The following is a 70,119-nucleotide window of genomic DNA, read 5'->3' on the forward strand; positions in this document are numbered from 1 at the left end:
TCCAGGCCCTGGGGTGGGACGGCAGGGGCGGTGAAGGCAGTGCTGGGGCTGAGCTTTCTTCCGTGACTGGAAGGCCTCTGCCGTCCTCGCTGCCGCCTTCTCCTCCACCAGTCCCCCAAGAGCAGGAAACACTGTCCTTGGGACTCTCTTCCATCAGACTTGGGTCCCTTAGGACTCCAGCTCCACCCACTCTGTCCCTGGGTCCCTCCAAAGAGGGCAGAGGCCCAAGTGGGTCTGCAGGTTAGAGGGGCTGTGGGGAGAGCCAACGTCCAAGCTCCTGGTCTCTGGCTTGGGCCCCACGCTTGCTCTTGGTCTAAAACATTGTGTTGGCCCTTTGTCGGGGCTGTTTGGAGTGTGGAAGGGGCATGAGCTCATCCTATGGGCTGAGTCTTCCCTCACTGCTGCAGAATGGGACACACGCTGAGGGTGGGGCTGAGGGAGGTTAACTCTTTTCCTGGGGAAGAGGCCAGGCTGGCGCTGGGTCAGGTGGAGCCTGCAGCCCTCACCAGGCTGCCTGGGAAGAAGCCCTGTGCATCGTGGAGCAGAGGGAGGTCTCCGAGGTCCAGGCAGACAGGCGTAAGGGACAGCCCTGGGAACTCAAGCTGGCCATGGGGAGGACTAGGAGGGTGAAATGGTTAATGGTTTGTTGAAAAACAAGGAGAGTCCCTCCTCCAGGGGCCCAGCTGGCTGCAAAGCCAGGAACAGAGGCTCCAAGGGTGATGCAATGGGACCCGCCCTGCACACCAGAGAGGGTGAGGAAGGCAGGCTCCCGAAGGCGGACCACTCGCCCCCAGCTCCGACAAACCAGCCACAGGGCAGGGCCTTTGGGGCAAAGTGGGCAAGACCTTGGCTACCCAAGATTTGGGAAGTTGCCGCTTCTGCCTGTCCCACTCCATCCACCTCTTCATGCCTTTCCAGTCAAGGCAAACCCTTCTGCTAGCCCTCAACAGGGTGTCTAATCGGTGCAGCTGACCCGCATCTCTGCCCATTCCAGGACCGGTTCCAGTCCTAGGGCAGGTAGCAGGCAGGGGTGGAGAGGCTGTGCCTGTGAGGAGCACAGACAGGCAAAGCAACACCTGATCCATGCAAGCTGGCACCTCCACCTGACCAGCCCACCCTCTGCTGTCTTGGGCAGGGTATCTGCCAGAATCACTGTATTCCAGAAACTTCTAAATGCTGCAGGGCAATTCCAAAGGTGGGAAAATTGATCTGAACTCAAGATAGACTGGTGTCCCCATCTTGGGGTCTGGCACAGTCTCAGAGACAGGGAGAGTATGCCATTTATTTCTAAGAAGGACTTTGCAGTGTGGGGCACAGGACAGAGTGAGGAGAGAGCCCCTTTCTGAGAAGGTATTAGGGGGGCCCAGATTTTGTGACCAAGTCCTGCTATTGACTCCAAGCCCTGTGAGGACAGGAACTGTGTCTCTCTTATTGACTGCATGTAGGCTCCCCAGCACCTAGCACACTCCCTGACACAAAGCCTGGGCTCATAAATAACAAACCAGCAGAGACCTGGCAGGCTAAAGTCCAAGGTCCGTTTCACAATTTCTGCAGTTTGCTTTTGTGGTAGACTCTCAACACACACACACACACACACACACACACACACACACACACACACAGACACAGAAAACTACTCAAAGTAGCACAAAGACTCATCATCAGAAGATTTCCTTGAATAGTGTTTACAATGTCTAGATGCTTCTCAGCCTTAACTTTTATAGGCTGCAGCTTAGGGAACTGAAGAAAGATACATCAGGATTTCTGGTGCAAGCCAGAATAAAGAATGTGAGGGAGCTCTGGGGGGCTGCTGGGCACGCAGCAGCCAGGCCTGGGGCCAGGGTAGTGGTAGTTGCTCATGGCTGGGGCAATTCTGTCTCTTCTTTTCAAGGAAGTCCAATGCCAGCATGAACAAGCTCAGCACCAGCAATGACCATCCTCTGTGGCAGCGAGCAGGTTCTGCTGCTTCTTGTCCTTCGGGGAAGTAGGGTGCAGAGGGAATTCCAAATTCATGACAATAACCCCTTTCCCCTCCAGATTTTTAACCTGGCTTCACATCTTAGGAACTTACATTTGCACAGTACTTGTAACTTGTTCAAAGTTCTTTCATATTCATTATTTTGTTGGATGGGATCATCCCAAGCCCTAGAGGGAGAACTGTTACCCCGTTTTGCTAGAGGAAACAGAGGCCCAGAAAGGTCCAGGCTTCCAGTGGCCAAGTTGGTAGCAGAGTCAAGACTCGAGGCCACATCTCCACGCCTCCCTCCACGCCAGGCAGCCTCCCCATGAGTCAGCTGTCACGAGTTCTGGGCACTGCACCTCATGTCCCTTTATAGCCACAAAGTGCCCTCTCCCAGGCCCTATGTACAATTGGCCCCACTATTTACGTTTTTGCTTCTTCTCTCTGGCAGGACCTGGTGCTGTGACCCAACCTTGTCCCTTTTCCTGAAAGCCATCCCCCTCTGATTCCTACTCCGACACACTGTTTATATTGCACTAAGTTGGAAACCACTCAAGTGCCCAACAAAAGAAAACAGTTAGGCAGACTCCTGGCGATGAGGGAACGCTCAGGACATGCTGACAAGTATGCAAGTGACCTCCGTACGGAGAATGCATTTCGAAATGCTGTGATTTGATCAAAGCAAAATGACATGCTGATCACAGGTATGTCAAAGTGAGTGTCTGCAAATGGATAAGAACCAGAAGTGGACTTAGAGAGATGTAAAGATATTTTTATCTTCATGGAGTTTATATTTCCTATAAAGATTATCCTCAAATCAGTAATAAAGAGCAAAATAAATAAATATCACAATAAGCAGAGAAGGAGGAGTCTTTCTGTGCCCCCGGGGGACTGCCCGCTTTCTGGAAAGGGCCGAACTGCAGGGGTTGCAGGGGAATCAGGGCTGTGGGAAGGAGGAGGCAGGCACCCCCGGGGCAGCCCGTGCCCAGGGCTGCAGAGATGCCCCTGGGAGGCCCTGGGAACCAGTGGGACAAATTAGCAATGTCAGTGGTGCCTCCGAGTTGTGCACCATGGTGGTTCTGGGACAGAAAGAAGACAGGATGTCACCCAAGATCTTATGCAAGCTTTCTGCACCTTTTATTTCAGAGGACTAAAGTGGGACCTGGCCTACAGGAGGCGAAGGGCCTACAGAGAGAGCACAACCTTGCTCTGGAGGCTGCCAGCCTGCAGGGAGCAGGCAGGTGTGAAAGGTACCAACCTAGGCTCCCCTGGGACCCAGGGACGGTGCTCTTCACAGACCGATCAAACTCAACACGTCTTAGGCTGACTCCTCATCTCAGCAGCCCCTCCACCCTGACCTGCTCCTCCTCCTGTGTTCCCCATCCTGGTGGCTGGCACCACCATTCGCCATGGCTTACCGGGCTCTGCAGAACCTGTCCCTGGCATCAGCTCTCACTACACCCTGCCTCCCACCCCATGCTCCACCCACACTGAAACATTTACAGTTCCCGTAATATGCCAAGCTGTTTTGCTGCCCTGCCTTTTCTCATGCTATTCTTTCAGCATCGAATCCCTTCTCTACCTTGTCTGGCTGCTTATCTGTCAAGAGTCAGCTTAGGCAGCATCGCTGTCTGTGAACTCTTTCTGCTCTTCCCTTCCTCCCCACCCCACCTCACCGACCCTCTGTCCCCAGGCAGACAGCACTATGCGAGCACCTCTGCATTCCCGTGCCTAGTGCCGCTCCTGGCATGTCTTCAGTATTTGATGCATATTTTATGAAGTAAAAAAAATGAATGTGCCCTGGCCGGTTTGGCTCAGCGGTTAGAGCGTCGGCCTGCGATCCAGAGAGACTCGGGTTCAGTTCCCGCTATGGGGCATGTACCTTGGTTGCAGTTTGTCCCTGGTCCTGGTTGGGGTCCTGTGAGTGGCAGCCAGTTGATGTGTCTCTCTCACACTGATGTTTCTCTCTCTCTCTCTTCCTCCTTCTTATTAATAAAAAAAAGAAAAGAAAATGAATGTGAAGGGCAATCTTAGTGGTAGACAAAGTGAATTTGATTAACCAGACCAAGCCCACGTGTGGTACCCCAGTGCCACCACATTTTTGGTGACATTTCCAAAGGCATGTCTACCTTCAGGCCACCCCTTTCTAGAGCAGGATCCCCTCTGGTCTCAAGGCCCTTGGGAAACCCCCCCTACCCAGCACCACACACAACAGTTGCAACAATCCTTGGGTCCCTGCTTTTCTCAAACACTGGCCCCTGGTCTTTGATCCGTGTGAGGATTGTGCTACTCAGGGGAGTGAGCCCTGACTCACCCACTTGATTCAGTGCAGAGGTGCTGAGTCAGGTAGGTGGTGGGGTGGGCTGAAGACAGATCAATCTTGTCATCCATGAGCAGCAACCCCTTCGCTGGGCCATGTGGGGTTGTCTAGGAGTGGTGGGGATGGCATGAAATGCTTCTCGCAGATGTTATGTCATCACGCTCTCTGGCTGGGCAAGCTCTTTGATCTCCAGCTCACACACGGTAGGGGATGGCAGCCACCCATGTCCTCCGCAGCAGGCTGGTTCCAGGAATGCCCTTGGCCCTGGCCTGCTGCCCATCCCACCTCCCAGTCAAAGCACTCCCAACGCCCTTAGGTCAGCCTCCCCAGCCTCCCGTGGGCCAGGCACTCAGGTAAGTGGAGTTGAACCTGTTGGTCTCCTTCTTAACTCAAACTGTAAAGGTACTGCTTCCTCTGGGCCTGGCCCTGGCCCTGTCTTCCCCATCCTCAGCGACAGCCCCTTCTGTGAGCCTGGTGTTAGGGACAACCTGGTACCTCTCCCCCCACCCCGCCAGGAGTAAAAGAGAGGTTGAATCTCATTGTCCGAATGCTAACCTCTCTGACAATAAGACTTTTAAAACAGCAAATCCAAAGGGCAGGGATACACGTATGCTTTTATTTATTCATTTAAATAAGCTAACTTAAGCCACCTGATTTCCTATTCAAAGGATGTGGAGTTTCACTTCTATTCCCAGTGGCTCTGCCTCTGCTCTCTGAGCAGACAGCTCTGCTCCCTGGCCTCTGACGACAGTTCGGGGAAACCCACAGAATGAAAGCCACTTCAGGCTGTAAAGTGTCCTGGGTGGGCAGTCGTGGCTCCTGGCCTCAGCTGAGAGGTGAGGAGAAAGGTGCCAGTCTGGCACCTCTGCATGAATCTGGTATTCTGGTCCCCATCTCTCTGTCCTTTCTGCTACGGGAATACCCGAGAGGGAAGCCGAGGGCTTGGAAGAATGGGCAGATGAGAGCCCAGCAGGTAAAGCCTAGGATCTGCAGACGCGCATGTCCTCCCAGGTGCTCCCGCAGGCCCTTCAAACCGACGGCCTCCTGGGCTGTGTGGCTGGAACAGGGGTTCTCTGACTAAGACTTCTGGGGCCCCAGAGGCAAGTATTTCACTTTTCCCAACTTTGAACGTAAACTAGTGGGGAAAGTGTTGCTTCAAACCACAACTCTTTCTTGAAAGAGTTGAGAAACCTAATGGGATTCTGGATATAAAAATGTGAGCTTGAGGGGGGTGGGAATTTGGAAAACTCTGGAAAGACCTGAATTCTCAGCACAGTAGGGAGGAATCTGGCTTCCCAGAGTCAATCAAGGAAGGGAGGTGAGGTGGAGGACGGGACGGGTGTAACGGGGGAGGCTAGATTGGACGAAATGGGCCAGGGAGCTTTGTGGGGTGGTGTGGCCAGTGAGAAATCCCAGGTGACCGGAAAGCCAAAATAACTTTTCAGAACATTTCAGAAATGTGACTTTAAATTGTTTGCTGTGTGATGTAATCTCTCCCCTGCGGCCAACAAATTTTCATTAAAAGTTCTGCTACATGTTACAGCATTCTTTCTGTGGTTGGAATTGGGGTGGGGGTTGGAAGGAACAGGGTCTGTGTTCCTATGTGAATTGATGGCAGGAACTAAAGAAACAGCCACAAGACCAGAATACTGAATAAAACTTTGATGAGGCAGAAAACTAGAGCCAGAGGTAACCACAAACTCGAAGTCCCCCCAGTAATTCACAGAAATCCTGGGGAGGGCATCGAGCTTTCCGCAGGACATGGGAGTTCAGGCCAATGTCATTTGAATCTCAAAGGACATGCTACCTCAGCTGACATTAGATTACAAATAGGTTTTGCCTCTCCAGCTGGACTAAGCCTTGCAAAACATGGAATGTACCACATGCCTCTTTACCATCCAGGGCCGCAAGGGGAAAGCGCGTAGTAGGGCCCAGTAAAAGCATGTGAACGACCCATGGACACCGTCGGTGCCGCGCCGAGAACTGACAGTTTGATGTTTGTGGGGGGAGGAGGGGCGCTGAAGCCGGAAAACCATTCAATCTGGAAATTTCTCCTCCTACCTCCATCTTCTGACCCATTCGCCCTATCCCAATGGCCAGATAACATCAACTCTGTGGCCTAAAAGTTTTTAAGGCAAAAAGTTTGTAAGGCAACTCTGTGGCCTAAAAGTTTGTAAGGCAAGGCCCAGGGGAGACAGTGGTGGAGGAGGTTGTGCAGAAACCACATTGCTCTGAGTGCGTCCATCCTTAGAGTCAAGGAAGCAAACGCTGCCCCTTGGTTAGGGGCTTCTCATCCAAAGGCCCTGGGGCGGGGGCGTTGAGTGAGTGAGCTGTCTTGGGCCGCAGATGTTTCCAGCACTGGCTGCGGGATGTGTCACGTGGGGCTCTGGTCTTTGCTCCCAAGTATTCCCGGAACCCCACAGCCCAAAGACCCTCCAGTACTGCGGTTTCCTTGCAGGAACCACGCGCCGCTCACAGGGCTGATGGCGCCACCTGGCGGCGCAAAGGGTCTGACTCACCCTTTGGGCCCGGAAACTGAGGGGGAGGTTTCGGCGGCTCGGTCCAGCGTGGTGACGTCACGACCGAGCGCCTTTTCCCCGCCCCTTTCCCCTCCCCGGAGCTGCCAGTACCCGACGTGGCGTCACCTCCCTTTACCCTTACTGTGCGTGCGTGTGTGCGTGCGGCGGAGGTGGCAGCGCGGGCCGGTCGGAGCTCCGCGCTGCTGCTTCTGGTGCTCCTGTCGCCGCTGCCGCTGTCCGGCTGTCCTGGACGGCCGAGCGGACGAGGCGCCCGCCCCAGCACCTCGGCACCCGACGCGGCTCGGCGCCGGGCCCGGCGGGAGGGTGGGCGAGCGCGTGTCGGAGGGCGCCGCGCGGGCGGGCGGCCGAGCGCTCGAGAGCGAGAGAGGCGGGGGCGGCGGGGCAGCAGCGGGCCCGGCCGGCCGGGGAATGTCGATGCCTGACGCGATGCCGCTGCCCGGGGTCGGGGAGGAGCTGAAGCAGGCCAAGGAGATCGAGGACGCCGAGAAGTACTCCTTCATGGCCACCGTCACCAAGGCGCCCAAGAAGGTGCGGGGTCTCTGGGTGGCGGCGGGGGCCCGGGCTGGGGCCTGGCGGAAGGGGCGCGAGCGAGCCTCGCGCTCCAGCTGCTTCCCGACTTCAGGAACGAGGTGTGGGGGCACGCGATGTCTGGGATGGTGTGGGGGTGGCGGGTGAGCCGCCCTCCAGGCCCACCCGGAGCTGGAAAGGCCGCCCCTGACCTCACTTTTCTTTGTCCCTAGGCCCTAATCCTCCGGGATCTTTCTGAAACCCAACAGGGCCGGGCCTTCAATTTGCCCCTGGCTTTTCCCGGAGGAAGGGCCTCGAAGAGTGGGAGGGGGTGAACCAACTCAGTTGACCCCTGTAACCGGCCCCAGGGGATGGAGGTATACAGAAAACCTCCCCTCAGGTGAATGGGGAAGTCAAGTAGAGCTGCTTTGGGAGCAGTGGCCGTTTTATCCAACAACTGCGTGCTAGCTTGAAGGCAAGAGAGGAAAATCCGTGGAAGCAATAGGGGCAGCATGAGATTGAAAACAAAACTAAGGTTTTCACCTTCTCAGGTCGTCTAGTTCTTCCGCACGTAAGACATCAGCATCTGGAGGTTGGTGACAGCAGACACTGTCATGGATACAAACTGATCGTGTAGTCATGCGAATAGATCACTTGAGAAGGGAGCTGGGGTGAGTTGGACGGGTGGGTGGTAGGCATGATTGCTCATTCTTGACTGCTCTTGGGGAGGCAGAACAAGTTTCGTCTGTTGTGCTGTGGGTCGAGCTCAAAGGATGTCCTTCTCATTCTCTTGTAGTGGAAGAGTAAATGGCAAGCTTTAGAGATTTCAGTCTAACTAGCTCTCAGAGTGGTGGAACTGGGATCCCCAGTGCTTTCTGAGCATTTGCTGCCAACCACATCTTGACTTTCCACATACCTGGCACCCAGTTAACAGTAGACCAGAGAACCTTTGAGACCAGTGAGAACGTGGATAAATATTTCCCACAGGTATAAAAACAGTGTTTCAAGGCCGTATCTCTCTCTCTCTGCTTGCAGTGTTTGATGGGTGCAGTGATTGTATAAGCTGAACAAAGCCAGGTTTGCAGGAACAGTTACAGTCTTTGAGGTTCCTACACCTGCACTGGTTATGCTGTCATAAGTGGGAGAGATGGCTTTTTTTTTTTAAGGAAATTAATCTAACACTCCAGAAATCAAATGCAGGTCACTATTGTGTGCTTTAGCTCCATTTTCCCACGAACTTGAGATCTTACCAATGGCATGCCTTTAAAAAGTTGTGGAAGATACCTTAATTAATCTTATTTTTAGTGCTCTCAATTCAGCTGACTTCATTGTTGGGGCAGTAATCCTTTGTAATCTGCACTATTTAGAGACAATCACAACCTTTATAAGTAGAATCCTTAAAAGAGTAGTAGTACCTCTGATGAGTTAGGGGAAAGGCTGGGAAAGCCCTGGTACCCTAACTTCCGAACGCTTCCTTGTCCACTTAGCATATCTTTTGTCTCCTTGCTTCAGGGATTAGGCTCTCTTATCTGTGCTTGCCTTTATTCTTGCAAGTGCCACTATTAATAAGACAAAGTTTTTATTGTAGATTGTAAACTTCATAAAGGCAGGGACTCTTGTGCACCACTGTATGCATTGTTGTGGCTTTGTCCCTAGCATATAGTAGGTACTCAAATATTTATTGCCCACCTGGCTAACTAGTAATCCAGATGTCTGTATGGCAGGAAGAAATATCCATTTTCCTCTTTTCTTCCCTAGAGTAATATTGCTAATGTGTATTATTGTCAGGCCAAGTGCTAATGACTTTAAAGACTCTTATTCCATTAGCTGACAGAAGCAGTCTGGGGTAGGAATGTGGGAAGACCACGTGTAAATTTCCATTTGCTGGTAAATGTATCCTTGTGTTTCTTGTTAATCCTGCTCTCTCTGAGCTTTATTGTTTAGCATTTACACAGCACTTTATTAAAGTGCTCTGTGATAACTAATTACCTTTCCCCTAGTCTTGATAAAAAGTATTTATTTAGTTAATGAGTTGGTGGAGGACTAGTCAAGGTCATATAGCAGCAAGTCCTAGGTGATCGTTTTTTCAGAACTTCAGCTGAATTGAACATTATGACCTAAGGCACTTTTGTACCTCTGCCATGTGTTGATACTGTGAGAAAGCATGAAAAACCTAGAGAAAAAAAAATGTAGCTTGGCGCGTACTGAATGGTGGGAGAAAAAGGCCTCTTCAGATAATGTTGTCCTTCACCTGGGAGAGTTCCAGTGTGGCTTCAGACCAAGTAATTCATGGATCATTCCAAGCCCTTAGGCCCCTCGGGAAATGAGGACATTCCTGGCACCAGTCAGAGGCTGTAGGTTACTTCAGGGTGACCTTGATGGTCCTCAGATCAGATTCCAGTGTAACTGGTGAAGTTTTATTCACTTTGGGGAAGAATGGATGTCCATCAATTAAAACCATAGATATTGAGATTCTTCAGCTATAATAACTTTCTCAATTTTATATGCCTCGGGGTCTGCCACAGTGCTATATAAATAATAGAACTTGTTGGTTTAATTCAAGACTTGACCTGGGTGTCAAGAAGCCGACTAAATGGCTGCCACCTCAAGCAACTGAGCTTCTGTGCCTCAGTTTCCTCATCTACCAAATAAGTGCTTTTTGTTTGTAGCAAGGGAAATAGTTACACATTGGGAACCAAGCAAAAGTAGTTTTTTAAAAGAAGTCTGTTAGTATGTTACACTCCCTCTTTTTAGTGCGCATTTGAGCTACTTATAATACAGGACTTGTACAATATAGATAGGAAGTCAAAACTATAGAAAGAAGCAAAAACATTGTTAACCCTGAGGGCTAAGACAGTTGGTGAGGCTGATCACCACATGTAACTCAACGCTTCCTAGGAGCCCAAGGGTAAAGGGAATCCCAGTGTTATAGTCTCATTAGCAGACATAGGAAATAATACCAATTCCTCAGGAAGACAACTTGAGCTGATACTAAGATCCAAAGGAAATTTTTGTAGGACAGCATTAATAGCTGTAGTATGATTCATGTGGTGAGGCTTGTTCAACATGGTGGTCACTGGTGATTTCAGATGGTATGGCCAGGAATTTTGGGGTGAAAAAAGGAGTCCTTTAGTTAGTTGTACATTGCACCACAACTAAAGAGGATCCTTGTTTAATGTTGGCAGTTATTAGTTGAACCAAACAAGTCATCTGGTTCCCCATAATCACTGGTTGTTTACCCCCATTTTTCTATTACTTTGTGTTGCAGAGGTAATAGCAGTCCTTGGGCCTTTAGAAATTGACATTGTATCAAATTGATTTTCCCTCCCATAGTATAAAACCAAATGTCCAGCTTGTTGATGAAACTTACTAAAATAGACATGTTTCTCTGGAAGGCCTATCAGGATGTTTGCTCTTCTCTGTACTTCTGAACATTTGGAGGGACTCTTCGGAGTGATACATTAGGCATTTGCCCTAGGATTTATGCAGTCAGACTTTTACCACCAGTACAAGAAGGGCAAGAAGAGAAAGAACACAAAAGAAGTTACTTTTGCTTGTAGGATATTCTTTATTTGAATAAAGCATATATATCAAAGGGGTCAGCTGAATTAGGAAGCATACCAGGCAGAAGAACCCCAGTGAGTGCTGCTTAGATGTTAACCTATTCGGTGCAATCCTTGTGCAGTTTTATAGCATTTACACCAGTACTTAGACCCTTAGAGTCACCGAGAAGAGATTTAATAAGTTGACATCTCCTCCTGTCTTCTCCACACATCATTAGTATCTCTTGATTCTCTTAAGAATGGCTGCTGTTTTAGTGGCAGTCTTTGAACAAGAGTCAGATGTGTAAGAAGATCCTATCTTGTTTAGATTTCTCCACAGATACACATCACCTCTTTTTTCCTATTTGATTCTGTTTAGTTAGTTTCCATATCACTTTGTTCTAAGTTCATTAAACATTTAGCTTGTGACAGAGAGCAATCTGTTCATTGCATAGGTCTCTTGCTGACAAGATTACAAATGTGGGCCATTTGTTTTACCAGGAGGGTATCATTTTGGATCCAGTGGTGTTACCCAATGTAATATTCTTGTAAAGTTATTTACAAAGTTTTTAATGTATTTTGATACATATAATGTAAATCTTTAGTTACTTGTGACTCCTAGTAAGTTTACTTTGTCACCTCATGTAGTTACCATCTGTAAACAGGCATGTGAATGCTTTCTTGGGGCTGTTACAGAAAGGAACTGGCCAGTAAAGGAGTATCATTTATACCTATCTGTTTCTCATGTTTGGGAATCTGAATATTAAATTTTTATAAAGAAGGACCCTTGTTATTCTGGGTATAATAATTCAGAACAGCCCTGGCCGGTTTTGCTCAGTGGTTAGAGCATTGGCCTGTGGTCCACAGAGACCTGGGTTCAGTTCCCGCTAAGGGCATGTACCTCGGCTGCAGTTTGGCCCTGGTCCTGGTCGGGTCATGCGGGTGGTGGCCACTCGATGTTTCCCTTTCATGTCAATGTTTATCTCTCTCTTCCTCTCTCTCCCTCCCGCTCTATCTGAATAAGAAATTGACAGATGTCCTCGGGTGAGGATTAAAAAAAAAAGAAAGCAAACATTTAAAAATTTTTTCAGAACACACCATAGTGAGATGGGTCAGAAGTATCCCCATCATGTATGAAAAACAACATATATTTACTGACCAGAATTTTTTCCAACCTGAAATCTGAGAATCCAAACTTAAAGACAAATTCTTACCACAAGTTTTCCTTCCGACGCCTGTCAACAGTGTCAGTGCCTTGCATATGGCAAGCAGTTAAAAATTCATATAGGATTGTGGTCACCTTTTCTCTTCTGATACCATATTTCCCTTTGACTTATTCAGGGAGTTATCTTGCTTTCTGACTGTTACTTGGCTGTTACATGAAACACGTTTAACTTTCCCTTTTTGTTCCTAAAACAGGGTAGTACAATGTAAGTCAAGCACTTGAATTTTTAGAGTAAGGTTTACCTTCAGTCTCTACCATCTAAAAGAATTATGACTGAACAAATGACTTCACCTGTCTGAACCTCATTTTCTTTCTTTATATCATTTTTTTTCTTTTTTTTTTTTTTTATCTGTAAGTTACTTTATTTCACTCTCATTCTTGAGAGATAATTTTGCTGGGTACACAATTTTAGGTTGACAGTTATTTTTCTCAACACTTTGAAGGTATGTTGCTATTACCTCCTGGCCTTAATATCACTAAATAAAAGTCAGTGTCTTTCTAATTATTTCTTTGCAGGTGATCTGTAAACAACTCCTTTTTTTTTTTTTTTTTTTTAGCTTCTTTTAATTTTTTTACAACTGCATATGACTGGTCAAGGACGTGGACTTTGAGCCTCTGTTTTCCTATCTGTAAAATAAGGAATAGTAATAGCACTACAGGATTGTTGAGGGGATTAGCATTTAGTAAAAGCTATTTGGTGTATTTACTCCTTTATAACTAAGATGACCATATATGCTGGTTTGTCTGGTACAGTTCTGGTTTATACCTCTTATCCCAGCATGCTGTTCCATAATTGCCTTCTTACACTGTGAAAAGTACCCTGGCTTATTTGAAATACCCTTAAAGAGCCAAAACAAAGATGTTTCTATTAGAACATCTTTTCAATAGGAAGAAAATTTTCCCTGACAGAAATGTTATTTTATGTAGAGCTTATGCCTATTGAACACTAAAGTACTTGTTGATTTTCAGGAGGTACAGAGACAATGGGAGAACTTAGAGCTTATGATGGAAGTGGGATTTGCTCTACCCCAGCACTCTGCCACCCCATGCCCCACACCACACGATGCATAGAATGTGGGTGTCTGTCAGACTCTGGGTTAGCTGAGACCAGGAGTTTATTTCTTCAATCTGCAATAGTTTGGGATTCTTCCCAAACTGCAATCCTGGAATTACATGAAACCATTCCAAAGACTCCTCTGAGCTGTGACTTTATCTTATGTAGTCACCTTCAGATCGCATCTCTGTGTTCTGCAGCGTCCTCCCCCAGGCAGTGTTTCTCTCTGCTCCAGACAGTCCGCTCCTAATTACATATAACTGATTTTCTCCTACAGAAATGTGTGGCCTTCGCTCCACAGCAATTACACAACTAGGGTGGAACACCCAGGCCTTTGTTGACACTCAGACTGGTTTCATTTTTGTTCTTATCTCTGTTCATTTTTCTAGAGGATTCAGTACAGTGCCTAGATTTCAGAATGTATATAATGATTGGTACTGCTTAGCAGTATACAGTGGGGCTTAATCATTTACTGCCCAAACAGAACACAAAGGAAAAAAGCTTAATTAACTGGTAAAAGGTAGTATTTGGAGTGCTGGGGTAGAGAGTGGAAAGGACTTTGGCAGAACCATAAATCTAGGACTGTCTAAGTGTGTTTCTTCCATTAAAAAAAAAAAATTAAAGTATAGTTTACATACAATATTATATTAGTTTCAGGGATACAACGCAGCGATTTGATAGTTATATACCTTACAAAGTGGTCACAGTAAGTCCAGTAACCACTTGTCACTGTACAAAGTTATTATATTATTGACTATTTTCTCTATGCTGTACATGACATCCCCGTGACTTATTTATTTTATAACTGTACCTGTCAATCACCTTCACCTTTTTTGCCCATCCCTCCCCCTTCTTCCCTTCTGACAACCATCAGTTCATTCTCTGTGTCTGTGAGTCTGTTTCTGTTTTGTTTTTTTAGAGTCCATATATAAGTGAAATCATACGCTATTTGGCTTTCTTGCCACAAAAGCCTCAGTGCCTCAGCTAATGTGCATCTATATTCAACCTGTATTCTGAGGGCTGACTGGACTTAAAATGTTCTCCTTTAACAGTTCACATCTTTTAAAATGGATACCTTGTACTCACCTGTGTACTACAATGAGGCTTAAACAGAAGGGGCTAGGGAGACTGCCCACTTCCATGCTGTTCATCTTGGACATGCTGCAGGCTTAGTTCTTTACAATCCGAAGAACTGTCCAGCCAGAGCAAGCCCTGTTGTTGATATATTTTTCTCTTCTCTCCTGAACCCGTTGTATGTGCAGTAGTATCAGTGGAATCCCACTGAGCCTATGTGCTCAAGGTGCCAAGGAACGGCTCAGGTGCTGATCTGCATGGTGTGCAGCACTATGAGCTGGCAGGTGAATTAATGAGTGGCAGAATGAAGGGGTTACAGGCCTGGAGGAGATGAGAGTAACCATGTTTCATTCATTTTGGCGTCGTGAGTGAAGCTGTTCATATCACTGTGCTTTGAGTAATTTCAGGATTTGTAAAGTTTTTAGTAAATGTCTCCAACTCTTCTGGTACTTCAATTAATTGTATTAAGGTGAACCTTTGGGGCACAGGTTTCCATGGTCATAATGGAAAGTACTGTATCCCTTTCCCACAAGACTAACTTGATCTCAAGTCAAAATTTTTGGGCTGTGACTTGTTTCTGTTAATGATCTTAGCATCCCGAAATAAAAAAGGGACCTGTCAGGGAAGTTAGTTACTGACAGAGATTCTGCTCCACCCTCTTTGACCACCTCCATTCCATAGCTTTCCTCAAAGGCTTTAAGGAAACCTCTTTGGGCTCTCATATAGTTAGCTTTATTTTGGAGTTGTGGAAAGGAGCTCTTGCCTTGAATTTTCAAAATATGCATCTCATCTCTATTTCTAATTTCGGAAGAGAGGTCAGTATAGATCTCTGTGGAAGGTGGAGAACTTAAATAGATTTCTCTTTTGCCAGTTTGAGGGATTGCTCCTGAGATGTTCACTAGACTAAGAGACTAGAACAATGGTTCTTAATCTTTGGGTCACAGATCCTTTTAGGAATCTTATGAAAATCATGGGTCTTTCCTCAGGACAATTCAGGAGCACAAAAACTAACATACACGTTCAGAGGATTTATGGTATTCCCTGAAATTCTTTTGTGGATCCTGGGTTAAAAACTCTTGATTTAGAAATCAGGCTTCTAAGCCATGGTTTCTCTTTCTTTTACAGATCCAGAAACTGCTGAGATTAAGTTTCCAGCCCATAGTTTGTTTTTGGAACAAAGCTGAAGTTGTTGGTATTCTTTGTCACTCTTCTTTAGGATGCTCCTTGGCTTCCTAAGAGACTCATTATTAGCAGGGCCTTGAAGGCTCACCTCGGGAACTTGTGCACACTAAAACCAGCAACCCTGAGGGGGTTTGTGCTAACTACACTGACTAATATCTAAATCTTATTCTTCATTTGCATTTTCTAGACCAAGCATATTGAGGGTGAGGACCGTACCTCACATATATGAATGGTATGTGGTGCCTGCACCTAATACTGTCAGTAGTTGTTTATTGAGTGAAATACTGTGAGATGATTATCCCTAGGAGAGAGTGAGTTGGATTCACTTGGTGGCTTTGGCTCCCTTTTTCCTTCTGTTGGCCCAGGCTCTTTTTCTAACTTAGACCATTTCCACGCGGGTGATAATGGAGAACCAACAGCTGCAGATGAGAAATTGATGAGAATTTTCAACACCTTAATAGATCCCTGTGTACTGCCAGAAATAGATAAGGTAGGAGACTTGAGAATATGTGGCCCCAAGCTTCTCAGCTCAGTAGCATGAGAACTACAGGGCAGGAGGCTGGAAGCTTAGGGATACCTATCCTTAGACATAATGGAAAAGGTAACAAATTTGCCATCAAGTTTTAAACCCTTAGCATTAGGGACCCTGACTAAAGTTGAAAGTGGTAGGCTGATTTTCACATGCACTTGATTTAAAGAATAGAGGCTTATTACTCTTACGATGTTTGAGATTGAAGACCAGTGGTGAGTTGAACAGTTTCATTTTGGAATGTGTGTTGGAGTCCTGGAAGTAATAAACAGCAGCTCTGCCCAGCAGTGATGAGCAGACTTCTGATTCTTCTCATTCTGCATCCCCAGCTGCCCTTCTGAACCAAAGGCTGAGCTGAATGTTCAAAAGCTATATTATACCCTTGTCTTTGAAATATACCTTCTTTAGAGCTCCAGTCTTCTGGGAGCTGGGCCAGTGCTTATCCTAACCAGAAACCTCAGACTCTAGCTGGCACTGAGGATTTTGTGTGTGGCATTTCCCTAAAGTATGTGACCTCGACAGGATTCAGAGAAAAGGGAGACCTTCAGAATTTTGCAGCTTTGGGAATAGAAATAGGTGCTTCAGCCCTGGCCGTTTGGCTCAGCAGTTAAAGCGTCGGCCTGCGGTCCGGAGAGACCCGGGTTCGGTTCCCGCTAAGGACACGTACTTCGGTTGCAGTTTGTCCCCGGCCCTGCTTGGTCGTGCGGGTGGCAGCCACTCGATGTGTCCCTTCACGTCGATGTTTCTCTCTCTCCCTTCCTCTCTCTCCCTCCCACTCTATCTGTACAAAAAATGGAAAAATATCCTCGGGTGAGGATAAAAAAAAAAAAAAAAAGAAATAGGTGCTTCATAGAGATGGCAAATGTGTTCATTTGTTCTAGTAACGGATTGTTTCCTGTGGATGGCCAGGTGGTCTCCAACTTCTGGTTCACTGTTTGAATTTTTTGTGCCCAGCTTCAGAGCACCAGACTTCTTGGCAAGCAAGACACGAAGATTCCCAATGTTCAGTTCTTATGGAGAGCAGCCCAGCTGGCTTGTGCTGGATTAGATGAATTGTGACTGTTAATTATACTGATCAATACAGTGGCCTTGGTAACAGACTTGTAGCTGCTGTAGAATCTGTTTACTTCACGCTTGTTACAGAAAAGAGACCAAGCTGGTTGGGAACATGGTGTTCTGAGTGTAATAAACTGTATTGTGAGTCCAAGGAAAATGTGTACTGGAGGGACTGGCCCTATTGCACCCCTTCCCCAGGATTTCCTAGAGGGAAGCATTACTCTGGAGGTGCTTCTGTTCTTATTTGCCAGTTGGGGATGAATTGAGGTTGGCAGAGGCTTGGCTTTTAGTAAGAAGATGTGGGGTAAAGGCTGCTTCCGAATCATAAAGATTAGAAGGGGAGCATCCATGTTGGGAGGCACCTCAGTTCTCTACCTAGTTTGTAATTGGGGGTGGAGAGTTGATGAGATTAGTTTCAACCCTTGCATTCAGGGAAAGGAACCCCTCCTATCTGGGGAGTAGAGGGTTCAGAATTCTGCACATTCTTTTCTTACTCCACAGGGAGGGGATTAGCTGAGTGCTGGGCATGTGTGGAATGAGAGCACCTTGCCAGTTTTTACTGAATTTGTATCAAGCTATTGTGAAAATATAGTCTCTTCCTCAGACAAGCTCTGTCATGTTCTCCTGACCCCTTTTGGATCCCTCTGATGGATTGTCTGTACCTGACAGGTGGAGGTGTTATTAAAGGCAGATTCTCTACTTCCTTTACCTTATTTATTTTATATCTGAACAAGATGTGGCTAACCCATTTGTTCCCTGCATTTCTTGAGAGCCTGGTAAACACTATATGTCTGAGTTTGCTTTTTCAGATTCTGCTGAAACTGTCCCTGATCAGTACTTCTCATGGATTGGGAAGGAATGGAAGGTATCAGTCATCTAGGGAACATTTTCAAAGTATTTGTTACCAGGGCCCTAAACCAGACCTACTTAATCAGAATGGGGAGGTGTTGAGGGTAAAAGGCAGGTAGAGAATGTGATGGAACCTGCATTGTAAAACAGCCTGAACTTGAAGGATCCCAGATTTGGAACCACACTCTTAGATTGCCTAGCAGGGCTGGCCAAAATTGTTATGAAATCTGACATTGGGATGGTGATGCAGCTACCTCCTATCTTGGATGACTTTGGCCTTGAGGAAAAATCATGTGTCCCATGTGAGAGGTCTTGAAATGACCTATACTTAATCTTTTCCAAGATACTCAGAGTGAGCTGTGACCAGAAACCATGCTGCCTTGTGTCCTAGCCTGTGATGGACACTTAGAATACATCAGTGAAGAGTACAGTGATTCATATCCTGTGCAGCTACATTCCTCTGTGGTTATTATTTGGGTCATGTAAGTCTTGTGTAGCAGTTTTTAATCATTTGGGGTTTGGAGCTCTATCAGAGCTGTTTGTCTTCCAGAAATGTGTACATGTAGGTAATAATTTGCATATAAGGGAGAGTTGGCAGCCTGAAGCCCATCCTTGGACCCCAGGCTAAAACCTAGAATGCTTGACTTGAATTGAGAATGTGGTTAAAGCCAGGCCATGAGCTGAGTGTTTAGGACTATTATCTCCTAGCCAGACCTGGTTGTAGTTACTTTACCTGTACAGCCAAGGCAATTTGCAAAGACCCTGAGGGTGTCTCTAGAAAAAGTGAGTATGAGGAATGGCTAGGCCTCCACTAAAACAGTAGCATTTCTTGAGTCTGTTCTCTTTAAAATCCTAAGGATGATTTTGACTCCCTGCCTCCATTTTCTCCTCTAGTTTCTGGTTGGCTAAGCTTTTTGGACGCAATGGATTAAAAATCGGGATAGAATATGAAAATATCCTTAACATGATCATTTGTGTTATGAATTCCTGGACTAATAGTGATAGTAAAATTATAAAAATCATGAGAGGGCATTTTAGTGAAATTCTGGCTTCAAAACACAGAAAGTCACAGAAGGAGTTGATTGAGGAGCTGAGAAAATAGTCAAAGAGTAAAGATTAGAGAGAGGACAGTAGGAAAAAAAGCAGGGTGGAGCTCAGAAAGACAGTTGACAGAGCTGGTAAGCCAGGTAGCCAGGAGAGCAGGTTCCTTCTTAAGCCAAAGTGCATGCAGAGTCCTGGGCCAGTTTCCTTCACCTCCCTGAAATCTGATCTTTAGTGTAACCAGGTGGTCTTTACAGGGATATTCTTGTTTCTCTGCCTGAGGTCTAAGGGAAGCTTTCCAGACCCACATGGAAGGATTGCAGAATAAGTGCTGTATTCAAAGCCTTCGGGCCAAAATTCTGTAAACTCAGAGCCCGTTAGAGAGCAGAGCCCACAGTCCTCCCCAGAGGAGCCAGGAGGCTCTAGAAACTGCTCTCCAGCATATGGAAAAACTGTTCTGCTGTGAAACCTTCCAACCTGATGTTACTGTAAGGGCATCTCATTGTTTGCTCAATGATGCATTAAAGCCAAAGCTACCTAAACCAGGGGAATATCATCACACCCAGTTATCTTTGTTTTCTGTTTTTAAAGAAACCCCTTAAAATGATCAAAGGAATTTCAGACCTCCCTTCCTGGGTCTGTTTAGAGATTCTGTTCAGCTTGTGGAGCTATATAGTTAAACCCTGCTACTCAGTTTTTAGAAAAATTCTATTCTTAAAAACCATATAACCAGAATTTTTTTCTTCATTCAGTAAATGAGTACTTTAAATAAATGTCTACCGTGGACATGAAACCAAGATTCAACAATCACATATCATGTTACTTAAACCCAGAATACTTCAATAAAATTGACAATCTTACAAGAACATTTTTTTAGTTGTAGTGGAGTCAGGGAAATGGGAAAGAAAATGTTTCTTTTGAAAAAAATTTTACTTGGGGTCCCCAAATTTAATATAAGTTGTTTTGTATTGGGGAAAAATCCAACTTTGCTAGATCTTTGAGACATGTTGTAAGATGCAAGGTGACTTGGAGGGGTCTTGTTTGAGTGGTAGCCTACAGATGAGAAAGGAACCTCGTGCAGTGTTCTCAATTTAAGGGCATGTTGTCTGTTTGTACTAAGTATTGGTGTGAAAGAAAAGTTCCCCGTCACCATTCTGCATGGGATAAAGTACCTTAAAAAGCACATTTAAAATATATTCTCTGTTGACTGTTTTATTTTTTATCTATTTATTTTTGTTAATCCTCACCCAAGGATATTTTTCCATTGATTTTTAGATAGAGTGGAAGGGAAGGAGCAGGAGAGAGAGGGAGAGAGAGAAACATTGATTTGAGAGAGACACATCGATTAGTTGACTCCTGCACAACCCCAGCTAGGGCCAGGGATCAAACCTGCAACCCAGGTTCATGCCCTTGACTAGGAATCGAATCATAGACCCTTCAGCCTACAGGCGATGATGCTCTAACCATTGAACCAAACTGGCCAGGGCTCTGTTGCCTGTTTTAAAGAATACTCATTTCTTATAAAAATAGCCAGCAAGTTTCCTAGATGACAGAAAAAAGAAAAAAAAAAATCATTGGTCAGTTTGAACCATAAGAAATTGAAAACCTTATGTAAATAAATCCAGGTGGTGTTGCTAAATTGTTTATGGTGCAAGTAGGAAATTTTGGATCGTTAGTAAAATGGTCAGGATTAGACCGCCCAGACATTCTCCTCTCCCTCTCTCCCCCAAAGCAGTGGAAGCATATGCCAGAATGAGTGTTTGGGCTCTGTTGTTCTCCCCTCTCACTCTTTCCAAGTCTAAGCAGCAGTACCTCTTAATGGCAACTTTTAAAAAAATGTATACAGGGTGTCTGTATATTCTATTATATTTTGAAAATGAAATGTATTTTAATAAACACTGGCTTTATAATTATTCAAAGTTGTGGGGACACCCTATATTACATTTTTTGCATCATTTTACTTCTTCCCTACATCAGTCTAAATTTTGGAACTGAGAGAATTCTTCTTTTTACCTAAGCTGACAAAAGTCCATCTGGTATAAACACAGAAGGCCTCAGTAGTACACCATTGTAAGCTGACCCCATTGAAAATAAATGGAAAGCTGCTGTTTCCCCCAGCCTTTTCAAAAGACGGATAATAGTACTAGGTTTGCAGTGTTTGGGAAGGATTTTTTTTGTTTATTTTTTTCTTTTTCTTTTTTTTTTTAATCTTGATGTTGGAAGCAAATTTGCCTTGAGCAAATCACTTAACCCCCACCTCTGTTGTGTTCTGTCATCTGTGACGGGTAGATCTGGCATCCAGAGGATTCCAAAATCTTTTGAAAAATATGAATCCTCTAGTATAAGGAAGTCATAACCATAAGCTACTAATGTTAGAGTGCTTAAACTAGAAAGTCATAGAAATTTAGTCATTTAGGCATTGGTTTTCAAATACTAGTAGGTAAGGATTTCAAACTTCTAATCCACTTTAAGTAAAAATCCTAATTTACTAGTGGTTTTACTTGTTATTTTTTGTCAAGATTTAAGCAAAAGTGATTTGAAACTATAGATCAGTAATGTTCTAGTAGTATTCTTTATTGATAAAAGTTGCTGAGACTTTTTTTCTTTTACAGCATTTGATGTTGACTTTCGGTGTGCATACAGCCTAAAGCAAGAGATTTTTATCCTTGTGTGCCTGTCTACTTTACTCATTAGAAAAATGGCTGTTCAGAAAGTCCTAAGTCAAGAAAACCCATGCTTGTATATTCTGGTCTGGAGGATGACAGTGTACTATATTCATTACCAAGCAAAGGGGTAGCTTTTCTTTTTAAATAGCCCCAAAGAAGTTATAGGCAATAATTCCTTTCATCCAGCTTGCTTCTTATAGGCTAAGATCATGATTTTATATTGAGACTTTTTTTTCCTCCAAATCCTCACCTGAGGATATTTTTTTCCATTGATTTTTAAATAGAGTAGGAGGGAGGGAGGGAAAACATCAATGTGAGAGACACATCAATTGGTTGCCTCCTACATGGCCCCAATTGGGGCTCGGGATCAAACCCGAGACTCTTCGGTTCATGGGCTGACTCTAAATGCTGAGCCAAACCAGCCAGGGCTATACTGAGACTTTTATCTAAAATTGAACATACAGCCCTGGCAGGTTTGGCTCAGTGGTTAGAAGACTGGCCTGTAGACCAAAGAGTTGCAGGTTCGGTTCCGGTCAAGGGCATGGACCTCAGTTGTGGTTCGGTCCCCGTCCCTGGTCAGGGTCATGCGGGAGGCAACCAATCAATGTTTCTCTCTCTCTCTCCCTCCCACTCTGTCTGAAAAATCAATGGAAAAATATCCTCAGATGAGGATTACAAAAAAAAGTTTTTTAATAAATAAAATTGAACATGCACATCTCAAGTTACAAGAAGGATGGCAAATATTCCTTCTCTAGAATGAAAAACACAGTTATGTTTTTGACGTGACTATCTTTGATAGATTCTTGCCCATGTATTGTGTCTGTAGTCTCTCCTTCTAAAGGCTTTCTTGTGTTTTGTTTTCAAGAACTGTGGAAACTAAAGCCAACTGCAGCTAGCTGATCTTTAAAGTAATTTCACCTTGCTTTTTGGACTTGAAAATATCCAGTCTCACTACAGAATGGATTTTGAAAGGTCCATCCCACTCACAACACCTGTTATTACATAGTTAGTATTTAGCATTTAAGTCTTTAAAGTTAGATTATTAGTGTTGAGTTTTGATGGCTCTTTCCTCCCTTGAGCCTCTACTTTATGGGAGGGACATGGTGGATGCTGACTGAAAAACTGGTATGGTTTCCATCTCATTAACTTTATTGGGTGTTAGTCTAGGGTTTGGAAAGCTGACCTGCGTGGACTCAGCTGCCAATTATTGGGAACTGCTTGTGGTTCTTCTGCTATGTACTGTTTGGCAAGAACTTGCATGTTGCTCACCTCTAGTTAGATATGGCCTTCCCAAATGCTGAGCTGACTTCCAGGTGGGAGTTACTCAAGTAAATATGTGAAGAGAGTTTGAATTCATAGGATGTAATTAACTTTCAACTTCACTTAAGCTAGACTTCCAGATCAAGGGAAAAAGAATTATTCTTACATGTCTCCACTCTGTTTCTTCTTGGTAGGCTAAGACATTATACATGTGGCATTTACTCAGTCTGCATGGCTACCTTCCAAAATGCCTGAGAGACTCCATCTTCCTTCTGGAGCTATCCACTGATTGCTTGCTTTCAGAACTAACTTTTTTTCTCATAAAAATCATTTGAAGAATACAGATTTACCTGTTTGTAAGCAGTTGACAAGTTTTCATCTTAAAGAATACACCGGCATACCTTGCCAATTTAACTTCTGTATTAGAGACCAAGATTGTCAACATAAGGAAAGAGTTACAAACAGGAAAATTTAAAGTTAAAAACAGCCTGGCTGGTGTGGCTCAATGATTGAGCGTTGACCCATGCACTAAGAGGTTGCTGGTTCGATTCCCAGTCAGGGCACATGCCCAGGTTGTGGGCCCGATCCCCAGTGGGGGGCTTGCAGGAGGCACCCAGTCAGTGTTCTTTCTCATCAGTGTTTCCATCTCTCTCTCCCTCTCCCGTCCTCTGTGTCTAATATATCAATAAAGAAAAAAAAATTTTTTTTTTAAGTTAAAAACAAATGGTCAGCCCTGGCTGGTTTGGCTCAGCAGTTAGAGCATCAACCCCATGGATCAGAGAGTCCCGAGTTTGATTCCGGCTAAGGGCATGTACCTCAGTTGCAGTTTGACCCTGGCCCCAGTTGGGGTCGTGTGGGTGGCAGCCACTTGATGTGTCTTTCTCACATCGATGTTTCTCTTTCTCTCTTCCTCCCTCTCTCCCTCCTGCTGTATCTGAAGATAAATGCAAAAATGTCCTCGGGTGAGGATAAAAAAAACACAGAAATGGTCATGTTAAATTTGAAATGGAAATATCCCTATGAATTTGTGAGTAAAACAAAAAGATTTTCTGTCTCCACTGAAAGAACCTGGAAGCACTGACTTCTCTGGTGGCAGTTAGCACACCTTCTACCCAGATGTCAGTTTCAAAATGCCATTCCCCTCTGGAAGAAGTCAGGGCTCCTTGGAGAAGTGGCCAGTTTCAGGTCTGAGCAGGGAAAGGACAAGGCGAGCCTGGTGTATCTTGTGTCCGAAAGGAAAGAAGTGCTCAAATGGGGTCATGTCAGAAGAGCAGAGCAGAAGAGTTTCTTTGAAGGAGGCTCCCTCTGGTCTAATTTGGGACAATTGCACTCATTGTGTAATAGACTGTAACATTGAGTACATAAAAATATGAATGACAAGTGACAAATAGATAGGGAGAAAAAAATCTTTTCTTTTTTTTAACCAAAGAATGCCAGCTAATAATATATTTGGAAGGGATGATAGAAGAAGAAATCATGATTCTATAAGCCACCCCCACCCCCAGTATAACTGGTTTGGGCATGGATTATGAACAGATGGTAAAGTCACTAGGGAACAGGATATTCACAGGCTGACAAGTATCACTCCACAAATTAACCATTATTTGCAAAGGAGAAAATATACCTTTCAAACACTGAGTCTCACTTTAACCAAGGGTTCAGTTTAGTGACACTAATAGTGGAACAACCTGATGCTGTGTGTCACCTGATATGGTGCAAAGTGAATTATACAACATCATCTGTGAAGTATTCCTGCCAAAACGTTAACCTCTTTCTAATCAAACCTCAAAACTGAACTTCCAGTTTATAGGAAGGAAACTATGTGAAATGGGAGATTCTATGAGGCAAGTGGCCTGGACTCTTCAAGAAAAGTCAGTATCACAAGGAGGGAGAAAAAGGCAAGGGGGGCGGGGGATTGCTCTGGATAGCAGAAACTAGAGGAACCTAACAGCCAAATGCATTTAGTGAACCTTGATTCCATCCTGGGTTAGAAGAGTTGAGGAGGCTGTTGGGTCTACAGCTATGAAAGACATTCTTGAGATAACAGACGTTTGAATGTATACTGGGTATTTGATGACGGAGGATTGTTGTTAATATTCTTAAGAATAATGTCATTGTGGTTCTGTAGGAGAATATCCTTGCTCTTAGAAGTTGCATGCTGAAGAATTTGTTGGTGAACCTTCACGTTTGCCACCTTTATTTTTTTTGTAGGACCATTTGAAAGTATGCATCTGTATGTCTATATATACAGAGAAAGAAACCTAATATGGAAAATGGAAAGATTCAGTGTAGGTGGAGGGATATAGGTTTTGTTATATTATTATTTAAAAATCTCTGTATGTTGAAAATGATCATAATGAACTTGGAAAAATAAATAGAAAGGGCCACAGCGGTGGTGGTGGGGTAAGATTGGGTGGGTCCTTTGGTGTATCACTAAAGTCATGGTTCTGTTCCAGAAACCTAGATTTCTTCAGTCAGCTGTACAAAAAAAAAACAAAGTTTATGTAGAGTTGACAATTCAATGTCAGGCGCAAGGAAGAATGACTGACATGTTTTCATATAGTACTGTACTGGTAGTGGCTTGAGGATGAGAAAGTATGGACAGGTAGATAGCCAAATAGAAACATAGTCTGGATATGTGTTGTGCTCTGTTGTAAATTGTGGTTTTCAAAAGATTAGGAAGCTCTTCCCTGCCCTACTGGTAGCCATTTTTAACCTCTTTATTTTACCTCTAGTTGGCAGTGGGAAGCCCAGATCACTCATTTTTACTGTATCACTTTAGGTACAGAGGTGGGGAACCTTTTTTCTGCTAAGGGCCATTTGGGTATTTATAACATCATTTGTGGGCCATACAAAATTATCAACTTAAAAATTAGCCTGCTATATTTGGTCAGGCTAATTTGGTGAGGCATGTGACGTTAGCTGGTATTGATTTTGTGGTCCTTATGCAGCCAAGAGCCCCACGTTCCCCACCCCTGCTTAGGAGATAATAGAAACCAGTGAAGTATGTTGTCTCCTATGAAGAGAATGGAGTAGTTGATAAGGGTAAAACTGCTCTTTGGCAGAATTTTTCAGGCTTTACGTTCCTTCCTCACCATTAAGTGACTCAGCAGTGTGGGCCCTGGTATTGCCTCTCCCTTCCTCCTCCGGACGCTGATGAAACATCAAGTTGAATCCCATTCTGAAAGGAGTGTTCTGACTGGAACTGGATTCTGGCAGTGTGTGTTATATCCTGTTACTGTTTAGACACGGAGGCGGGTGCAGTGGGGGAGAGACATGTGCTGTGATTAGCTTGCCCAGTCCCTACCCCTCAGAAGCTCAGGCCCCATCCGGGGAAACTGAGAACTTAAGAAACTTGAAACCAGGAGGGAGGACCTGGTTTCTCAAAAGACTGGTTTCTGTTCTAGGATTGGGAGGAAGTGACTGAAGAGGGCTGTCAGTTCGACTCTGTGGCCTGAGCATGATTCCCTTGAGATTAATTGTTTTTTGGGGGTGTACCCAAAGGCAACGTGTTGGGAAGGGGATGTCCTTTTTGGGGACATTTCTTTTACCTAAATGAAAGTCTGAAAGATGTTTGGACTTACAAAGTTTTCATACCAGGAAGTTGGTGTTTGTTGGTAACTGTTTCTTTGGATTCAGTTGAATTGGGAATTAGACTGATCAGTGGTATCAAGGAAAGGTCTTAAACCTGTTTAGGGTGACAGCCATACTCTCTTCCTTTCTTCTGAAAAATGAGCCCGTGAGAGAAGAACCTATAGAGAAAGAGTACATTAGCCAGAAGATGTGTGAAAGAGGGCTTACAGGAGATGTGGTGGGAATCCTGGGAGGTGTTACAGCACATTGCTCAGTAATGGACCTTGTTCATATTTCTAGCTTCTAATAATCACTTTTTTGCTCAATTGCTAAATGTTAGCTAAAGAATATGCTGACCATAATTTTTTAAAAGAAAAATCTGCACACATGTATGCTAGAGGAGACTGGGACAGATTATATACATTTGGGAATGTCTCAGAAAGCATGCCGTAGGAGGGACACTGGCTCTTTCAAATAATCCTCAGCAGTAAGGACTGATCCCTCTACTCACTTAGCTCTGCTTTCTTAATTATTTGTTTCTCTAATAATTGCTGTTTACCTTGAATCTAGTTCTTCACCCTTGGGAGGGAAACTTTCTGAGGAACTTAGAAGCTGTTAGATAGGCATGTGAAGTAACAGGTTTTATAAGATGTCTAGCCTAACTTCTGACTTTTGGAGGCCCGAGTTTAAAAAACCCAGATAAGGCTGTGAAGATACCATTATTTAGTATATTCCTAAAGAAGCAGTAATATTCTATGACAAAACCATTTGTGTTAACATTAATTACACTGTGAGTTAGAGCACATCTATAGACTGGAAAGGACTGTATTTCCTTCCATAGATCTTTCCTGGAATGGCACTGGGTGCTTAGTCGGTGCCTACCAAATGTGTTGACTGAAGAGTGTACTCTGTGAGTATTATCCTGATCACCATCCCTTGGCCAGTGTGTCATAGTGGAATTCTGGTGGTTTTTAATTCTTTCTGATTCAGGAGCTAGAAGGCAGAATTGGGTGGGACCTGGAAAGTAGTTTAGCTAAGCTATTTAACATCTTAGTAGACAGATGCTCTATTTGTGGAAGTAAACCTCTCAGCTTCTAATGCTAAAAAAAAAAAAAAAAAAAATCAATTAGGATCAACTGAATGAGTGGTATGTAACCATTTTTCTTCTCTGGAGGTTTACAAATGTTTGAGGTTACCTGTGATCCCTTTTTCTTGGTGAGTTCTATATAGCAATTCTTGCAGCTGGCTCTGTCACCAGACTTACCAGTAGGTGGGTGTACCATACCCCGCATTGTTTCTTCCATAAAGCTTTTCTTTACCATTCTCAGTAACACATGGAAGAGAGTCAACTATTGTACCCACTAAGCTATTTGAAGAGGTGCTCTAAAATAGCATGTTAAATTGGCCTGATACTTAATTGAGTTTTGAAGGCACAGCAAGTAGATGTATTTGAAGAATGGGTCAATCCGACCTTCTAGCCTGTCTCAGATGTGGTAGTAGTTCAAGAATGGAACACTAATGTGTATGTTGTGGGTAAGGCTGTTTTATGAGGGGGTGAGTATCCAAACACAAGATAGTTCTTTAGCAGGACTTTCTGATTTTCAGATACTTTTTAGATTTTAACTACCTATCTCCTTTCCCCTCCTCAACTTCCCCATCCTATGTCATATTTAGTCCTAGCATGTCCCTACGGATCTGGATTTGAAGAAATACTAAAGGATACTATTTAAGATTTAATAATGATTAGAAGAAATCAAGATAATGGGAAGTATTGTAAACGGAACAACTTTGCCGTCAGACTTGGCTTAAATGCAGTGAGGCCAACCCAATTAGAAGCTGTTATTGAGATATGGTTTCACTAGAGAGAAAACCTTATGATGTCTAAAAATTGATTTTGGCAACAGTGTTTTTATTTATACTGTGAGGTTGAACAACACTCCAGGAGGTACTTCTCCACAGGGAAGACAGAGCTCCTAGCTGTGCATTTGTGATACAAATTCTCTTCAGCATGGAGGTTTGAGGGTAGGAAAAGAGTCCAGGTCATCATGCATCTTAGTCGCTGGACTGCCTTATAAAGCAGTGAAAATATCAAATAACTGCAAGAATAGACAGCCACCCATCCATGTCATGGCTTGAGTTAACATTCTGCCCTTCAAGTATGGACTGTATTTATCATTTAAGGGGTGGGGCTCTGCACTGATTCGTAAGCTGCTTGTAACACAGTCCCAGTCTAATATTTTTAGATGAGAAAGGTTTGCTAACTATAGGCGACTGAGGAGCTACATTAATACAAGGTGGATGATGACTGTTCAGTTCTTAGGGTGCTGAAGAAACACACTCCTATCTTGCCACAGCTGCCCCTCTATTTCTTTATTTTAAAAATTGCAAACATTGCTGCAGTTTCCTCCCCACCCCTGGTAGGAGGTGTCTGGGAATATACCTGGAACCTTTTCAAAACAGATGAACAGGGGAGGGAGCCTTATGTAATGTAACAGCCAGAAAAAGTGAGCAGTGAAGAACAACAGGGCTGAGGGAAGAAGGGCTACACCTGGAGAGCGTTCAAAGACATCGATGGTCTCTTGACTGTATTTTTCCTGCCACCAAAATAACTGCATATTGGGCTGAAAGTTATTACCTTGGTCCTGGATTAGTCACCTCAGTAAAACTAGCTTTCCTGAAGTCATGTGAACATGGAGTGGGAAATCCTGTGTAGAAGGGCAGGTGCCGAGCTGTGGCCACTTCAGTCGGGAGGAGGGCAGTTGTTTTTTTCCTTTATTGATTTTAGAGCGAGAGAAAGTGAGAGGGGGAGAAAGATAGAAACATCAATGAGAGAGAACATCGATTGGCCACTTCCTGCATGCCCCCCACTGAAGATTGGGCCCACAACCTGGGCATGTGTCCTGACCAGTGACTTCTTGGTGCATGGGTTGACGCTCAACCACTGAGCCACACTGGCTGGACACATTTAAGCTATTTAAAGTTAAAAGTTTAGCACCTAGAATGAGAGGCTTCAGAAATTCTGATGCAGTATATGTTGTTTAGCTTGAGTCTTTATTGTTTACTTATTTTTGAAATTTAATGATTTGATATTACAGAAAAAACATTTGCAGGGCTCACTTATTCTGTAGATAATTATTGAACACTTTTTATGTGCCAGGCCCTGGGCTACATGCCAGGATGTGTAGCTCTTTCTCCAACTTGCCTTTAGGATCTGTACCTAGACAGTGCAGCAGGCTGTGGACTCTCCCTCCTTACTCCATCTAGTAGCCTAAAGAAGAAAACTTGCCTAGTTGGATGTTGATTCAAGTGGGATTTAAGTAGAAGTACACTCAGCTTTTTCTCTCAGTACTGTTGCCCGAAGTAGTATCTGTGACTGTTACCGAACGGCAGTTCTCTGCTTTCACTCTTGTTGTGAAACCCAAGTCTGTTCCGAGCTACGGCTTCATTACCTGTGGAGTCCTCCTAATTCCCTAGCCGGTTTGTTCGTGTTCGCTACCAGGCCGAGACTGCACACTTAACCTGCTTCTCATACTGCCACTGATGCTACCCAGGCCAGAGTATACATGTGACAGGACGGGGACTTTCTGGATGTGTAACTAAGGGGCAGTTTACTCTTCTGGCTTCAAGTGGCTCTGACCATGTTGCTAGCATTCTGGAGAGAAGATTTTGACCTGTGATCGCTTACATTTCCAGAGATGTTTGCTGAAGACAGCTTAGTGGGTTCTCCATGAGAACCTTTTCAGGTTTAGTCAGACTGTGAGGAAAGTCTCAATTCAGATTCTCAACCCATTTTTTTTTCAGGAGGCTGAAGTTTAAAGAAAGGGTTATCAGAGTGTAAATAGGAATTCAGGATGAAGATTTAAACCATTTACAGAAGAAAGTGTTTTCATACACTTGAGAAACATCCATTAATTTGCCTATAAATATTGTTAATTATAAGCTATTTGCTGTTTATTAAAGCCAGTTTTCCAAGTATCTTTTAAACAGTTACTGAGTTCTGGTTTATTTCATTGAAGGAAGTTTTTAGTGCCGAGTTTACCAAGTCATTATTTTCTCCTTCCTTCAAATTAGTCCCAATTAGTTGGAATTTACTGTGGTGTATATGTTTTTTAATTTCTCTTTCATTAGAGTATTCTGGCATTTTACTGTATATGGAAGGTTCTGGGCTACTACGTTGGCTTTGTGAAGTAGGTGTATGTTTGGCCTCTGACCCCGGTGCTCATCACCTTCAAGGCATCTCTTCACAATTCTTTCCAAAAAGACCATTGCTAACTTCAGGATAAGAACGTGCTAAAAGAGAGTATTCTTTAAAAAAAAAAAACCCAGCCCTGGCCAGTTTGGCTCAGCGGTTAGAATGTTGGCCCGCGGACCAGAGCGTCCCGGGTTCGGTTCCTGCTAAGGGCATGTACCTCGGTTGCAGTTTGTCCCTGGCCCCGGTTGGGGTCATGTGGGTGGCAACCACTCAATGTGTCTCTCTCACATCAATGTCTCTCTCTCTGTCTCTTCCTCCCTCTCTCCCTCCTGCTCTATCTGAAGATAAATGCAAAAATGTCCTTGGGTGAGGATTAAAAAAAACAAAAAACAGAAGCACTTTGAGATTATGCCCGTTTTTTTATTGAGTTGGGAGATAGGGTGTATGTAAAGGGTTTAAAGTATGAAGGATATAAGAGGAAAGAAAACTTTATGGAATATGGGAAGTAAAATTTGTGAAATTGGACAGAAGCCAAAAGAAGGGTCTTAAGTCTCTCCCCACCCCCATCCCCCCCCCCAATTCTGCTGAAACAATTGGGCAGAGACACTAATTGGCATTTTGGGAAGAGTCAGAAGGTAGCCTCTGCCTGTCCTCATTTCTGATGGGAGAGTTGCTGGCTTAGTAGTAGGAGCACATGATAACAGCTTTCAGGGAAGACAACGTATGGCCTTAAAAATGGAACATTTCATAGAATCCTTGTAAGCTTGCAACTTTTGTCTTCCTCTTATAGCAAATCCAGTTTGCTGATGATATGCAGGAGTTCACCAAATTCCCCACCAAGACTGGCCGCCGATCTTTGTCTCGGTCCATCTCTCAGTCCTCCACTGACAGCTACAGTTCAGGTAGGTGTGAGTTTCAAGTACATGCTGCTCTCTCGCCCTGTTCTAGAGCCTGAAGCAAGTTCTCTCCCTGGGCTCTTATCTAGAATCTGAAAACACCTCCTGTCAGGGCTGTCCATCTTTGTGCTGAAGGCTGATAATTAGTGGTTGGGCAATGGGAATGTTCCCAGCCAGCCTTGTTGCTGGGGATGCTTTGTCATCTTGAGGCTTTCTTCCCTAATTGTCTCTGTGTGTGGTCTGTGGCCAGTGCCTGGTGGGTAGTTCTGGGCGGGTTCCCATTCCCACGTCTCTCTGTTCATCCGCCCACATTACCAAATGAGAAAATCGATGGTATTTTGGCTGACAGAACTGGCCTTGACAAGAGGTGTACTTTGAAAGCATAATTTCTAATTTCTTCATATGAGATATACCCTGCCTCCTTTCTTTTTCCTTCCTGTCTCCAAGACTTCTTGAATAGGGCCAGTGAACATTAGTATTTTGGCTTCTTTCATTTACTAGGTTATTCTTTCTGTTGAAGTATCCTCCCCTGTTAACCTCTAGAGTAGGAGAGATTCAAACTACTCTACTGTTTCTTAGTTCTTCTTTCCTGTCTTAGCCCCATGTAGGTGGTCTTTGGTGCCCTTCTCACCTTTAGAGGGGGTACTAGAAGAGTAACTTGGAAAGGATGTAGAAGCTGAGGGTTTTCGTGCTGGAGGGACATAGCACTGGATGATGCCCAGGGGCACCTCACCCAGGCTCCCTGTTCTACTGAGGAAGCACTGCTGAAAGATTGAGAGGTTTGCCCATGGTCAGAGGTTGTGATTAATGTCAACAAAGAGATTTGTACCAAAGCCATTTATTGTCTTTTGTCAGAATATTGTTTGCACTATCTTATTAAGGACTGGGCTTGAGGTACACGGAATGTAAAAAATCAAACAAATAAACATATTTTTAAAAAAACGTATTCTTCATCCTGTGCCACTGATAACACAGTATAGACAAGATAGGCAGACTAGGGCAAATGGTGGTACACAAGGTCAAGTACTGAAATAAATGAATATACAGATTCACTGTGGGCCTGTGTGCGCAAGAAGAGGTCCCAAATATAATGGCTGTCATAGACGAAAAGGTGTCTTGGGGTGACATACAAAAGGTGGTGGGTGACAAGCCTACTCATAGCTAAGAAAGAATTAATTGTGAAGGACTGAGTTATAAGAGGAAGAAAGATGGAATGAGTAAAGAAGGCTTTGACAAAGTCTTCAAAGATCTTGATGGCTGTGTGTTATAGGAACCTACTAGAGCATTTTTCAAAGCTTAGTGATACAGTCAAGTTGTTCTAGTGGGGTAGGTACCTTTAGTAGTGTCTGCTATCTAGACAGAACTACGTGTGTTGCTGGTAATACATAGAAGTCAGTAAGAGAGACCTGGTGCACTGGCAGAGACAGTGATCAGGGAAATTGTCCATTCAGACAGGAAAGAATTACTTCAGAGGTAAGGAGTGATTGTTATATATCCTCCTGCATATCTGTCTGAAAGGAAATTTTTGTTTTTATGTGAAGCTGCTTTTTAGAACCAGAGCTTCTCATCTTTTGTGCCTTTTCTTTCCATTGCTATATTCCTTGAGCACAACCCAGCATAAAAGCCCTTGTAAGATGATACCTTTTTCATCATTTCCAAATGATGCTGGTCCTCTGAACAGCAGCATTAACACCACCTGGGGACTTGTTAGAAATACAGTGATACCTCGGTTCTCGAACGCCTCGGTTTTCGACCAAATCGGTATTCGACCAGGAGATTCGAGAAACTTTTGTCTCGGAATCTGAACAAATATTTGGAACTCGAACTTCCGAGATGAGCCGAGTTGAGCCGAATGGCGTTCATTCGGCCCAGCGCGCCTTGCTTGCGTCATCAGTGTGAGTGCAGAGAGAGAGTCACGCTTTGTGGAGTCACGCTTTCCTATTGGGTTTCATTGCTTCGGTTCTCGAACAATTCGGTTCTCGACCATCCTCCTGGAACGAATTATGTTCGAGAACCGAGGTATGACTGTACCAGGTCTTGTGTCCCACCTGAGACCTTCTGAAGGGAGTTTCTGGTGGCGGGGCCTAGCCAACTGTGTTTTCACAAACCTTCCACGTGATTCTGGTAGATGCTTTAGGTGCATAAGTTTGAGACCCATTATCTGTAGAAATACCATTCTTTATGTGCCCTAAATTATTCTTCCATTTTGCCATGTCTGGTTCCAATTCAGATGGGGACCAAGTACCCAATTATCTGGGATTCACTAGAACTGATGCCAGATTGGGATCAGTAGCTCCTCGTCGCAGGCGTTAATGGCAGAGTATCATCGCAGTGGGTAAAGGGCCACAGCCCTGAAAGGTCCAAAACAGTTGCATTCCTGCCATTTATTAGACCCTGGAGGAGCAGAGCTGGGAGTGATGTCAAGGTGGCTGCAATGAAGAGTGTCAGCTTAATTTACATGAGAGTCCCTTGGGGGCCACACTCTGTGGATTTGGGGCCATTAAGGTTTTTCTGTCCTCATTCTCTCTTTCCTGGCTTTAGCTGCGTCCTACACGGATAGTTCTGATGATGAGGTTTCCCCCCGAGAAAAGCAGCAAACCAACTCCAAGGGCAGCAGCAATTTCTGTGTGAAGAACATCAAGCAGGCAGAATTTGGACGCCGGGAGATTGAGATTGCAGAGCAAGGTAAAGGGAGGGAGTGGGTAGGCGACTAGAAGCAACCACTTGCTGGTCATCGGGATCAATAAACAGCTTGAGGCTTGAAAGCTAATTTGAAAATCTCTTGGGAAAACCCAGTATCCCAGACTTTTGGACAATCAGATCTATGTATGGAGCTTGAGCCTCAGGATTCTTATTGTCTTCCCTGCTTCCTGTTCTCAGCATGTGGTGATAGACAGAGTAGTTTCTGTTCCCCCACTTCACCCCACCCCCATAGCACCATATCCAGAGATCTAGTTGCAGAGTCAGTAAGTCTGGGATCACTGTTACGAGGTGGTTAAATCCGCAGGATCCTGCCATAGCTGCCAATCTCTGAGACCCAGATTTCCCAGAAGCAGCAGATATGGGAGGGTTTTCAGCAGGACACGGCGACCTAGGGTCTCATTTGGTCTGCAGTCCTGAGCACCCTCTGCTGGAGCAAGAGTAAAAGTGACTGACAATTAAATCTTGGTTTCTCCATCCCACACCCAGTAATGTCTCCTTATCCTTGTGTTGCTTTCCCATCAAAAGCATGTTCTGTACTGGGACCAAGTACAGAAACCAAAGAGACTGAGAGAATAGGGTTAAACAGCATAGAAAAACAGAAGCATGTGGCTTCTGCTGAGAGGAGAGCCTTTCTTCCTGGTGCAGTGGTTATATATAGGAGCCAGTTAGCCAATGCCTTGACTAAGTCCCTCTCCTCCCAAATGAATGATGAGACTCACCCTCCATTTTGTCAGTTTTGAGAATTTACTTCATTCTCTGTATATAAAGCTGAAACCATAGACTAGGGGTAGGGAACCTTTTTCTGCCAAGGGCCATTTGGATATTTATAACAGCATTCTTGGGCCATACAAAATTATCAACTTAAAAATTAGCCTGCATTAAAAAAAAAACAGCCTGCTATATTTGGTCAGGCTAATTTCATGAGGTATGTGATGTGAGCTGGTATTGATTTCATGGGCGTTATGTGGCCCGTGGACTAGCCGTTCCCCACCCCTGCCATAGAGGAAGAGAGAAATTCCAAGTGATTGGATAACAACCCTCCACTGTTGTTTTGCTGTTGAAGCTGGCAGTTATCAGATCAGAAATATGCTTAGAGTTTTTCTAACTTATCTCACCATATCTCAACAGATCCAGACCCGCCCTCACTGTTGCTGGGCAGGAATTGGTGATGCTGCTAGTGCAGACCTAGCTCAAATCCTCTGTTCTTTCACAGACATGTCTGCTCTGATTTCACTCAGGAAACGTGCTCAGGGGGAGAAGCCTTTGGCTGGTGCTAAAATAGTGGGCTGTACACATATCACAGCCCAGACTGCGGTGAGTTTGTTGGGAGAAAACAGAGGGACTTTTGATGAAGGGGGGGAAAAAAACAACTTTTTTTTACTTACTTTTCCTTCTCTATCTATCCAACCTCCAAATGCTATTAGGCGGGACCTCCCTGTTATGCAATAATGGAGCTTTTTACTTTGTTTATATGGGTGTAACCTACTTTTAACAAACCTGACTTAGGGAGATCTAGATTTACAAAATTTGACTTGTTATAAAAATGTTATAAAGACTTTTAGGAACATATCTTTTGGGTAATGTTAGATACAATGTGCTGCCTTGATGGATTACACCCTCTTATAACTTCCCAGTATAACACCTGTTGCTTTGGAGTTGCTGGGTGTGGTTCTTTTATGAGCACTCCCTGCCTGCCCTCCTGCTCACCCAGTCTTTCTGTTCATCTGCGTAGGTGTTGATCGAGACGCTCTGTGCCTTGGGGGCTCAGTGCCGCTGGTCTGCTTGCAACATCTACTCCACTCAGAATGAAGTGGCTGCGGCACTGGCTGAGGCTGGTAAGTTCTACTTGTGTTGTTATTGTTGTTGTTACCATCTTTGCCTCCAAACATCATTTTTATGTACACAATTGTCTTTACAGTGTCATGTCTGTCTGGGGGCTGTAAAATTTGGAGGACAATAAAAATATCAACAGGAAGAAAATGGATAATAAAATTAAGGTTCATATCCATGATGGAATTAGTCATTAACAGTGATCTTTGAAAAGAATCTAATTGCATGAGGAAATGCTCAATTCTAATGTTACATGAACGAGGAAGAATGTTAAAATATATGAGCTTATATAGTAGGAGCTCAGCAAGTCTCCTTTCACCAAAAGTCTCATCTCTTTTGAGAGAACACAAGAAGTGCCTTCTGTATTGATAGCACATTGGACAAGTTGGTATTCACTGTTACTAGGAAAATATATGGCCACTTATGAGTTCAATTACACCTAAAATTATTTTTACTGTTAAAATATTCAAAAGAAAATCACCATGAAGTTTAAGGATCTCGCATCTCCCTAGGATCCTCAGAAAGCAGCTTTATAAAAACACTTGTTTTTCTTATTCACTCTTTTCTTATATTTATTGCAAAATTTCAGGAGGTTACAAAACAAAACACATAATCCTGATACACAGAGATAATAATATTTGACAATGTTTTTCATTTTTCTATTCAGTTTTTACAGAGATGAAATAAATCTCAATATGTATACAATTTTATAACCTAAGTATAACATCACAAGTAGTTTTCCCTGTCACTGAAAACTTTGGTAGCATCATTTTACTTTGACATGTGATTTTACTTCATAGGTGCTATTTTGACTTTTTGCCCTTCCTAAGTTGTTTCCTTTCTAGTATAGTTTCTGTAGCCCTTTTCAGAAAGTGCTATTGGTGTAGGACGTGCCCTGAGGAGGAATCCGCTGATCTGTGTCGTCTGTACAGGAGTTGCAGTGTTTGCGTGGAAGGGCGAGTCGGAAGATGACTTCTGGTGGTGTATTGACCGCTGTGTGAACATGGACGGGTGGCAAGCCAACATGGTAACCATGCACATTCATCCTATACTTTGACAAGACAGTTGTTTCCTTTTTGCACTCAAAGTATGGTTCCCTGAATATGTTTTGGATGTTCGGTCTGATGCACTTACTTTGTTGCCAAAGTGTTTAGCTTGATACCTATTCAGAATGGGTCTGAGTACTGAATGGACAGGTGGGGGCATGGTAAGACAAACTGAACACATGTGGCTCAAACGTAGCAGAATGAAATAGCAGGAAATGATGTGGTAACTCTATGGAGTAGGATTCTCGTTTCTTCCTTCCTGCCCCAGCTCTCTTTTGCATTCAAAGGGGCTATATATTTCAAGACTCGACTAAAAATAAGTGTATGACTAGCCTAATATTCTTCAGTAGAGCCTAGAACAAACTTAGGAATCTTTTTAACTATTTTACACCAACAAATTTCACTGTTTACACTTTCCCAACCTGCTCTCAGGAGCTCTGAGGAGTGCTCTTCCAAAACATACAGGGCTCTCTTAGTAGTACAGAAAGTGGGTTCAAAGTTCCCCCCAGCTCTAGCAGCCTGAATGCCCATAGAAGTCTTCTGGCTGTTCTGTAGATCCTGGATGATGGGGGAGACTTAACCCACTGGGTTTATAAGAAGTATCCAAACGTGTTTAAGAAGATCCGAGGCATTGTGGAAGAGAGCGTGACTGGTGTGCACAGGTAACAGACTCGAGTAGTTGCCCCTGTGTCCTTGCCTCAGCAAGTTCTTCTGGGCTCTCTCAGGCTGCAGGGCCGTGTTTCAAACCTGTAGGAACCCAGTGTGAGTGTTTTCATTAGATAAGACATTTTGAGTTTACTCTGAAAAATCAAGGAGACCCTTAACGGCAGTTATTTCAGGTTCTAGTTTACACATTTTTCTCTCCCACTTATTCCACTGTGATTCTCAACCAGTGTTGGGAGGTAGGAAGTGAGTATGTCTTAGAAAACTGTATTCAATATTGTATTACAATTTTATATTTGAAATAGGAAAAAATTCTATTGTAAAACTGGATGTTAGATATGCTACAAAAAGTAAAACTGGGCAAAATATTTTTGGCTTGTCAGAGTACCTAAAAGATACCTGTAAAGTGTTTCTTAGCTGGGGGCACATGGCACGTTGCTCTCACACACACAGGGAACCGTATCAGAATCATTGATCATCTCTGTTTATCAGAAGTAGACATGGGTTTTTTAAAGACTGAGAAAATGCTGGTCTAAGGAAATACATCCCCTTTTATGGAAGAGAAGTAAATTTCTTCAACTGGAAGGATTTTTTTCCTTCCCAGAAAAGGGGGAAGGGGGATGGAGAAGATGAAGTGAGGAGGGATGACAAAGAAATCATCTTCTTTACTAATATCCTGGGGCATGAATAAGGCTGGGGAGGGCAGCATGGAGCTTGGAGAGAATTAGGCAGATTTTGCCACATACTATGTTTTACCAGCTAACTTTGTTTTTGTTTTTGTGGCTTCTCCCTTTAGGCTGTATCAGCTCTCCAAAGCTGGGAAGCTCTGTGTTCCAGCCATGAACGTCAATGATTCTGTTACCAAACAGAAGTTTGATAACTTGTACTGCTGCCGAGAATCCATTTTGGATGGGTAGGTTGAAGAGTTCAGATACTCAAGCTTACAGGCGTGGATTTGCATTGGGTTGCAGTTAGTCTGTGTCAGTCCAGTCTTGTTCCCTGGTTTTCCTTTGACTTTGAGGGGTTCGTTTCATACCACGTCCAGCCAACCTCTGGTTGCAGTTCTTGTGGGCCATGCCCCACACTTTTCATTTTGTGCGGAGGGACTGTGTTTGAGCTAATAATGTTCAAGTTGAGCCCTTGTCTGTTTCCACAGCCTGAAGAGGACCACAGACGTGATGTTTGGTGGGAAGCAAGTGGTGGTGTGTGGCTATGGTGAGGTAAATAGCTGGGCCGCAGTGCCTGTCTTTTCATGGACTTACCAGAAATTCTGAGTTAAGACTTAAGCTGTCAGGGTGGAATCACTGAAGCAGCGTTTAAAATACCCTTTTAGATAACGTATCTCAAAAAAACAGCAAAAGTTCTTTATTCAGATTTATGAATAAAGACATGCAGAATGAGTTGAGTTTTTAGATTTCACCACTTTGTTTTGTGGAATGGAATGTTGACATCATTTCCCCCCATTTACAACAACCTTTTCTGAGACTTTATTCAAGTGTATATGGAGCATTTTAGCCCCACAAGTGATTGGCAGTGGAGTGAAGGGTAGAATCCAAAGTGGCATGTAGTTGACTGTCTCTAAACTGTGGTAGGTGAAAGAGATTTCATTGTCATCAGCAATGGTCCACAGAAGTTCCTGAGCTGCTAGGCTGTCCTTGAGTTTGATGCAACTCAAATGAGAGTGACCAGGTCTTTCTGGACTAAGAAACTAGAGGTTTAGTTACTCTTCTTGGCCTTGCTTTCCTAATGACAACACTTTTATTCTCTTGATCTGTTATACTGTCTCAAGCCCCAGCCCTTGCTGTGAAGTATGGAATGTCTGACTAAGGGTCACAGCATAATCTGGATCTATTTCTGCTCTGTCTGGGTTGGAGCCTTCCTGCAGGGGCTCAATAGATGATTGGTGATTTCAGAAAGTTTAATTCCTGCCTCCCAAAGAGCCTCCCTGCCCCAGTACCCAGGCCTTGGTGGACCTGACAACCTGACTTCTTTCTTATGCTCTGTAGGTGGGAAAGGGCTGCTGTGCTGCTCTCAAAGCCCTGGGAGCAATTGTCTACATCACAGAAATTGACCCCATCTGTGCTCTGCAGGCCTGGTAAGAGCAGAGTATTCGATTCACGCCAGGTTCTTTGTTTCTGAGAATTCATGAGTGATCATATTAACCATTCCTTGCCAAGATCTCTCAGGAGGAGAAGGAGGCAGCAACTGCTCTGTCCCTCCATTGTAATCCCAGGGCCTCCTGGAGCTTCTTGGCACCTTCCCTTCCTTGGGGGAATCCTGGGGAGTCTGAAGAGGCCAGTGTGTGTAGTTTAGCATAGCTTGTCACTACCATCCCTGAGGGGTGGCACTAGATCTTACTTTAGAAAGGAATTTACTAGTCTCATTTTGTGACCATCTTCCATCCCCCTGCCTCCTTGCTTTGCTCATAGTGTCTTTCCTTTTTTTCCAGCATGGATGGGTTCAGGGTAGTAAAGCTAAATGAAGTCATCCGGCAAGTTGATGTCGTGATCACCTGCACAGGTGAGTATCAGTGCTTTGTCCTGCATGGAGGAGTGTTCACTCTGGGGCTGTCTTCAAAGTGATCAGACTGACTTTCATATAAAGTGAGACCTGTGGTCAGTCTAAGTCTCTGTACTAGAGGAAACTATCAGAACCTTAACATGTTCTCCAGAACAAAGAGCCTTTTTCCCTGATGGCTTTTTATATTGCTCAGTTTTAAAACCAAATAATGTAGCCTAAAGAGCTGCTATGCAGTGCATACTTTCTCACAGTGTGTACATGCCCTTTAATGCCAGCAAACCTCCTCTCTGTGTTCCAACTGAAAACTCCTCAGTACCTTTGTTCCCCGGCATCTCTTTCTTCAGCCACCCTCCTGTACTTTTAGGAAATAAGAATGTAGTGACGCGGGAGCATCTGGACCGCATGAAAAACAGCTGTATCGTCTGCAACATGGGCCACTCCAACACGGAAATTGATGTGGTGAGGCTTCTCGCGCATTTCCTGCTAGGTCTTGTCCTCTTTCTTCCACGTGAGCCAGTCAGTCACCTGTGCCTCTGCCTTTCAGACTAGCCTCCGCACTCCAGAGCTGACGTGGGAGCGAGTCCGTTCTCAGGTGGATCATGTCATCTGGCCAGATGGCAAACGTGTCGTCCTCCTGGCAGAGGTACACACAGTAGGGCTTCTCCAGAGCCACACAGGCCTGTAGATAGATCTTGGGGGAGAGGGGAGGCAGGGAAAAAATATTGGGTCTGTTTCCCTGGCCTCTGTCTTTGGGTAGTGATCTGTTTCTCAAATGATCTGGTCCCCAGAATAGAATCACAACAATATCTACTTTTTACCAAGTCACTACCTCCTGACCGCAACTGAGTCTTCAGATTGTCAGACTCAGTGGACTTGCAGAAAATGAGACAAAACCTGGTCTGGAACTGTAACTCTCCCTCTACCAACTGTGTCCAGAGGGATATACAGGTTTCTCCTGCATTTGCTCAACCAATGAGACGTTGGAATGTGAAGCAAAGGGATAGCACACTTCATCCCAGGGCTCCCTTTTACCTTTCCAGGGTCGTCTGCTCAACCTGAGCTGTTCCACAGTTCCCACCTTTGTTCTGTCCATCACAGCTACCACACAGGTACGTGACAGCATGCCAGTGAGAGTGGGCCCTGCTGTGTTGCTAAGAAGTGTTTTTGTGTTTTCTGACCCTCTTTTCCCATCGTAGGCTTTGGCGCTGATAGAGCTCTATAATGCACCTGAGGGACGCTACAAACAAGATGTATACTTGCTTCCTAAGAAAATGGGTGAGTGAGAAACAGTACAAACCCCTACTGATCCTGGAGACCGATGAAAATCTTGGGATTTAGAGTCAGAGTTCTAGCACTGAGGTTTTTGGGCCTCAGGACAAGTTCTAATCTCCATGAGCCTCTGTTTTTTGTTAGTAAAGTGAGAAGACTACTGCAGACATTGCAGAATTGTAGTAAGAATTTAACAGCTAATGAGTAAGTGCTCAACACAATGAATATGGGCAGATGCTCTTATTCTGTGAAGCCTTAGGAAGTTCAGTAAACTTCCCACTCTACTGCTGAGTACAGCTTTGGACCAAAATGAGAAAAAGAATAAATATCGGCTTTATTGTTCATCCTCTGTATAGATTTGCAAACAACCTCTTGTCATTCCAGAGGACAGCTGTGCTGTGTTCGTGTGACATAATACATCATCTCTAGTTCTTTACCTTCCTGATTTGTGTGCCCACCTCCCATCTATAATTGATCACCTCAAAGCCTTGTCCTCTCAAAGCTGAAAAACTTCTTGTTCTTATCACCTCCAATACCTTACCTGAGATTGTTTTTGTTTTTTTTATTTATATTCATAAAGATAAAGTTTAGGAAGCTTATCCATGGAAAAGTAATAAATTTGTGCCAGCTGCCTTAGAAATCTCTGATCCTAAGATTAGAGGGTTTCGTGGCTCTTGTCCTAAATCAGTGTTGATGGCATAAGGCCCTTTTGAGCACCCCAGTGTCTACTTTGATTCATAACTTGACTGTAGTCCAGTTAGGGACGGTGCTACAGGAAGGTGAGAGTAGTTCATGGCATGCTGGACACTATGGTGAAGCCAAACGCATTGCCAGAGAAGGATGGGGATATACAGGTTTACCCCATGTTGTCACCCTGGCACATGGCTTTCTAGATGCACTGTGGATATACTGAGAGAAATACACTGCTTACAAAGGCAATGCCGAGGGTTGTAAGCAAATTCTCAAGTTGTAGATTCTTTCAGAGGTACTCCATCCCTTGTCTGTTCTCAAAAAGCTTCAGCTGGAAATAGAGGGAGGCATACTTCAAGAGGCATATTTGAAATGGAGTCTGCTCCACGGTCACCTTATTATTCCTAGATGAATATGTTGCCAGCTTGCACCTGCCGTCATTTGATGCACACCTGACAGAGCTGACGGATGACCAAGCAAAATATCTGGGACTCAACAAAAATGGGCCATTCAAACCCAATTATTACAGGTAACTTTGGGGAAAGCAAGTGGAAAGCTTTTCTGTCCAATATTAAACCAAGGCAACTATCCAGCTTCCTTAAATAAAGCTAATGTTATACCTGAATTAGAAGAGTTCAAGAACCCTGCCCAAACAGACACGGTGGGCAGAGAAATTATATATCTCTTAGCAGATGTAAGGAAGTAAAGGTTTTCTAAAATTTTGGAGCTTGGGCCTCACCCCTAGAGATTCTGTTGCAATTATTCTGGGATAGGACCCAGACTTATTTTGTAAAAGCTCCTCAGATAATTCTAATGTACAGTCATAGTTGAAAACCACTGACTCCCATTATCGGGAAATGGGATGAAACCAGAGGTGGCATTGTCAGACACACTGTGGAAGCACAGGGAAGTGTGGTCCTGGGGAGGGACCCTGCACAGTGTGTCTATTTCTTATTTTTCTCTTGGAACTCCCATGTGGAAGACACAGTGCTAAGCAATCCATCTCTTTCTTTACAGATACTAATGGACCATATTACCAAGGACCAGTCCATATGAACCACACAAGTCTAAAAGAAATCTTTTTTAAGATAACTTTTATTTTCTTCTTATTCCTTTCCTCTTGAATTTTTTTTCTATAATTTCATTTTTGTTTTTTTCATCTCATTATTCAAGTTCTGCAGACTACACAGGAACTTGCTTCATGGCTCTTTAGATGAAACTGAGGTTCAGGGGTCCTCACCTTAGGCACTAAAGGATTTACTCTCCCAGCCCAGAAAGGTGATTCTTTCTTTACCATTTCTGGGGACTTTAGTCTTAATTGGGTACCTTATCAATAGGAAATGTAAGGTACCTTATAGGTGGAACAATCTGCAATGTCTAAATTGCCTTAAAAGAGCCCATTTCTTAGCTGCTGAAATCAGTGCTCTTTAACTTCTTCAGAGGAGCAGGGATGGTACCTACCAGCCAGGTAGGTTAGACATAGGTGGTGCATGTTAATTCCCCCTAGATGTCCAAGCCCTGTTTCCCATGTGAAGGTGGTGTGTCTGGTTCAGAGATGTGCACTAGTGAGTGTTAATCTAGTAGGCCCATGTGGCTTAGTACAGCCCTTCCTCCACTCCCACCAGACCTTCTCATCTTCCAGGTTTTTAACCAGACTGCACTCTATTAAGTTGAATTTTGTCCTCTAGCATTTATTTCTGTTGTACCAAAAAAAACATGAGATGTGTTTAGTGTTAATGCTGAGAAACTGCTTGGGTGGCTAGTTGATATCAGTTTCTCTTTTAAAGCTTTGGGGCTAAGAGGGCAGAGTTGAGTCTAGAGAAATGTGGGTCTCAAACTCTGATAAATCTCTGTTTCTAGCCCACAATTTATAGCTTCACTGAACTGGGGCCATAATGCTAATTCTATCAGCTCTGCTCCATGCTGCTTGTGCTGAAGGCGAGTTTCTGGAGCCCTGATTCAGTATAAAGCACTGAGCTCTATCTTTAGGATTTATCCCTCAAGAGCAAATTTCTGGTCAGCTATGCTTCTGCAACCTAAAATATTTAAAGGGAGGAGATGTGGGGGGAGGAGGAAGGATATATCTACATTGGGCCATGGTTAGGGAAAGCTAGCTTTGGATAACTTACTGGGACTTTAGGCCCTATATAGCATTAGTTTTGCAGAAGTGGTACCACTTTTGATTGACATGTGTCACAAAAAGTTTCTGAACTAAGATCTTAAAGGGCAGTTTGTGTGGAGAGAAAGTGATCAGTACATCCTGGCTCATGCTCTGAAAGAATTCCCCAGACAGGCTCTTGCCAGGGTCAGAGAGATGTGTCCCTGTGCCGTGCATCTGCTCACCAGCATTTCTGCATGGTCATGTGAGCTTTGTGCTCGTGAGCTTTAAGTATATATTATCCAGGATCCTAAATCCTCAACTTGTTCTAGCTTGTGATCCTTCACAATCGGGTCAGACATTAGGGCTAGGTACTAGGAATTTTCGTGTCTCTCTTGCCATTGATCAGAGAGACAGACATTAAAACAGGAATATAAGAAAGGAAAGCATTCACCCTGCCACTCCCTACCAGGGGACAATGGTCTTGCCAAACTTTTTTCCTTTTCCTCTCCTGTTTCTCCCCACGCAGCCCTTTCCCACTCCTTGCCAGTGTGACCATGCTTGCTTCTCTGTAGATGCTAATGGTTCAAGTCCTTTTTCCCAGGGCATGTAACCAGCCAGTCAGAACACCACATCCTTAGGGGAAGTAACTTGGCCAACAGGGGTATCCATTGTGTCAGCTCTGCTAGAGGGAAGGGTTACAGGTCCTACTGCCCTCTGGCCTGCCCCTGCTCCCATATCTATTACTGTGTCCATAGGAATAATAGGTAAGGGCTCCGTCTCTGTCAAGCCATGTAACAAGGACACTGTGGGAAAATGTCTGGCATCAGAGGGAGCATGTGGAGAGCAACTTGGGAGGAACAAGTTTATTTTGTATTGAATGATTTTTAATGAATGCAATATTAATCCTTGCAGATGAGCAATAATCATTAAAGTCAATTAAAATGATAAGACCTTATTGGAAGTCTATGTCATTCTTGGTTGAACAGTAAAACTTCATTAGAACCTGTTTTCTAGGCTGGGACAAGTGTCAGTCAGCAGTATCTAATAGAGATTTGTTGAGGACCTAATAGAGGAACAGGCTGGAATCAGCTCCTCAGTAATATCTTAAGTGTTGTATGCCTCTTCTGTGCCAAGGCCGCCCTCGCTTCCTTCAAGAAGCAGACCTGCTGCTTACACTTCAGGACTCCGCACTTCATCCTCCCCTTCCAAAAGCCTATACCTAACTCTTTCCTTAAAGAATGCCTCCAGAGCTGCGTAAGTTGAAGCTCCTGTCCCCATCTCTGAAGTGGTCATTTTGTCTTCTGACGTGACAATGTGTCTGTCTATTAATATTGTTCTAAAGTAATACCTTTTCTATTTTGTTAAATTGGTCCCAAACAATGTTGATGATTTCTGCACAGACAGTAAAATGAGTGTTGTTCATTCTGTGAGACCTCATTCATGCACATGAACCCAAATTCAAATTTCAGAAGTTTTCAATGTAGCCTTGCTCATTCATTATGTAGTTTCTGTGGCTACTTTCATGCCTCAGTGGCAAATTTGAGTAGCTGAAACCAGTGGCCCACTAAGTCCAACATATTTTCTCTCTGGCCCTTTTCAGAAAAGGTTGCTGATCCAGGCATGAAGATTGTTAGGTATAAAGGGAAAGATGTGTTGGAAGGCGTTGGATTTGCATTCTAGTAGGAAATAAGAGGGAATCTCTTTGAAGACCGAAACCAAGAGAATAAAAAGCATTAGAAATTAAAAGATCAAAGAATTCTAGTCTAGGTAGCAGATGCTAAATCCACCTGCATCCTGGTCAGGATTCACTCTGGGATTAGGAAATCTCAGCAAACTGATAATGCAACTTAAAAATTACTTGGGAAGGAATTTATGATTCCAATTTAGAATGTGTAATTGAGTAATAAATTTAGACTTTGTAATTAGTTTTAAGTTGCAATCAATTATATACATAATACACATATGTACTACTGGACACTATACACTATTGGAACGTTTAATAGTATCTTGTTTTCTATTTTTGTTTGTATTTGGTTTGGAATTGAAGTGCTCAGAAAAGGAAATCAAATATATTAAATGTAGCAGTTAGAGTATTGGCCTGTGGACCAAAGGGTTACAGGTTAGATTCTGGTGAAGGGGGCACATACCTGGGTTATAGGTTTGATCGATGGACACATTGATCTCTCTCTTTCTCTCTCTATCTCTATCTCTCACACTCCCTTACTCCCTCCCTTTTTTCCTACTACTCTCGCTAAAAAATAAGTAAGTAAATAAAAATGGGTGCTGGATTAAAAACAGTATATACATTAAATGCATAAATGTATTTGGAAATGTTTAAAGGTGTTTACATTTATAAATTGGCTATTCAAAATCCCCTTAAAAGTGATTAACATTTCCTAAATTTGTAAATACATTAAGATCTATAAGCTGAATTTTTATTTTTATTTTTTATTATTTTAATTCTCATCTAAGGATACGTTTTTATTGATTTCTTTTAAAGAGGAAGGGAGAGAGAGAAATATCAATGTGATCGGTTGCCTCCTGTACACACCCCGACCGAACCTGCACTTTTGGTGTATGGGAAGATGCTCCAACCCACTGAGCCACTTGGCCAGGGCTATAAACAACTTTTAAAAGCCTAGCTAGTGCCTGGCCAGATTGGCTTAGCGGTTAGAGCGTCGGCCTGCAGTCCTGGGAGGCCCGGGTTCAGTTACTGCTGAGAGCGCGTGCCTCAGTTGCAGTTTGTCCCCGGCCCTGGTTGGTCGTGTGGGTGGTAGCCACTCGATGTGTCCCTTTCACATCGATGTTTCTCTCTTCCTCTCTCTCCCTCCTGCTCTATCTGAACAAAAAATGGAAAAATGTCCTCGGGTGAGGATTAAAAAAAAAAGCCTAACTAGCCCTGGCTGGCTTAGCCCAGCAGTTGGAGCATTGGCCTGCGGACTAGAGAGTTCCGGGTTCTGCTCCTGTTAGGGGCACGTACCAAAAAAAAAAAAGCCTAACTAATACCCAGCCAGTGTGGCTCAGTGAATTGAGCATTGTCCCATGGACTGATCCCATGGACTGAGAGGCTCCAGTTTGATTCCCAGTCAGGGCACATTCCTGGGTTGCTGGCTCCATCCTAAATTGGGGTGGGGGGGCTGCAGGAGACAGCTAATTGATGTTTCTCTCACATACCGATATTTCTTCTATCTCTCCCTCTCTCTGTAAAAATATCAATAAAAAAAACATTTAAAAAAATAAAAGCCTAAGTAATGTTTTTAATTTATTGCTTTAATAAATTGCATGTTATTTTTTTTAACTGAAATGATGTCTTCTGCACTGACACAGCAGCCCTTGAAGACATTTTAAAATGTCCTCTAAAAAGTATTGTTCTGGATTGTGGGCCAGAGGGTAGGTATTTTGTCTGTGATCCTCTGGCCTTGCCCCCTCATCCTGCCGTCCTTAGCTATGGTTCTCCACTTCAACCGCCAGATGGCGCATTTTCTCACATTGTCTGGTTGTCATGCAGGATCTCTGGCCAACAAAGGATAATAAAAGTCCACAATCCGTTTTCTGAACCCCCTGTGTTTTGAAATTGAGAATATTTCAGATTTGTATTAAATACACAAATATACAGTATTTTAGGTAATACTTATTAGGGGGATGTGGAGTAGTAGTCTGTATCAAATGTTAATGTTTCTTCAATTAAGTTTATTAATATTCACAGAATAAGGGAAAAATAACAATGACTAATAGCCTCCTATCAGTTCAGATCAGGTTTTCCTGCCAAATTAATTTTTGCCAAACTACAGGGAAAGTCTTTTTTGTTTTTTTAATTTTGGAGTTGTAAATAAAGGCTTGTAGCTCTAGAATAATTCAAGTAACGCTTATGTAGTGTTGTGTAACTGGCTCCATTCTACATGCTTTGCACAGTTAGCATACTTGATCTTCCCAATTATCCCATGAGATAGGTACTACTGTTATCCCCATTTTACAGATGAGAAAATTGAGGCAGTGGGGTGAAGTAACTTTTGTCCAAGGGTACACAACTCCTAAATTGGTGGAGCTGGAATTAACCCAGATAGTCTGGCTCTAGGGTCCATGCTTACCATTGGGCATATCGATTCTAGGAAACAGCCTCAAACCAGGGTTCTAATATCAAAGTTACATGTAGGATTGGTTAAAAATACAGATTCCTAGGTCCTGTCCCAGACCTACTGAAACAAACTCTCTGGGACATGAAGAAGTTAAATATCTCTCCAGAGGCACAGTGTGGTTGATAGAGCTAGGATTTGACCCCAAGTCTTTCCGGCTCCCTGTGGCTCTTCTGTCACCTTGAGGCTTCCCAAGGGTACTTTCAGGCAGTTTCCCTAAGGATGTCATTTTTCAGCAAAGATTTTTTTTAGCAGAAGAACGGCGTGGACATGAAGACCCAAACTGCAGATGCCGTGACTTTCTCATGCTTCCTGAATAGTCCTGACAACCCAGGGAACCTGCTGCCTCCTAGTCCACTAAGCTCTGCTTCCTGAAGCCAGAGCCAGCTTGCAATGTACCCACTCTTGGGACCCCAAGATTCACTGATAAGCAACTGGGCCCTGGTGCACTGGATTTGGCCAGTTTCAAATCACAAAAGTTCTCACACATACTCATCACTGAATCCACTACTTCAGTGCATAAACACCAAACAAAAGGTCTGTTTTCTTCAGTGATTCTCTTGCCTTTGTATTTCCGTCTGGGCACATTACTTCCAAAGGGTCACTTATCTAGTGGGGAATTTAGCAAGGAGCTTGAACTGGATAATAGGAGCAAGCTGCCCTACTGAAGGTCAGCAGCATGGCATCCTTTGAGGTGCCCTAGCTCTTACTGCTTGCTTTCGAGGAAGTTTGGCAATGGGATGGGTCTGTATAAATTTGTTTTCAAGCAAAGACTTTTATCTCAAGTCTAATGGTAAGAGATGATAAGGAGGGAACCGCCTTTCTCTGCCACACGTACAATGGAGAGCAGACTAGTACCTGTGGCTTTTTCCTGTCTGTGCAGGGGGGTTGCTAATGTCTAGTCAACAAGGTCTTTGCTCTTTTCTGACTTTCCTCTCAAATTCAAATGTCATATGAAAATATAACCAAATAATATGAAGATCCCAACCTCTACCATTTTTTTCCAGAAATGTTTATGTTCAATTGATTTTTTAATTTAAAATTTTTTGTGGAAAAATAATAAAATTTGCCATCTTAAGCATTTCTAAGGATACAGTTCAGTAATATTGACTATATTCACATTGTTGTGCAACCATCACCATCATCTGTCCTCCACTCTTTTCATCCTGTAAAACTGAAACTATATCTATTAAACAACTCCCCATTGCCCTCTCTCCCCATCTCCTCACAACTACCATTAATTACACTTTCTGTCTCTAAGAATTTGACTAGGTACCTCAAATAAGTGGAATTATATGTATTAGTCTTTTTGTGACTGGCTTATCTCTCAACATAATGTTCTCAAGGTTCATTCATGTTATAGCTTATTGCAGAAGTCCCTTTTTAAGGCTGAATAATATTTCATTATATGTATGTACCATATTTTGCTTATCCATTCATCCATCCATGGACATGGGTTGCTTTTTAGCTATTGTGTAAGATGCTGCTAAGAACATCTGTGTGCAAATAACTCTTTGAGACCCTGCTTTCAATTATTTGGGGTATATGCCCAGAAGTGGAATTGCTGGATCATATGGTAACTTAGATTTTAAAAAATATAACTGCCATAGTATTTTCTACAGCAGCTGTACCATTTTACATTCCCATCTGCAATGCACAAGGGTTCAAATTTCTCCACATCTTGTTAGCACTTGTTTTCTGGTTTTTGAGAGTAGACATCCCAACTGAATGGATATGAAGTGGTATCTCATTGTGTTGATTTGAATTTTCCTGATGATAGTGATGTTGGGCATTTTTTCATGTGCTTATTGGCTATTTGTATATCTTCTTTGGGCAAATGTCTATTCAAGTCCTTTGGCCATTTTTTTAATGCGGTTGTTTGGGTGTTTTGTTGAGCTTTAGGAGTTTTCTATATACTCTGGATATTAATCCCTTATCAGATGTGTGATGTGGAAATATTTTCTCCCGTTCTGTGGGTTGTCCTTTTATTCTGTAGATAGTGCCTTTTTGATGCACACATTTAAAAAGTTTTCATGAAGTCCAATTTGTTGTTTTTGTTGGTCCCAACTTTACACTACTGAAAATAACACTGTCTGGAACATCAGCATACATATATCTTTGTCTAAATCTTTCCTTAGGATCTATTACTAGAAATGAAATTACTGAACCAAAATTGTCCCTATTCTAAATACAGCCAAAACAGTGTAGGGTCTTTAGAGGTCAGAATTTTTCCCCCCCAGGTAACAGAGTTTACTGTAGGTCAGTCTTAGAACTTCACCAAACTATAGTCATTAAACTAGATGACAGTTGTGTGTGGGTTATGTGGGCTTTGCTGACTTTGTCTCAGAAGCCTCTCAGCATTGGTCCTTTTCCTGCAAATTCCTTAGTTTTTCCCATAAACTTGGTCCAGCCCAAATTGGATGAAGTGCCCATTTACATTGAAGCACCTACTAGGAGAGACCTGGGTTGAAATCATGCAAAAGTTGCATCACAGAGATTTTCCGAGAATTAAGTTCAGAGATGTGGAGCAGCTAAGCAAGATGTGGTTCTGGAGAGCGAAAGATGGATAAAATGCCTGTAAGGACCTCACAGCATAGTAATGTAATTATTACATATCACCTCTAAAGATGTCTAATGGGCACCTCAACCTTGACATGGTCAAAACAGAAATCTTGATCTTCCCCATAAGTCAGTTTTGTTTTTTTTTCTCCCAGATATCCCTATTTTTATAAGCAATATAACCACATACCCAGTTTCTCAAGCCCCAAATCTAGGACTCATTCTTTTTTTGTGTTGTTAATCCTTGCCCGAGGATATTTTTTTCCATTGATTTTTTTTAGAGAGTAGGAGGGAGGAAGGGGGAGAGAGAGGAGAAACATCAATGTGAAAGAGGCACATCCATCAGTTGCCTCTCGTACATACCCTGACTGGGGCCAGGATTGAACCTGCAACCCACAGGTTAAGGTACATGCCCTTAACCAGAAGTCAAACCCACAGGCTTTTGGTGTTTGGGCCAACATGCCAACCACTAAGCCACACTAGCCAGGGCTAGGACTCACTCTTTATTCTTCTCTCCAGCCTTTCAGCAAGTCCTGTTGAATCTACCTACACAATATAGAAATATATCAACCCAGTGCTGCACTCTGGTGGAAACCACCATCATTTCCATCTGTATAATCTCCTAATTTGTCAACCTCCATCCACTCTTGCAACTCTTCTATGTCTTCTCCAAAAGTAGCCAGATTGGTCTTTTAAACATCAGACCATAACATTTCCCTGGTTAACACCTCCCATGGCTTTCCATTTCACTTAGAATAAAAGTCCTTTCCATGCCCTTCAAGGCCCAGCATTTATCTGGCCCCACCATTATCTGGCCTTCACCTCCGACAAGGCTTCCTCTGGCTCATTCAGTTCCTGTCACCCCAGCCTCAGGGCCTCTTCAGTGAGCTGGGTCGCTGCCCACCGCCTCCAGGCATCTCTGCGGGGCTCTTCTTTCAGAACTTAGGCGAGATCACACACTCAGGCTTGCCTTCCTGGGCAGCCTCCCTGACACCATGCCCCTCCCATCGCCACTGCTTTTCGTGTCTCCTGCACCTGTTCCTCTAATACATGTCTATGCTCATCGTCTCTCCCACACACTGTGATGCAATTGACCGAGCACAGAGGAGACGTTCTAAGTTTGTTAAGTGAATGATGACTGTGTCACGACTGTAATTGTTTTATTGATGTATTCGTTTGTTAAACATATCTCCCCCATATGAACGTCAACTCCATGGAGACTGGAAAGGTGTCCATTTTGTTCACTATGTCCCCTAAGGATTGAACAGGACTATAAAAATGACAAATGAAAATCCATGTTAAAGGAAGTTGGGGGCAAATAAAATGATTGAAGGAGCTAAAGGATGCCTCACAGATAAATGGACATCTAAACTGGGACCGAAACGAAGCGGAAACCAAAAGGACCCCAAAAGGCGAGATTTCAAGCAGAGGGAATCTCGCGAGGTGCTGGGCAGCCAAGATGGCTTCCGCACTGGCCGCCACACTGAACATGGCGCCTAGAGCGCGTTCCTGGAAGAAATCTCGCGAGAGTGGCCTCACAGATCCTGTCCGTGAATTGAGCCGGGGGTGTGGAACAGCCAAGATGGAGCCGGCAGCCGGCGGCCCCGGCCCGCTGATCATGAACAACAAGCAACCTCAGCCGCCGCCACCTCCGCCGCCGGCAACCGCGCAGCCGCCACCCGGGGCACCGCGGGCCGGCGGGGGTCTCCTGCCAGGGGGCAAAGCCCGAGAGTTCAACCGCAACCAGCGCAAAGACTCGGAGGTCAGGCGCCTCGGGGGGCGAGGCTAGCACCGGCGGGCGGCGGCGGGGGGCCCGGGCCCGGGGCAGCTCTCGGGTCCAAGCTGGGTTTCTCGGGGGGTTCGCCAGGGCCTGGCCGGGAGTTGTCACTTTGCAGCGAAAGGAGCAGAACGTAAGGCTGGCACCCCGGGGCCGGGGACGCGAAGCCGGGATCCCCTCCCGAGGTCCGCCGCCCGGGGGAACCTCCGGGAGCCGGCGGCTCGTCGTTTGCTCCTCCGGGGCCGGACCGTGGACACGCCCTTGGAGCCCCAGCCTCTGGGAAGCCGCCCCCCCCAGTTCGAGCGTGAAGAGCCGGGGGCCCAAGCGCGCTCCAGGGGGCCAGGGGGCTGACCCCGACCCTTACTCATCTCCGCCTCTGGCCCTGTGGGGGCCAGACGGAGCTAGTTGTCACTAATAGCACTTCGCGCCCGGAGTTGGCGAGAGGAGGAGGGGGAGCATCCCATCCATCTGAGCCGGGAGGTTCAGGCCACGGTGTGACAGTGCCCGGTGGTGGTGCGCCCGGTGCTGAACTGCTAGAGATCAAAATACACATTTTAAACTGGAATGAAGGCTCAGCGTTCCCTCCTCTCTTGCTAGTGGGTTGTTCCTCCCCTTCCGGAGACACCGTAGTCTGGAGCTGACTAGTCACCTCTCCCCGAGTTAAATAATTCCTCCCACTGCCTCCCATTGTAGAATTCATGAATGAAGACACTCCTGTCGCAGTGTTTTGGGGTTTCTTAATCAGCACGTTCCCCAAAAGCACTTACCGTGACGGTGACAGTCCTGAGGCTCACCAGTCAGGCACCTACTACTGATGAGAGGGAATTCCTCGCTGTCCCATGTATCAGGTCATATCAGAGAGTGATACTCATTTCGGACATGTGAAATCAAGCTTTGGTTTTTGTTGGTAAGTGCAAACCTCTGGTAAAACATGTCAAAACTTGACAAGGCTAAAGCAGATAGTCACTGAGCTCTACGTGATTTATTTGAAAAAGCAAAGAAACCCAGCTCTTAGGAGCCCTTGCGTGGTGGGGTGATGGAACGTCAGTGGCCATTACTTAATTTTTCAATGTGGAAGATTGTGAAAGCGGTGGAGGTGAGCCTGCCTTCATCAAGGGAGGAGTTATAGTTTAAAAGAGTTTCACATTTTCTTAAGTAGCCATAAATGGTCAAATAATAACCCTTTCATGCATTTAAATTTTTCTTTCTATCCTTTAATTTCCATTTGGGCTCAGCATAAGGAAGGTCAGTCAGTGAGCACATTTAAGCTGAGAGACCTGTCAAAATTCATCTTAGAGATACTGTTGCTGTCTCGGCTCATTCTTAAGTCATAGCTGTAATCAGTAGGCTGGGAGCCTGAGCAGTGGCTGGGGGACAGGCCGACACTGGAAGAGAGCCCGCAGTGGGCTACCTACCCGATTACAGTCGGCCCTCGTTTGTCACGGTCAATCAGTTTCAGACTCTACCGCCATAAATGAATTTCCACGAAGTAGGATTCTTTATTTATGTACTTGCACTTCGTACTTTGACGTTCGTGGCTTTACTCTATCATAGGTTTTTCAAATACTATGCTACATTTGAAAAAACTGCGATAGAGAGAAGTTGCAAAAGTCAAAGCGCGAAGTGGCGAGGGACGACTGTAGTGCTTAAAAACCTTCCAGGGAGATTTTTGCCACCCCCATTCCATAAATGAAGTAACTGAAGTTCAGTACTTGTGAAGTGTACACTTTTGCCTCTGAATGGGAAGTAGCGTTCTTCATGTCATTCACTGTTTGTGGGTATAGTAGGTCATTTTGTGGGTGGTCTTCTGTCTTCCCAAGTAGCTTGTAATTAAGCCTGAGAACTTCACCTGTTTCTTTACTTCTCTCTTCCCAGAATAAGGCTTCCCAGGTGATGTGTTCTCAGTGATCACTTGTCCCCAGCAATAAAATGATTCTCTTTGTCACATTCTCTCCTGTGTGTGGGAGGGAAGCCATTCTGTTCAGCTGCTGCATTCTCTGTCCGTCAGTTCTCACTGAAATTTGAGAAAAGGACAGGAAGACCAAGGGTGTCAGTATTTATTCTGTCCAGAACCCACTAGCCTCTGAAGAACTGAGGCTTCTGGAACCTTAGCACCATATGGAATGAATGGTCATTCACTGCATAGAATACATAGAAGCTTTATGTTCATTCACTCAAAAGTATCTATTTGAGTATAAACTATTCATTCATTCACTCATTCATGGCAAGTAGTGTGCTGGGCATTGTGAAATCATTGGTGAGCAAAGTGTACAGAGTTCCGCCTCTCAAGGAACTTGCAGTCTCAAGGAGAGGCAGACACTTACCAAATGCACATGCCAGTGTATCATTATAAGATGATAAGTGCTCTGAAGGAAAAGTGCGAGGTGCTCTCAGAGACCTGAGTTAGCCCAGGAGGTAGAATGTTGTGATAAAATATCAGAAAAGTGGAGGCAGTGGTGTTCTTAACACAACAGTGTCTCTGGAAGCATGTTTTTTCCTTTGGAAAACATGGCGACCTTTTGTTTCCCTCCCCTGTTCCCAGCAGGGCTGTTCCGAGTCTCCAGACCTGGAGTTTGAGTACGCTGACACAGACAAGTGGGCTGCGGAGCTCTCCGGTACAGCGTAGGCCTCGGTGTCGTTTGGGGGTGTTTTTTTCCTGTTTGGTCTTTAATAAAATTAAGAGTGAATGTCATTTTGGAGTTTATTTTTTCCCCTAGTTAGTCTTAGTAATGATGTATATAAAACATGTTAATTATTACATTCAGGCTTTGTGTATCTCATAACTTTGGCTTGTCCTTTACTTCCATGAAGCATTTCTGTGTGATCAGCTCAGTTGGCTGTGGCCCAACCCCAGTGTGGACAGAGATGCTCCTTGGCCATACCCTGTCCCTCTGACAGTGGTCTTTCTCAGAAGAGTGTGCCTGCATCTGTGCACATCTGTCACTGCCACTACTGCTCATGTGTAATATGTGATTAGCCCAAGCCGCTCCTCAAGCCTCCGTAGTACAGGTCCTCTTTCAGGAGGTAGCAGCCACTTGAGAGCCACACGTTCACGACGGCAGTCAGGCACTAGCACAGCATGCTGGGATCAGTGTGCACCGGATGGGAAATGCCCACTTTTGTGCTGGACTGTCATGCTGGTGGTCAGCTGCGAGGGAAGTCAGCATTCTCTCCATCTTGTTCATCAGAACACTAAGACCCCCTTAGTAACTACAAAACAGTTCAGGAGTGACTGTGGCTCAGGGACAGAGTTAGGCCTAGAAGCAAACGCCTTACCTTGTCTGCTACATGTGAGGCCTGGTGGGGAATCTGGGCACAGAGCTAATGAGACTTTTTTCTTAACAGAGCTTTACAGCTACACGGAAGGGCCAGAATTCTTGATGAATCGAAAATGCTTTGAAGAGGACTTCCGGATCCATGGTGAGATGACTCCCTCCACTTCTTGGTTCCTTTCACCCTGTATCATGAGAGCTGCAGGGTTTCTCTTAGTCATCTGAATCACTTCAGTCATCCTGGAGTGGCTTACAAAGCCTGCTGAGCCACAGATGTTCCAGGCCAGATGTGGCAGTTAGGGTGAGCTTGCAAGCACTCTGGTGGTGGCTTTTCAGAGTGTATTAGGAAAAAAAGAAACTTTATGTGATTAAAATTGCACCAAAAATGGCATTTTTTTCATTCTGGAAATTCAAAGTCGTAGAGCAGGAGTGGGCCTTGGCCCTTACGAAGAGAGTAACTGACCTTTCTGAGTTTTCTGGTCCTGTTGCAGTCCTGCGCTTGGTGGGTTAACCTGGGATCTGGTCCATTATGAGGATTTTTCTGGGCTCTGGTGTAACTGGTCTCTTGCTCTGCAGTGACAGACAAGAAGTGGACCGAGCTGGACACCAACCAGCACCGGACCCATGCCATGAGGCTCCTGGACGGCCTGGAAGTCACTGCCAGGGAGAAGAGACTCAAGGTGGCTCGGGCAATTCTCTACGTTGCCCAAGGTACTGAGTGGGCACCCAGGGCTCCGGGCACCTTCTTCAGTGATGTGGGCCAGTCAGATACAGGAGGGGCTCATTGAGCTGTGCCCTGGGTCTGCAGGCACCTTCGGGGAGTGCAGCTCAGAGGCAGAGGTGCAGACTTGGATGCGCTACAACATCTTTTTGCTCCTGGAGGTGGGCACGTTCCATGCTTTGGTGGAGCTTCTGAACATGGAAATAGAGTGAGTTTTCCTGAGTGGCTTGCGGGGTGGCTACAGAACTACTGGTCTTGAGAGTCTGGTCGTGGGCCTGAGTTCTTACTCAGTCCTGTGGAGTCTTGTGCCATCTAAACACACGTCATAGTGTTTTATTTCCCTGATTGGGCCGACCTGGTCAGGGGAACCCCTTCTCTTCCTGGGGGTGAGGGAGGGAGGCACTGACTCCAGTCTCCCCTGCAGCAACAGCGCCGCCTGCAGCAGTGCGGTGAGGAAGCCGGCCATCTCCCTGGCGGACAGCACAGACCTGAGGTGAGGCCCTGTTCGTCAGAGTGAGGTCAGAGCAGGGCGTGGGGAGGGTCCTTGGGTTTTCTTGCTGTGGGATGTGTGCGCGTTCCTTCTCACGCACTAACCTGCAGGTGTGATGGGCTCAATGTGGGAGTAGTCGGCCCTGCTGATGGCTCTCCCTAGGGAAGCTCTGGGTTGAGTTTCCCAGAAGAAATCCGGGGTGAAGCCACCTATAACAGGACCACAGTGCTGCTGAGAGCTCGGAATGTCATTCTGTATTGGAAGGAACACACGATGAGACCCCTTGGGCTCTCACCTTGTTGTGTACAGCTTGACCCCCATCTACATAGGGTTGGTCCTGACAACTCATGATGGCTGTGCTTGAAGTAATCACAACTGCTCAAGAGCAAGAGCACTGTTGCCCATCTGTGAGGATCAGAGTCTGTCTGAGCATTTGGAAGTTTTCAAACTGGGTGTTAGTGTCCTCGCTGTAGTTAGGGCCCCATGCATCACCCTGCTCACTCCTGATTGCACTCACCATGGCAAACACGTCTTGTTCTCACTTCCACCCTGATCCGTGGATCCAACCCCCACTCCTACAGCTCACTCCCACCTCTGTCATTTTCATTCCAGGAAACTCAGGGCAGTAAATGCATTTGTCATTCTTGTTCATGTTAATCCATTCGGCAACCATTTGCCAAGCACCTGCTTTGAGTAAGCACTTTGCTAGACACCAGAGATACAGAGCAGATCTGGTCACAACCTGAGCAACACGGAACAGAGAAGGAAGCACTAAGTGCTCTGTGGGACTTAGGTTTCCTGAAGGTTATAGTTCTCCCCATCTGCTAGCCTTTGTGACCAGGCTTTTCTCATGTCAGTGGAGTGTTAAGGAAGCCAGGGTGCTCCCTTGATCCCCCATTCTGCCCTGTTATCTCATTCCCAGGGTCCTGCTCAACATCATGTATCTGATTGTGGAGACCGTTCACCAAGAGTGTGAGAGCGATAAAGCTGAGTGGAGGGCAATGCGACAGACCTTCAGGGCTGAGCTGGGTAGGACCTTGGGGATCCTGTCTTGAGTCCCTTTGTGGTTGCCAAGGCTGGTGGGCTTTAGGAAGGTTCTGTTTCTGCCTGTGCTCCTGAGGCCTTTGTGTCGTCTCCAGGTTCCCCGCTATACAACAATGAGCCATTTGCCATCATGCTGTTTGGGATGGTGACCAAATTTTGCAGTGGCCATGCGCCTCACTTCCCGATGAAGAAGGTTCTCTTGCTGCTTTGGAAGACAGTACTGGTGAGCACCTCCTTGAAGGGGAACCAGGTGCTGGGGACAGGGTAGAAGAGGGGCTTGAACTACTGTTTCCCTTGGGGCTCACCCTTCCTTTTTTCAGAATGGGCCAACCCTGTGGAGCCAGGGCTCAGGGAGGCTACGGCCTCTTAGAGTGGTCTACACGTTTGATCTTGGCCACACATTTCGTCAGTTCCTCCCAAAGCCTCACCGAAGCCAGAGAGGAAAGCTGAATTGCTCAGAAACAGTGAAACTGAGTGGCCTGAAATTGCTGGATACTACTGGCTTCCAGGGGGATGTTTAGATGAAGCTTTTTAAAAAAAAAATGTTATTGATAGATTTTGAGAGAGAGAGAAACATCAATTTATTGTTCCACTTATTTAAGCATTCATTGGTTGATTCTTGGTATGTGCCTTGATCAGGGATCAAACCTGGAACCTTGGTGTGTCTGGACAGCGCTCTAACCAACTGAGCTCCCCAGCCAGGGATGCTTTTTAAAATTTTTTTATTTGAACATCCTACGATACACAGTTAAACATAGAACAACACGGGTTTAAACTGTGCAGGTCCACTTATATGTGGGTTTTTAAACTATAAGTGAACCCCTGCAGTTGTAACCCATGTTGTTCAAGAGTCAACTGTATTTTTCATTTGCAGTTTCAAATCCCCATAGGTGGAAGACCAACTTAAGTTACACATGGGTTCTGAACTGCGTGGGGTATCGGCACCCTGACGCCTGCGTAAGGGTCAACTGTGTTTCCAATTTGACTTTGAAAGTCTGACATGTGCCCTGGCCGGTTTGGCTCAGCGGTTAGAGCATCGGCCTGCGGCCCTGAGAGACCTGGGTTCGGTTCCCGCTAAGGGCAGGTACCTTGGTTGCAATTTGTCCCCGGCCCTGGTAGGTCGTGCGGGTGGCAGCCACTCAGTGTGTTCCTTTCACGTCGATGTTTCTCTCTCTCTATCTGTTCCTCTCTCTCCCTCCCACTCTACCTGAACAAAAATAAATAAATAAATAAATGAAAGTCTGACATGTACAGCTTTTGAAGCATGAGTCTCACAGGCTTTTTAGGAGCTTGATGGGTTAGGCTCTTCAGTCTGCCTTTTTTTTCACTTGAAGAGCATGTTGTACATGTAGAGCTGAATGTGTCTGTGCACTAGGCTCAGTCAGCCCCTATTTCTCCTTCTCTTCCCATGTTCCTGAACTCTCCTGTGAGTGGATCTAGTCCCTTGTTCAGAGGGCATGAGGGTCTTTGTAAAGATGTGAGTCATGGGTGCTCCCGAGACTGACACAGCCTGTGGGCATGTTGACCCCAGCTCTGCTCCCCGTCTGATGCAGTGCACGCTGGGCGGCTTTGAGGAACTGCAGAGCATGAAGGCCGAGAAGCGCACCATGCTGGGCCTCCCCCCGCTGCCTGAGGACAGCATCAAAGTGATCCGCAACATGAGGGCCGCCTCTCCACCAGCATCTGCCTCCGACCTGATCGAGCAGCAGCAGAAACGGGGCCGCCGGGAGCACAAGGTGAGGGTGACAGAGGTCCCTTTGACTCCCAAGGGCTTTCAAGGTGCACACACACAGCGCATGGTCCCTGGATGAGCGTGGTTGGGAATTATCTCTGAGCGGCTAGTCAAAATGAAGACCTCCTGGCAGGGATACTGCATCCCCAGTCCAGGGTCCCAGTTCACAGTATGTACTCAGGACATGGCGCTTTGAGGGACGAGGGCAAGAAATGATTTGTCATTTTGGCCCCAACCTTGACTTCCTGTCTGGTTTTCCACTGCCCTTGGCACCCCACCTACCACCTTTGTGTGTTGCAGCCTCTATAGCTTCCTTGTCCTTTTCTTGCTCCTCCATTGGCTTCATTGCCTGCTCTCCCCTCCCTCCATCTTAAGGCTCTGATAAAGCAGGACAACCTGGATGCCTTCAATGAGCGGGATCCCTACAAGACTGACGATTCTCGAGAAGAGGAAGAGGAGAATGATGATGACAACAGTCTGGAGGGGGAGACGTTCCCCCTTGAGCGGGACGAAGTGATGCCTCCCCCATTACAGCACCCCCAGACTGACAGGCTTACCTGTCCAAAGGGGCTCCCATGGGCACCCAAGGTCAGGTGAGTCTCAGACTTTTGGAACACTCTTAATTCTGAAACCAGAGCCCTCATACCTGCAGGCCTAGCACTGGCCTGAGTCACAAGAGGTGCTCTGCTGGGACAGGCTGACTTGGCTCTGGGATGAGCCTCTCTGAAAGTACTCTGTGCTGGCCTGCGGGTCTTGGGGGCTGACCTTGCTGGCCTTACACAAAAAGGCCCTTTTATGGCTCTTGAGTGGGTAATGGGAGCTGGCTCTTGGTTAGACATGATAACCATGAAGGGGGATGAGTAAAATGAAAACAAGGACATTTAAATGAACCCAGCTCCATGCACCCTGGGGTTCTTTATGGTTAACAGAAAAATTATAGATTAAGGAAGAGCTTCTTTAGAACCATAATTAAGATATTTGAGATATATGTGCATGAATCAATGGATGGAAAGGTACCTGGATATATAGAAATGGTATCTGTTTGAAAAGGCACCAACTTAAGTAAGAACTAGGTGACCATGTGAGAGGATACAGAAGTCACTTCCTTGATCCAGGTAAAGCCTCAGTTTTCAGTGATCCACCATAGGAATACACACAGGTCATCAGAAAATGCAAGATATGCTGGCTGACTGAGATAGGAAAATGTGACTCATGAAAAAAATCAGACACTTACAGCTCTCGTTGTAAAAACTTTAAATATTTGAGGGGTTCTATTGACAAAGTTATTAATATCCAAATAAAGTATACTTTTAATTTGATGTATCACTTTAATTTTACAAGTAAACTAGTTACATGTAATATAATTTCAGGTTATTGATTCAACAACATTGTGAAGGACATTAAATAGTCTGAAGGTTTTAGTTGTGTTTTTCTTTTTTCCATAAAGAAAAACAATTGTGGGAGACTTTTTCTTCTGGCTTCCTGATTTCTGGCTGTTCTGTACTTTATTAACCATGACACACTGAAATAATGTTTAATAAAAAGCTTGCTCTCTTGCTTTGGCAGAGAGAAAGACATTGAGATGTTCCTCGAGTCCAGCCGTAGCAAGTTCATAGGTTACACTCTGGGCAGGTGAGTGTGATCTGAGTTCCCTTTGAAGAAAGGTATTGAGAAATTCACTCTCTTGGCCTTTGGTGTTTGGGGACCCAGGTGGATTGATGTCTGGGATTAACACAGGGCCTTCTTTCTTCTCCAGTGATACAAACACAGTGGTGGGGCTGCCCAGGCCAATCCACGAAAGCATCAAGACTCTGAAACAGGTAAGCTTTTGGCCTAGTTTGGTCCCAAGTGAGTAAAGTGAGACTAGCCCACTGGGAGAAGCCATTTGGACTATTGTCTGCCTGAAGAAACCTGGGCTGGTGGGATGGGTAGACTGTGGCGTTACCTTTCAACAGTTTTTCCTAAGTTTTACTTACTCTAGCTGAGCTTTTATTGGGGACTTACTGGTGGCTTATTAAAGATTATATTACCTGACAATTGTTGGAATTTTAAGGGGCCCATTAAATAGCCTACCTCCTTTCCTTGCTGAATTTCTAAGGCAATTGAGATAGAGGAGTAGGCAAATGGAGATTAAAACTCCAGCTTTGCCCTGGCCGGTTTGGCTCAGCAGTTGGAGCGTCGGTCTGCGGTCCAGAGAGACCCGGGTTCGGTTCCCGCTAAGGGTGCATACCTCGGTTGCAGTTTGTCCCTGGCCCTGTGCGGGTGGCAGCCACTTGATGTGTCCCTTTCACATCAATGTTTCTCTCTCTCTTCCTCTCTCTCTCCCTCCCGCTCTATCTGAACCAAAAAAAAAAATGGAAAAATGTCCTCGGGTGAGGATAAAAAAAATAAATAACTAAAACTCCAGCTTTGTGGCTGACAGCGCAATTGGAGAAGGAGGCGAAGGACACAGCAGCGATAGGTGTCCTAATCCCACCTTCCACCCAGCCCCAGGCAGTGCTGGAACCTTGCAAAGCCTGCGACAGCAGCAGAAGAGAGCACAGGCTTTTCTTTTTGTTAAAGAGAAAAGAGAAAGGGGTGGACTAAGAATGTCCTATTTTTCCTATACTCACCAGTCAGCAAGGCAGGGGTGTGTGGGAGGGGCTGGGAGAGACTGGGGTATTTTGCACATGCATGTGCCTCCACATGGCAGAGAACATCAAGTGTGGGAAAGAGCCCAGCTGGTGTGGCACAGTGGACTGAGCATCGTCCCATGGACTGAGAGGTCCCAGTTGAATTCCCAGTCAGGGCACATGCCTGGTTGAAGGCTCGATCTGCAGTAGGGGGTGTGCAGGAGGCAGCTGATTGATGTTTGTTTCTCTCTCTCTAAAAAAAAAAAAATCAATAAAAAATATTTTTAAAAAAATAGTGGGGCGCCCTGGCCGGTTTGGCTCAGCGGTTAGAGCGTCGGCCTGCGGTCTGGAGAGACCTGGGTTCGGTTCTCACTAAGGGCATGTACCTTGGCTGCAGTTTGTCCCCGGCCCTGATTTGGTAGTGTGGGTGGCAGCCACTCGATGTGTCCCTTTCACGTTGAGGTTTCTCTCTCTCTCTCTTCCTCTCTCGCCCTCCTGCTCTATCTGAATAAAAAGTGGAAAAATGTCCTCGGGGGAGGATAAAAAAAATAGTGGGAAAGAGTTGTCTCCCCTAACAATATACCTCAAGTGTAAATGTTTGTTTTTAAAATGTATTTCTGAAATGTGTTGCAGCTAGACTTTTTGAGTACTTGATTATGCTTGTACTAGTTTTTCTGTCACTATAACTATCTAAAAGCCCCTTGCTCTCCCTTAATTTGCTTTTTTCTAATCTTTTGAATGCTTTTTACACTGGTTTTAAGAGGCAGGTACTCACTTAGAAAAAGAGTTTGGGCCCAGCAGGTATGGCTCAGTGGTTGAGCATTGACCCATACACCAAGAGGTCGCCAGTTTGATTCCTGGTCAGGGCACATGCCCAGGTTGTGGGCCCGATCCCCAGTGGGGGCCATGCAGGTGGCGGCCAATCACTGTGCCCTCTCATCAGTGTTTCTATTTCCCTCTCCCTTACTCTCTCTCTAAAATCAATAAAGAAAAAAAAATTTAAAAAAGAAAAATAGTTTGGGTTCAGGATGTTAGCAATCTTTGTGGAGATTGTGCTTGAAGAAACTTGTGTGGAGTCTTGCCCAGGGTGTGGGGTATTTAGTGAGAAAATGGGAGATGTTCCCAGCTCCTCCTTGTCTTTTCTCCAGCACAAGTACACGTCGATTGCAGAGGTCCAGGCACAGATGGAGGAGGAGTACCTTCGCTCTCCTCTCTCAGGGGTGAGTTGGGGCCTTCTTCAGCCAACACGATCCCTAGCCCTTCCTAGGCCCAGTGCTGGGCCTAGACCATGAAGCAGCCCCCGTCCCTGCCCTCAAAGCCTCCAGTCTCACTCCACGGCGGGGATGGCCTGTGTGTAGTGCAGAGGTTAAGAGCACAGACTCAGCCAGTCACCTGCCTCTGAATCTGGCTCCACCACTTAGTGCGTGGTGACCTAGCAGGAGACTGGATCTCTTTGTGCTGTAGTTTCCTCACCTGCAAAATGGGAATAATAATCGCACCTTCTTCGCAGAGTTGTAGTGAGGATTAACTGAGCTATTACAAGTAAAATGCCTGGTACATTGTATCGTTCAAGGTCTGCTATCATTATTGACATCATTATTTACATTGATACTTACAGATTCTCTTCCAGCCAGTAAGTCAGCTGGCTCAGGAGACTGGTTGGAATTGAGGTTCATATTTGTACCATTGTGTTAAAAGGGAGAAGAGGAAGTTGAGCAAGTCCCCGCAGAAACCCTCTACCAAGGCCTGCTCCCCAGCCTGCCTCAGTACATGGTAAGTGCCCCCTCCTCAGGGCTCCAGCCCTGGGACCCTTTTGGTGGCCATCAGTAGGTACTTGCCATGAGATGACCCTCCCCACTACACTGGCCTTGGGAGCATGCCCTGCCAGTGTCCTTCAGTCCCTCCTCCTGCCACTGAGCCCCTCCAGAAGGACCATTGCTCAGGGCTTAGTCCTGCACCTGGGCACTCTCATCCTCCCCAGATCGCGCTGCTGAAGATCCTGCTGGCTGCAGCTCCCACATCAAAAGCCAAAACAGACTCCATCAACATCCTAGCAGACGTCTTGCCTGAGGAGATGCCGTGCGTATCATTGTGCCTGTGAATTGAGTATCATTGAGCCTGTGAATGGAGCAGGACCAGGCCGCAGAATAGGAAGTGTTTTTCTTTCCGTCCCACTGTTTGCTAGGTTGCTTTCTTTTTTTGACTCAACTCTGCCGGTTAAGTTGAGGGTATTCCAGGCTTAGAAGAAAACAAAAGTACTGGATGAAATATTTCGTTTTACTGGTTGGGGAAAAGGCTTAGTCCAGCTGGCCTGGGTTCTAGTGTCGACTCTGCCTGAGTGAATTGGGAGGGTCATCTCCCCTCTACAAAGTGAGTCAGGTTGGGTTCAGCATTTCCCAAAACCCTCATGCCACAGCTTTTATGGCTGGGACATCCAGGATGTGGAGATTCAGCTGCGGAACAGTTTGCCAGCCAATAGCTGAGCCTCATCGGGGTGTGGTTTTCTCCCGTTCACCAGTGAACTGGCCCGCAGGATATTTATGAACATCTTGGTGACAGTGAAACCCTAGAGGTTCTTCCTCCCTGGAGCACTGATCGCGTCTCTTTGATGTGAGAGTACAAACAGAGATTGTGTTCTTTGAGAGGGACCTGGCCTTGACCTGGGCTCCTGCCTGCCTGCCAGTACTGTCCAGTTCCCTGGGGCTGGGCTCCTGGAGTCTGGTGTGGCAGCCAGGTGAGGGATGAGGCGAGACTTAGTTAATACAAAGCGGGTGTCACAGAACATGGCCATTGTGATGGTCCTTGGAAAGGGGGTTCCAGAGTCAAATATACCTCCTCTTTTAAAGACTGACAGTGAGCAGTCCTGAATTAAGAAACTGATTTAAATGTCTAATCACTATGGTGTATACCCAAAGCTAACATAATATTGTGTGTCAAGTACAATTGAAAAATAAATTTTAAAAAAGAAAGAAACTGATTTAACTCACTGCTTCCTAAGTGGATCTGACTCTAAACCCATTCTCCCCGTCACATGAATCATGTCCATGTGGTGGTATCCACAGAACACGCTGGAGAACACAGCTCACATGGCGGCAGAAGCTTAGGGGAGATCTTGAAGAGAAGTTCACTGTTGGAGGGAAAGCAGGGAAATAGGCTAAGAATGTGTTGGGGGCATCACAAGGAAGAAAAATTGTGCTGTGCTTGGGAGGGAGGGAGGAGGAACCCTGGACCTGGCCTCTGAGATGTCATGGGTGGAAGTTGTAAAGAACCCCCTCTCCTGTGAGCACCTAAGAGGGGCACTGCACAGGCTGCTGGCTCACCCAGCTACTTGTGTTTCTAGGACCACGGTGTTGCAGAGCATGAAGCTGGGGGTCGATGTGAACCGCCACAAAGAGGTCATTGTTAAGGCCATTTCCGCTGTCCTGCTGCTGCTGCTCAAGCACTTTAAATTGAACCATGTCTACCAGGTACTCGTAAGGCCTTCCTTACTTCCTGTCCCCTGGGCCAGGGCCTCGGGCAGTGCTGCTCCTCCAGCCTGAAGAACGGAGGACTTGGCCTTCAAACACCCTTGAGCTCTGCCTGAATGTTCTAAGACTCAGTCTTCCAACCAAGGCCTTTTATCACTGGAGGGATGAAAGATGGCGAGGTCCCAAGGGGCATGCTTATTACTTCTTTTCTGTTGGTTTCAGTTTGAATACATGGCCCAGCACCTGGTGTTTGCCAACTGCATCCCTTTGATTCTAAAGTTCTTCAATCAAAACATCATGTCCTACATCACTGCCAAGAACAGGTGATAAGGACCAGGGATCAGGAGGGGTGGGTACAGGGCCAGGTGGCAGGGCTCCCAGCTGGCTGCTCCCTAAGTCCACTCAGCACCTACAAGCCAGTACTCTGCCAGGCTTCTGAGATGAATGAGACATGGTCCCTGCCTGTGGAAAATGCCAGTGTGTCAGATTTGAGTCTCGCTAGTCTAGTGACAGGTGATTCAGGCTGTGCCTGGCTGGAAGGGGTCTCATCCTGGGCTCCAGTGCCTTTTTTTTTTTTTTTGAGGAGACCAGCCAGGCTGCCTGCTCTCTCTAAGGATCTCGGCCATGTGCATTGTCATGCCCTGTCTGCTGACTCAGCCCCCACCCCTCTCGCCTGGTTTCAGCTGTACTTGACTGTGCCAGCTCATCAGTGTGTACATCACAGGGTGAGCCCTCAGCCAGGCTCTGTCTCCCGAAAGGGCTTGGGATAAATTCATTTCCTTCAGAAGTCCCTCCCCAGTCCCAGATTCATTGCTGTGGGGAAAGCAGGGTCTCCACCCCTTATAAGGTTACAAGCTGGCCTCTGGCCAGAGGGACCCACAACTTCTCTTGGAAGGTATTGCTCATTTTAGAGCTGGGAAACCAGAGTGGTACATACAAGGTAGTTTCCTGCTTCTGTTCCAACAAGTGAGAGAGGAAAGCCAGGAGCCAGCCGCCACCTGTGCTCATGGTGGGCGCCTGCCTTCTGCCCTCTGTAGTATTTCCGTCCTGGATTACCCTCACTGCGTGGTGCACGAGCTGCCGGAGCTGACTGCCGAGAGCCTGGTGAGTGCCGAGGCCCTTCCTCGGCTGTCCCCTTCGGGTGAGGGTCTGTAGCGCGGAGCCTGGCCCCTCCACACTGCGGTAGAAGGGTCTTCACAGATGAGATCCTTGTTGAGTACCTGGCTTTTAAAGCACTGTAATTGCATGCAAGGGCCGGGGAGGGCGCTTACAAGGCAGAAAGGTTTGGTTATAGGGATTAGTTTGTTGAGAGCATGGACTTCAGGGACTGATGACTGAGAGCTCATCGGGGTGAGTTGCTTCTCCCCCACACTGGAACTCTGCGGGGCCACAGCTCTGTGGAACCCCAGGTCGTGGGGCTGAGGCCACAGCCCCTAATATCATGCTCTGTTTCCTGCAGGAAAATTCTAGGGAGCCCCCCCTCACTGCCCCCTGCCAACTTCTGGGATGGAGTTTCCCGTGGGCTGAGGAAAGGAGGGGGTGCCTGGTACGGGCATGGAGAGGCCCGTAGTTCTGAGGTCATACGTGTGAGGGCCTGCAAGCTGCTGCTGAGGGTCATGGTTGTTCCTGGGCTTTTCCTGCAGGAAGCAGGTGACAATAACCAGTTTTGCTGGAGAAACCTCTTTTCTTGTATCAACCTCCTTCGGATCTTGAACAAGCTGACCAAATGGAAGCATTCGAGGACAATGGTGAGTGAGCGCAGTCGGCAGGACTGGGACCCGGAGCTCCAAGCAGAGTGCCACGCCCGTCCCATCCCCTGCTCTGCACAGGAGTGGCTCCATCCTTCCCTCCTAACTTCCCTGCAGCCACACCCTTGATCGTAAGGGCTGACTCCTGGTTCCTTGATGAGCTAGTTGAACTGGAGGCTGGAGAACTTGGCTGTGCACTGAAACAAATCACACTCACAGAAGGGGTTTCCCTCTGACCAGGGTCTGGGAGTCTCCTTTAACCCTGAGTCTGTGGGTGCCTTTGGGGTGGGGAGGGCTGCGGATCCTCCGAAATTGTAGGTGTGTGCACATAGCAGTATTTCTGAAGGAAGTCATAGCTTTCTTCGTGTTCCAGAATGACTCATAATTAGGGTGGCCAGCCATCCTGGTTTGCCTGGGACTTGGGTGGTTTTAGAAGTGGAAGTCCCATGTCCCAGCACACTCCTCAGTCTGGGGAAAACTGGGATGGTTGGTCACCCTGCCCATGACTCCAAAAGGGGTGGGTGTAGGTGTTAGTTGTGCCCTCCAGTTGAGCCTGCCTGGTGCCCTTCCAGATGCTAGTGGTGTTCAAGTCCGCCCCTATCCTGAAGCGGGCGCTGAAAGTGAAGCAGGCCATGATGCAGCTCTATGTGCTGAAGCTGCTCAAGGTGCAGACCAAGTACCTGGGGCGGCAGTGGCGCAAGAGCAACATGAAGACCATGTCTGCCATCTACCAGAAGGTGCGGCATCGGCTGAATGACGACTGGGCCTACGGCAACGGTGAGGCTCTGCACCCTGGGCGCGGGGGGTGTCGGGAGGTAACATCTTGCCCTCTCTGCTCTAGGCTCCCTCTGAGAAGTCAGGATGGGAGCACTAGGAAGGACCTTGAGAAGTTGCCCAGACTTGGTGTTTGAGCATCCCCCATTCCTCTGTCCCTCCCTAGAAGTCCTTTCTTTTCCAGAAATTGTCACAAGAGCCCCTCCCCCCCAAACTTCTTTGGTTTTGGCCACAAATTCTTTCAGTTCCTAATGGTTTCTCCTCTATCAGTGCTTCAAACTCTGCTGCAGTGATCTTTCCAAAGTGCGGGTCCGCTAGCACCCGAGTCAGGCGCTTCACAGCCTCCAATTGCCCTTAGAATTACAGCCAAACTTAAGCAAGGCACATGAGGCCGCGTCGCCTCCCTCTGCTGCTGTGATCTGACCCAGCTTCTCTTCAGCCTGTCACACCCGGGCTCTCGGCACAGGCACTCAGTCTGTGTGTGGAGGCCTGTGGTCCCCACTTCTTTCCTTTCTCCCAGCATGGTGCTTCCCCTGCACGCACACACCCTGCAACCGTCCTGTGTCTTTGTGGGTTTTCTTCAGTCTGGGCAGCCGCCCTCAGCCTCCTGGACAGAGTGGGTTCTTCGCCGTGTCCCCTGGCCACACTGCTGCACCCTCATAGTTCCTGAGTCAGCGCACCATGGCCAAGTGCCTGCGTTCCCATCGCCCTTTAAATTTGTACCTGGGCAGGGAGTTGAGAGTGCTGCTGAGGGAATCCGCACACTTCTCTGACCCCAGAGCCAGGAAGGACAGCTTTCGGAGAAGCGTGTGGTACCTGCGACTCTCCCTCGCTGGTCCACACAGACTGCAGTGTGGCCTCCTCCATAGATGTGGCTTTTCTCCTTTCACCTGACGTTCCTTCGTGTCTGGAAAGGAATCCTGGCAGTGTTCCTGAGGAGGGGGCTTGGAGGTGGACATAATGTGTCAAGCGGGGGTTGTCAGGCCGTTAACTTATGAACGCAGGGGGAGCTGCCATGAGGGCCTGGCTCCTGACTGTATCTTCCTGCCTTGTCCCAGATCTGGATGCCCGGCCTTGGGATTTCCAGGCAGAGGAGTGTGCCCTCCGTGCCAACATTGAACGCTTCAACGCCCGGCGCTACGACCGGGCCCACAGCAACCCCGACTTCCTTCCTGTGGACAACTGCCTGCAGAGCGTCCTGGGCCAGCGGGTGGACCTCCCTGAAGACTTCCAGATGAACTATGACCTCTGGTTAGAAAGGGAGGTCTTCTCCAAGCCCATTTCCTGGGAAGAGCTGCTTCAGTGAGGCTCCTGGGTAGGGGACTAACGAGGGAAGAAGGTGATGTCCAGCTGCCCCGGCCTGTCCTGGATCACTGCAGTGTGCACGTCCCCCTCCAGGTGGCAGCACAGCCCCTCTGTGCCCTCCCCAGACAGCCCTGGACTTGGCCTCTGGTTGATCCCAGCATCCTGCATGGGAGCAGTCATCTCTGCTTCCCATCCTC

General features: G+C 45.6%; 2 protein-coding genes across 4 annotated transcripts in view; both read left to right on the plus strand.

Annotated features, from left to right (window-relative positions):
• Nucleotides 1-6,877: 6,877 nt before the first annotated feature.
• Nucleotides 6,878-45,243, plus strand: AHCYL1 (adenosylhomocysteinase like 1). 3 transcript variants are annotated; one of them, XM_036272293.1, is made up of 17 exons: nt 6,878-7,348; nt 31,361-31,472; nt 34,008-34,151; nt 35,383-35,483; nt 35,902-36,004; nt 36,932-37,026; nt 37,601-37,707; nt 38,505-38,621; nt 38,865-38,928; nt 39,715-39,803; nt 40,158-40,228; nt 40,593-40,687; nt 40,773-40,871; nt 41,269-41,337; nt 41,425-41,503; nt 42,596-42,716; nt 43,205-43,891. In XM_036272293.1, the coding sequence occupies exons 1-17, from the start codon at nt 7,229-7,231 to the stop codon at nt 43,209-43,211; spliced, it is 1,593 nt and encodes a 530-aa protein (XP_036128186.1). In that variant the 5' UTR covers nt 6,878-7,228; the 3' UTR covers nt 43,212-43,891. The 3 variants fall into 3 exon arrangements, with proteins under 3 accessions (XP_036128186.1, XP_036128187.1, XP_036128189.1); XM_036272294.1 differs by lacking the exon at nt 6,878-7,348 and adding an exon at nt 7,488-7,998 and having other exon boundaries at nt 43,205-45,243; XM_036272296.1 differs by lacking the exon at nt 6,878-7,348 and adding an exon at nt 18,238-18,320 and having other exon boundaries at nt 43,205-45,243.
• A 7,306-nt stretch (nt 45,244-52,549) lies between these two features.
• STRIP1 (striatin interacting protein 1) overlaps nt 52,550-70,119 on the plus strand; it is an 18,060-nt gene continuing 490 nt past the window's right edge. Inside the window, exons 1-21 of the mRNA XM_036272576.1 lie at nt 52,550-52,742; nt 55,303-55,372; nt 56,103-56,177; nt 56,606-56,740; nt 56,838-56,958; nt 57,175-57,243; nt 58,163-58,269; nt 58,380-58,507; nt 59,838-60,020; nt 60,392-60,609; nt 61,583-61,648; nt 61,773-61,836; nt 63,777-63,848; nt 64,327-64,401; nt 64,610-64,707; nt 65,969-66,095; nt 66,318-66,418; nt 67,133-67,199; nt 67,739-67,843; nt 68,416-68,620; nt 69,676-70,119. The exon at nt 69,676-70,119 is cut by the window's right edge and continues 490 nt beyond it. Of these exons, the coding sequence (XP_036128469.1) occupies nt 52,563-52,742; nt 55,303-55,372; nt 56,103-56,177; nt 56,606-56,740; nt 56,838-56,958; nt 57,175-57,243; nt 58,163-58,269; nt 58,380-58,507; nt 59,838-60,020; nt 60,392-60,609; nt 61,583-61,648; nt 61,773-61,836; nt 63,777-63,848; nt 64,327-64,401; nt 64,610-64,707; nt 65,969-66,095; nt 66,318-66,418; nt 67,133-67,199; nt 67,739-67,843; nt 68,416-68,620; nt 69,676-69,923 (2,514 nt within the window). The 5' untranslated portion in view covers nt 52,550-52,562 and the 3' untranslated portion in view covers nt 69,924-70,119. The remainder of the gene's footprint in view (nt 52,743-55,302; nt 55,373-56,102; nt 56,178-56,605; nt 56,741-56,837; nt 56,959-57,174; nt 57,244-58,162; nt 58,270-58,379; nt 58,508-59,837; nt 60,021-60,391; nt 60,610-61,582; nt 61,649-61,772; nt 61,837-63,776; nt 63,849-64,326; nt 64,402-64,609; nt 64,708-65,968; nt 66,096-66,317; nt 66,419-67,132; nt 67,200-67,738; nt 67,844-68,415; nt 68,621-69,675) is intronic.

The sequence above is a fragment of the Molossus molossus genome, unplaced genomic scaffold, assembly GCF_014108415.1.
Source record: "Molossus molossus isolate mMolMol1 unplaced genomic scaffold, mMolMol1.p scaffold_m16_p_20, whole genome shotgun sequence".
Taxonomy (NCBI): Eukaryota; Metazoa; Chordata; class Mammalia; order Chiroptera; family Molossidae; genus Molossus; species Molossus molossus.

Excerpts from the sequence above, each read along its gene's own strand:
- AHCYL1 (XM_036272293.1), top strand. The coding sequence starts at position 7,229 with ATGTCGATGCCTGACGCGATGCCGCTGCCCGGGGTCGGGGAGGAGCTG. Across the intron at positions 38,929-39,714 it reads TGGTGTGTGGCTATGGTGAG|GTGGGAAAGGGCTGCTGTGC; the intron begins GTAAATAGCTGG and ends TATGCTCTGTAG. Across the intron at positions 40,229-40,592 it reads TGTCGTGATCACCTGCACAG|GAAATAAGAATGTAGTGACG; the intron begins GTGAGTATCAGT and ends CTGTACTTTTAG.